Genomic DNA, 64,793 nt, shown 5'->3' with positions numbered 1-64,793 from the left:
GATTTGAAAACTGGAATTCTTCATTAAGCAAAAAAAAAAAAAAAAAAAAAAAAAACTAATCATTTTTATCCATTAGTATGTTATCACATTGGACAGAAAGTACATGGAATTTTAATTCCCTTTTCATACGGTTTGTTTGTCTCACAGATGAATGGGGCATTACTGTCATCATTACTTTTTTCTTTTGAAGGAAATCACATTGTGTTTTCTTAGTCTTCATTCCTTGTGGCTTATTTCACTCTTCCCTAGGCTCTATCCAATTAGATCACCACCTTGACTGGTGCTGCATAGAATAAAGGAGAAATAAATCTTACTGAGCTATTATATAGCCACGATGTGGACTGCTGGTGCTAGGTTTCTAATCTTTCAAACTTTTGTTCACATCATTAGCCTCATCAGGTTTATTCAGGTGAAGATTTGCAGGATCTGCTACCTAGATCATAGGCTATTTTACTACCTACTAAATCTCAAAAGTTCATGATTTGGAGTTTTGAATATTTATTGTACTACGACTAGCTGCACATGGCATAATGAAGTATCCTGTAGTCTTGATTATCTAAATGGTTCTCCTAGCACTCTCATAATTTCACTGAGAGATGGGAGGATTTCTAGTTTGCCTAATGCCTTAATCTGTATTAGAGCTTTTCTAATTAAAGCAGACCTGTTACTATTTTAAAATGGAAAAAAAAAAAAAAAAGCAAACAAAAAAAATACCAGGACTTTCTGTAATCCTGGATTATTACTGATTAAACAAGAACCTTTGAATTTATTTTTGAAACAGAGTATCACTCAGCAGCAAGAACTCCAAATCACAATAAAATTTCTTTGATAGATTAACTATACCTAGGAAACAGTTGTGTTTTTTCTAAATCAAAATTGATTTTGATATTCACTGTGCATTTTCAGAGCTATGCATAAGTTGCAAGAATTTGTGGGAAGAACCACCTTTTTGCATCTGATCAACTTTGACCTTGATTTCCAAACCTTATTGTACTTGTCCAAATGCTTAACAGAACTGAGATCATGCAAGTCGGATAGCTCATCCCAGTTTAAGTAGAGAATGCTAAACCTGAGTATACCTTACTCTGAAGTTGAATGTGTAAAACTAAATACAATTTACGACCCAGCAAAATTTGAAAACTAAAAATCCAGCATTTAGTTTATACATAAGATGTCATTGCTTCTACTTCACAGAGACTTACTTCAAAATGGACCTGGCAATAGTTGGTCTGATTTTCTTTTGCACTCAAAGACTTCCCTGTTTCAGCTTGCTGCCCCTCTGAGGCATCCAAGGGCAGAGTGGCTGATGGTATCCTGCATTTCCCATCCTTCTGCATTTTAGAGAAGACTGTTCAAGTGAGCTGACAACTAGCCAGCACTGTGGGCCTACTGCAGGTTCCCTGTAGCTGTGCAGGCATGCTAGTTCCACCGGAACATGACATGTTATTGCCTCAGCATTCTGTACCTGTGCTTTTAAGTGGTGCTTTTCTACTTTTTTTCTCCACTTACTGGACTTGACGTGATACATACAAGCAGGGATGGCTCTAACCTGCAACTCTTCTGCCTTCTGCTAAAGCCAAGACCTCACTCATTTTGGCGGTACTTGGAAAGCCCAGCAAACTGGCCTAATCTAGAGTCTGCCAGGAAGAAGCCAGCCTTTGGGTGACCACTCTGACTGTGAGCAGTACAGCAACCCAATACGGAGAACAAGACCACAGGACCCCCTTTCCCTTATGCAGACAGCTTCGAGGTGAAGAAGCAACAAGAAAGGTCTATTTATAGATCATTTGACTTGAAGTTGACAACTCTAAGAGGAAGCCTCTGAAAAGAAAAAATATTTATAATTTTTTCCTGAAGTGAAACCTGATTCACAAAGGTGTCTTGCCCCACTTTCCTCAGAACACAGTGAGAGCAGAAGGTGCTTCATCAATTCAGGTATCTCTAGCAATAGAGGTGGCTAGAGAAAGAGGACATCACAACTCTGGATAAAAGTTTTTGTCCTGCTGACCTTCACACACACTGCTTGAGCAAAGCTAACAGAAATGTGAACATCAGAAGCTGGAGGATCGTCTTCTTGATCCGCTTCATCTCCAAGCTATATCTCACCCAAGGTCACAGGACAGAAGGGTACCATACAAATCATGTACATATCACAAAGAGGCTTTTAGTGGCTTGCAGAAGCGTTTGAATGGGCAGCCTAAAGTCATACGTAGGCAGTGTTTATGCACAGATCCTAAAATGCACGTAAGTTCAGTAACAGTATGGTAGGCATCACAGACAATCATGCTACAAGAGAAATTTAAGATCAGATAAAAGTACCTTTTGATTGTTAGCATGTTCTCTGAGCTTTGACAGCCATTTAAGTGTTAGAATGCTGGCCCACAACATCACAACTTAGTGCCAACTGCTTCTCAAGTCCTCTTGCAGTGTTTGGCTCATCTTTATCAAAAACTCCAACAGGAGCAGTGCGTTTGCACAGTGCGCTCACAAATATGACATGCAGCACTGATTTCAATTATCAGGTTTCAAAGACTTCTGTAGGTGTGTCTGTTATTCTTTGAGCTACTGGTCTTTACTGATGAGAACTTTCCCTGACTTCGATCACTACAGAAATATTGCTGGCACCCCTTTCTGCCTAAAAGAGAAAGGAGAGGAAGGCTGCATAAGATGCATTCGCATAATGAGAAACTGAGAAGGCAAGAAAGCTGAAAACCGTCTTGGGAAGCGGTTGCTGTGAACCTGAGATCTTGCCCTCCAGGTCTTGAGATAGGTCTCATGAACCTAAGAGCAAAAGGGTTTCTAATGTCTGATTTGAAATGGAAGACAACAGAAAGTGCTTTAAAAGTTATTGACCTTACCAGCACTGGAAACCACTAAGAAACACAGACTAGTTGTGAAACTTTGTAAGACTAAATAAAACTAGCTAGTGAACTGCTGACTTCATTATGGATTCAGCAAATAATAAACAGTCCGATAAGGAACAAATTGCTCACAGTGCTACCTAGTTACCTACCCTGGGTGTCAAGGACTGACATCTCCAGGGTAATTCCTGCTCTTGAGAGGTACTGTAACCACTGCCTATACTGGTTACAAGCCACTTACTGCTTTTTGTTGATTACAGGAATCACAGACTTAATGAAAACATACAGTCAGCTGCTTATTAAGTGCTGGTGTTGCTACTTCCTCGGCTTTAAATCAATGACCTTTCCCTATAACTTAAATGAAAACATAATTAAAGGCTCATTTCCTGTGTTGGATAAACTGGACAACATGAAAAGAAAAAAGTATCTAAAGAATCTGTATCTAAAGAATCTGTATCTAAAGAACAGAGGCATCTGCAACCTCAGAATAGAATTTGGAGTCCTGAAACAGGCAATCCACAAAGGGCAAAGTCCAAAAGAAGAAGACAGCACAAAAATGCTATTGACAGGCAAGCATCCAGACCTGAGAATGTGTTCCCAAAACAGGGTCACAGCAGACAACACCAACCACATAATTCACAAGTAGCTAAGCATTCTTTGAAAGGGCCCAGACTCTCCACCTCTTCATCCCTCTAGAACAGGATGATGCTTTTATATAAGTCTGAACTTTAGACCATTTGTAGAGAAAGACAGAAATAGGTATTTTAGGTCTTTCTCAGCTTGAATAGGTTCAAGTCAAGACCCACCCACCTATCAGGCAATTTGTTCCTGGTTGGGGAAAAATCATAGTCAATGAAGGGATGCTTAATCTTCCTGTGAGAGATTACCACAGATGACTCAGTTTACTGGACAGAACAGTATAAATTAAAAAAAAAAAACGCACACAAAACCCATTGAGACTATCTTGTTTTTGGTAGACATGTTGCTTTTTAATAAACCAGGGCAGAGCACCCAGATGAGGGCAGTTTGGGGAACTTTGAGAATGAACTACAGACATACCAGCAATCTTCACCTCAAAAAAATTAGGTACTTTGTATGATCAAAGCAGCCAGCAAACAACTTGATTTACTGTTAAGAGACTTTGAAATTGACACAGTACTTTTCATCTGACCCTACATATCTGATACTCTTCACACGAACTTTTGAGCGAATCCGGTTCTGATTAGAGTTATGTGTGAGTTGTGGTTTTTTGTTCTGAAGAACAGCGTCAAGAATGCTTCCAATACACTTACTTTGACTTCAGTAACACATACCAGATTAAAAGGAAGAAGTTTACTAAAAATATGCATCTTTATTCAAATACGGTTATCTCCGACCTCCAACCACCAGTTTACATTATTCAGAAACAAACATATGGAAATGTCAGCTGTTCGTTTTTTTTTTCGTTTTTTTTTTTTTTTTTTTAAAAACAGTAGACAGTCTTCGGTGTTACAGTAATTGATGCAATCAATGATAAATGTCAGATTTTCTTCAAACAGGGAGTTAGGTAATTTAGAACTACTGAATTTTGCTTGAAAGATTTAGGTATGACCATTTATTTAGTATACTCTAATACAATGAGATTCCCTTGTGACAGCAAAGTATTTGCCTCTTATCATTTACACTTCAAATACTGTTACTAGATTCACTCTCCCTTCATATTGTCAAATCGGATTGCAAGTTGTCTTCTTCTCTTAGTCCTGAAATCTTACTTGGCAAAATGAAACACGTTATCGGTGTTGAGAGAAACTTCTCGTAGGCAGCCATATCAAAAGGCTACATTGACTGACAAAAATTCTTAAAATCCAGATTTGTTGCTAGCACTTCAAGAGCAGCCAGGACAAAATTTGGTCTGGGTAACTGGGAGTTTTCCTTTGATCCAGTGAGTTGTGAAGCAATTACTGATGTTCCAGGGAGCAATGACTGTGAAATGAAGCATGAAGCAAAGTTACCACTTGTAGGATGTTACACATCAGACCTTCTGCTCCCTAATGCAAATGGTTCCCACATGGGAGACACAGAAGCTGAACCCCATATGGGATACGGCTGTAGATTCAAGTTTATCCCTAACCCCCAGCCCCATCCTTCCCTTTTTCCCAAGAAACCACACAACAGTATGGGGCGTCCAGTTTTGAAAGAGTTATAATTGGAGAAATTCACAGTAACAAGAAATACAGGCTTCCTCCAATGCATACACTGGAGCTATTCCTCATTACGCCAGACCTATGCACCTAATTCATTAGAATACAGTCATTAGCCTTTCTGTACAAAGGGTCTTGCAAAGCCTGCTTTGAGGGAGGGAGTTCATTTAGGTGTTGCACTGATGCAAGAAAGCTAGCAATTGACAAGAACAACAATGTGTATCTTCAGAACAATTTAAGAAAATATATTAAGCTTAGTGAAAAAAGTCAGGGTTGTAATAGCTTGGAGTCAAGGCACCTGTAAATATTTGCTGGTGTTAGAATTGAATAGATAAATTCCTGTGTGTTACTCTGCATTCTCTGAAAAGGTTTTCATTGACTTATCCTATTTATCCAGCAAGATGAGCTTGAGACAGTAGTTTCTCCAATTAGTACACCAAAATCTCAACCTCAGAAATGAATCTATAAAGCTATACCAGTATACTACATAGTGTAGCTATGTAAATAGGTGTGTAGGTAGTATAATTTTATTGGTATAGCACAGACACCCACTTTTTGGGCACTGCCTTTTCAGTAACAAAATGTATTGCATAGATTTATCATTTCTCCAAATTGTCAGGCACAATGCTAAAAGTGTTCTTCGTAACAGTGAATTTGGCAGCATGCATTGCACTCCTAAAGGAACAGACTGGAGAACTGCAGGAGTAGTATACTAGATTCCAGACAAATTTTGCAGGTTTTCAGACAAATTTGGGATTAAAAGTGAAACATCCAGAGACATCTGTGTATTTTATAGAACTAGAAGAAAAACAAAACTATTCTAACTCTACACGTAAACAACTTAAAGACAAAGTTACCACAGATATGTAAACAAGTCAAAACAAATTAATTTCACATTTCTAATTTGGGCTTTCTGCTTTGTTTCATTTCTGAAACAAATGTTCATCTAATTAGCAACATCAAAAAAAAACAAAACACGCGTTCAATCTTACACTTTTGGTATTAAACCAGGAATTGATACACAATACTGGTTCTACAATAGCTGCTGGACTAACAAACATGTCTGAGGCAACAGCTTGCACGGAAAGTTCTTAACATTCAATAGTTGTAGTTTAGAATACTTGCCATGTCAATATTTAAATCAAAGCATCTGTATTTGATGCATGATAGACACAAGACAGCTTTATAACAGTAAAGGCATATTTCCAAATTCAACATATCTTAAAATCAGATAGGAAATGGTATAAAGCAATGGCGTCTCTGTTGAAAAAGTTCAAAAAAAATCTCCAAACAAAATTACAGACTTGAAACTACAAAAAAGAAATCTGAAGAAACTACTTGATCATGTGTTTTTGCTCGCTGTCTAAAAACAGAACCCAAAATAAGGAGATAAGCCTTTGTTTGCTTATCTTGTATAGTTTGTTCTATACCAGATATCAACAGGCTAACTTAACAGTTAGCAGACCTGTCTTTGTGTCCATGTACTAAAGAAAAGTTAAAATCCGTATATCACACAGAGTTAGAATTTCCAAAATCATTCTTAAGCCATTAGATCCAAATAGTAAAGAAATGAGATGTTTATAACAAGTTTTCCTCCCCTCACAATAGAGAGGTGTAGTTTTGTTTTGCTTTAAATTTTTGGTTTTAGAGAGTTTTGGAGAGCTGTGTGTGTTTTGTTGTTGTTTTCTAAATCTGATATGGATACTTAGTGGCAAGTTTTCTGCACAAATCATCAATTCACAAGTTCCTATTATCAACAGCCACCAAACACGCTTATTTTAAATCCCTCCTCTGAAATTCTAACGAAAGAAGAGGAATACAGTAAACACTGTACAGTAAACACCTTCCAGTATTTATCAGAAACCTCATTGAGAACAGAGCCCTAGACAGGGTCCGCAGCCTTCCCCTACCTAGCATTTGCTCTGCTGCTCCCCAGTCCATTTTTAACTTTAATATTAACTGTTGAAATGAGAAGGTGGTTTAACAAAATTAAATAATTTACAATATTGAAGTATATCAAACACTAAGTTTTCCCTCATTTACAGAACTGTATGATTTTCTGTGCGTACATACTGCTGTTATGTAAACACAAAAGGAAGAGGTCATCAAAAGAACTTTTTGGCTGCTGCTTCTTGTTGACTCCTGAAAGAAAAACCAGAAGAGAATTCATTAAGTATGTACAGTAGAAGATTACCTAACTGGTTTAGATAGATAGTTCTTTTATTTTGGGATTAAAAGACTCCATTCCCCTTCAACAGAAGCTTAAAGAAATCAAACATACGTTGTATCACAAAAACAGTATATAATCTACTCTATTCACGAATATAAAGGAAGCATGACTGCAGTTCCAATTTTGCATTAGATGGAAACATTCTGGGTAGAAAAACTGTGGAAGAGCTTATTAATTTATTAAAATTCTCTAATTGATTTTCTCTAAAGCTTCTCAATATCTGATTTTCCTAAAGATCATGACAGAAGAGGAAACGTACAATTAAGCAGCATAAGAACTTGCTTGAAATAGGACTTTTTCACGCTGGCACAGAAAATAATTATTTTCCTTAGTGGATACAGATACCGTAGTAGATACAGACACACACACAAAAAAATAGAAGTACAATGGCATCTGAAAGAATTGAAGGTGACCAGCTCCTCATTCATCTTGGAAGTCATTTCCCAGTTGATGACATAACATGACAAATTTAAAAAACACAAAACAAACAAACAAAAAACCCACTCTCTCCACTTTGTGGAGCAGAAAACATACAATAAAAGTTGATGCTATCACAGCAGCATTTATATTATATTAATACTAGTTATCCTTCCACAGAGGTAGCAAACTGCATTTTCTCTTTGAAAAGCACTGCAGCTATTTTGGTCCTTTTATTCCAAAACGAGTCCATGTATGAGAGAAACAGGGGACAGGACCACCAAACAAGTCCATACTCTCAATAGGTTTTCCTTTCCACTGACATTTAATTTGAACATTATGACGTTACAAAGAAGAAGAGAATAGAGCAAACATCCCAATGTAAAAACAGAACAACACCAACCAAAAAAAATCCACACCCCTCCAATGCTAAGAACTCCATAAAATATCAGTATCTCCTCATCTCTCTCTTACATAGGATATGTATCACAAAAAAAGTTCACTGACAAATCTGTCAAATCGGACAATAGCTGTTAGGCACATGTAGCAAAAACTCAGATCATGTCAGATTTTGTTAAGATATTAATAAGTGTCAGTAAGTCCAGTAGGGGACCACAATGATGGTCAGGGGCTGAAGTGCATGCCTCAGGAGGAGAGGCATGGGGAACTAGGCTTGTTCATCCTAGACAAAAGAAGGTTTCAAGAGGTCTCATGGCAATTTCCAATACCCAGAAGATGTCATTGAAGAGACAGGAGCATTTAGAGATGCATGTTATGACAATGATAGATAACAATCAAGTAGAAACAGAGCAGGTTCCCACTAGATACATAGGGGAAGGGGGAGGGAAATAAACTTCATTACAGTAATTAAATATTGGAAAATGGGTCCAGAAGACTGGTGAATTTTCCATCCTTCAAGGTTTTAAAGACCTGACCAGTCTGACTAAATGACCTGCTCTGAATTCAGTGTTAACTCTGCTTCGAGCACAAGGCTGAACTGAAGACCTCAAAAGGTCTCTTCCAATCTGAACGATTGCTTGTTTTAAAGAAGATTAATATAATCATATCATCGCATTTGCATTTCTACTCAGAAGTTCTAAAATCACTTGCCCTGTTGTCGTTAAAGAAAGATATACTTACCTATACATGATATAAGCAATGAATAACACTGTTTGCACCGCTACGAATATGAGGAAGTGCACTGTAGATAAGCATGATGGAAATGGTGGCAAGTCTGGACACTTTGATTTCTCACTGGATGGCTAAGAAATAAGAAAAGTGTTATCTGAGAAGAGAAACAACATGACATCAAAAGATTGCTACGCAAGAAACAAAACAAGGTCTTTGCACCATGATCTAAAAATTGAAACATAATCAGAAAATATAGACAAAAACGACAACTACTTTGAGAAAGTTAATTTAACTCCCTGTTTTTCACTTCCCCCTTTGTTTCTCAGGTAAGCTGACTAACGATAACCTACGGACCACAGGGGAAAGAGAATAACAACCTTGTATGGGTTCATAAGCTAATTCAGCTTAATTGCTATCTAGGTAAGACTAAGGTGTTCCTGAATGTTAACACAGTCATCTTTAACATTTACGTATCTTAGGCAGAGCTTTCCTAAGTCTCCCGTTTAAACCTCTCCCTTCTATGCAGTAGCTTAAAAAGTCTCCTATGTATAGAGCTGTTAAGCAGCGGTACAAACACAAAAGCACCTACAAAACTTAATTGCTTGACCTTGTTTCCACAGGAAGCTAGACTAAAAATCATGCTCTTTGTGCAAAACTTCTCATCAAGACACAGATCATGCAGTTGGGTCAGGGCAGTGCAGTTTCAGCAAAGCAGCTTAATGAAGGATTAATTGCTCTGTAAATTGCATGCTGGCTCATCCCAGCTTTTTACCAACAGCCAAATAAAAAAGCATTACAGTCATGCTTTACACTAACAGCACATAAATTACCATATTTCGTTGTACTAAATGCTCAATGTCCCTTTTTACTACATGAAGGTGTTCTTTGATGTCATTAAAGTGCTGACTTGCTTCATAGACTCCTGCAGCAGAACCAGGATGTTGAGCTCCACTGATCAACCTCAGAGTATCAGCCATGGAATTCCTGAAGCAAGACAGACAACAAAACATCATTCAATACAAAACACTATTTATATAAACAGCATTTATGTTGCACACATTTCAGTCCATTAAAATTAGTCTGAAATACAAAGGTGCCCAAAAAGGCAGAAAATATTTTTCTGGCTTCCAAGAATACTTCTCAAGAGGTAATTCCTTAACCAAACTATTGTCTTTAATATTTGATTCTATCGACAGTTTCAATTTGTACAGTGCGCTACCTCCCAAAGTCACACAGAAAACAAGATCTGGCAAATATTCTGTTGCTAGACATCTGCTTTGCTTGACTGATCAAGTCTGAAACAAGTCTATCTAAGGCTCTTGCCAAAGCTTTAGGATAAACAGAGTATAATACAATCTTTGAAGAAAGCCAAAGCTGTTTTATAAAAATAAATAAATAAAAGCAGTCATGTAAGAAATAAAAATAAAGAAGAGGCTTTAGGGATAAGAAAAGATTTAGATACATCCTTGTTTCATGATTATCATTTATATGAGAAACTCATTTCCCATATGCATTGTCATAATACTTAATACTGTCTTCATGTGAATTCATTTTGCTGCTCTAACAAACCACATTAAATCCCTGAAAAGTTGAGGTTCCATACCCAGTTTTGTTTGAGGCGAACTAATCAGTGAGAGAAAAACACTTAGTCTCTAGTCAATATGTTTATATAGTTTTCCCTTACTGTGATGTCTCTTTTCAGTTGCAAAGAGGATTATTTTCAGCTAAAATAGTTATCATGTGAATGTTAATCTCTTCGTTATTAACAGAATAAGCAATCAAAATGTATGTCTTTGGATTCCTGTTTAATTTACTTAAAACTTTACATTTTCCTTCAGATTAGAGCTTACTTTGATGCCTTCAAGGTAAAGTCCTAACTCTTTGTACAGTGGTCAGCAATTTAACCTGCACCTTAAGAAAAAAACACTAGAATATCATTCATTAGGAAAACCGGTAAAAACAATACATAAGCGCTACACAAAATTTTATTATTGATTTTAAATTGTTTATATTCATTATGAAAACTGCTAGTTAAGCATCAAAACTTAAGTGTTTACAAAGAATCTTCATAAAGATGGTGCTCATCTTTTAGCTTTGCATCAGTTGCTCTTCATGCCATTAAAGTCCAAAACACAGAATTAAAAAAAAAAGTACCATACAAATTCAAAGGCACTACCACAAATCTAAGTAAAAACTGCAAACACAGATAAGTTATTATATTAGTTTCACAGCTGCTGTCTCATCATGGCAAAAATTATGCAGCATGTTCAACTACTTAAAGTAGCTACATGCTAAGTCAGAGCTACACACTGAATTAATCTACTCAATTATATCAAGCTGCAGATACACCACTTTAGAGGGAAAAAAAAGAGGCACTTAGTAATTGTAGCCCCCATTAAATGTTGGATTAATGACATACTCTTCTCCAAACGGAAGACTACTAGTTTTTCCTTTTAAGTATCACGCAGATAATCAACTTCACGAGACAATCGATATCCTGCATACTTCCATTAAAAAAAGATTTCTCCTCACTTCCAATAATGATCCAAGGATTCCCCTTTTCCTTCCATGTTTGTGAAAAGTCAATCCCACTTCAGCACACTGGAAGACGACCCACCTTCCAGTTTTATTTCTGTTAAATACAGATAATGTGCTGCACTCTAGGCATGCATGGATTTCTGCAAAACTCTCAGTATTTGCAATATTAAAAACAAAGCTACTGAAGTAAAGTTATCAAAAGGGTTTAACAAAAGACAGCTGCTTGCTTCTACAAGCCGCTGCAAACAAAGATAGGTGAGACATCTCTCACTCATTCTACATTTTTGTCTTTGAACCAATAGTATTTATACAGGCAACATTAATGCAAAAAAAAAACAAAAAAACAAAAAAACAAAACACAACAACTCCATCTGTCATGAATTAAATTAACATATCCTAAATAGCATTAGCATATAATCCAGAAGCTTTATATTTTTATGTTATTATTGTATAAAGTCAATTGGTTAATATTTACCTGTTCTTTGAATTAGTGTTGTAATAACTTATTTTAGAAGAAAGTTTTTCCACTGGAAATTTTTCCTAACTAACCCATGGAAACCCATGCAGTGAACAGCATGACCACTGCCTAATAAATACTGATTGTTATTCTGTTCTTCCACATCTGTCACATTGTTTATCTTGGCCCACTATTTTCAGTGCTAGAATGCAAGTGAGACTCATTTGGTACATCTCTCTCCTTGTACCAGCATCCCTACGTAACGAACAGAAATCGGCATACCCGCCTTCCCCCAGATTAATCCACTTTGTTAAAAGCAAAATAACTTCCCTAAATAGACATGGTCTGTATTAAATTTAATTTACTTTACTTTTGCATAAACAATATCATGCTGTTCGTTTCTACCGTACGAACATGCAAGATTCTTCTGTAATCAGATGATTAAGAAATCCCCAAATCTTGACAAGAAAATTACTTAAGACAGTAAGTCCTTTTCCTCTGGGATGACCAGCAATACCAACAGCGGGCTGTTCATTTCTATCTATAAATAAATCATTTCTTTAATCTAAGAAAAATATTAAGACGACGTTACACAAGCTCATACCTAGTAAGTAGTCACTGAAAGGGCAGACTGCCAATGTTAACAAGAAAATCTAATTTGCTTGTAAGGTATAAAGATTTGTCAAGAATATTAATGCTAAAGCTTTTCTGGAAGAACAAGTGCAAAAAAAAAAACCAGAAGCACTCTAATCTTCATTGTACAAAAACCTGACCTACTTAGATGAATGACAAGATCTGCCCCTGAACTAATACCAGAAGGGAAAAACACCCCCCCCCCCCCAAAAAAAACACACACAAAAAAAATTGCTTATACTCTACAATATCAAGTTGTAGAATTGATTTTTTTTAAGCCAAAAAATAGTAAAGTGTTTTAACTACTGAAAATGAAGTGGTAAACCAACTTAAAGACATTCCAGCTAACAACAGCTATTGTTAAACATCTTGGAAGCAGTATACAAACACCCCCTTGAAAGACAGGCATTTTCTCAAACCCACTTTAGCAGTATAGAACCTTAAAGATGAAGATCTTTGCTTCATTTGGTAACTTAATTAGAAAAGTACAGCATACCTCTCAATCAATGTAAAAAAAAAAAACAGAACATATTAAAAGCTAAACTATTAATCATTTGGGAACTTGCAAGGGTCCCTGCAGATACAGAAGCTTCCTGAGAAAGTTAAAAGTCCTGGCAAAAGTCCTCTGACAAAAGACAAAACAAGACAAAAATAAAATCAGGAGCCTTAACGTTTGATTCCGACAAGTCCCAAAAGATTGACACACAACTGAACTCAATCAGGCAAGCTCTGTGTCTGTCAGTCTCCTTTACTATGATTATCTTTTGCTACAAAAAGATGCATCAGTATCAGCTGATAGGCAGTTTTCACACAGCAAATAAACGTTAGACCATTAAATATTTGCAAATTAGAAAAACATTTTTTTTTGACAACTTCCCTTATCACTAAATAAAAAAAGGTATTTTCAGTCACAGTCAGGTTTCCAGCATCTCCAAGGATGGAGCCTGCAAAACCTCTCTGGGCAACCAACCTAGTAGTTGTCTCACTACCATCACAAGCAAAATTTTGTTTTCTATGTCTGAAGAGCAAACAGAACTTCCTGTATTTCAGTTTGTGCCCACTGCCTCCCGTTCTGTCACTGGCTACCCAGTGAGAAGAGTCTGGCTCTGTCTTCCTTCCCCTACCACCCACACCCCAAATCTTCCCCAGCCCCCATCACCTCCAAAATCACGTTTACACACATTGTTAAGACCTTGCTGAGCCTTTTCTCCAGTCTGTACAGTCCCAGCTCCCTCATCTTTCATTGTGTGCCCTTAATCATTTTCACGGTTGTTTACTGGACTCCCTCTAGTACATCCATGCCTCTGTCATACTGGGGGACCCAGGACTCCACGTGGTGCCACCAGTGCTGAGTAAAAGGTGAGTCATCACCTTTGACCCACTGGCAACACTGCCTAATGCAGCCCAGGATGCTGTTTGTGGTCTTTGACATAAGGGCGCATTGCTGTCCCACATTCAACCTCTTGCCTACCAGGAGCCAGGTTCTTTTCTACAAAACTGCCTTCCAGATGATCAGTCCCCTGCCTCTACTGACGGATGGAGTTACACAGCTGCAGGACTTTGCACTTGCCTTTAACTTCATGAGATTCTTGTTGGAACACTTCTCCAGCCTGTCCAGGTCTCACTGAATGCTTGCACAACCATGTGAGTATCAAACATTACTCCCAGATTTGCATCACCTGTAAAACTGCTGAAGATGCACCCAGTCTTACTGTCCGCATCATTAATAAAGACGCTTGAAGAATAATGGCCCCACTACCAATCCGAGGTGTGCACCATTAGTGACTGCCTTCCAGCTGAAGTTTGCATCACTGATGACAACCCTTTGAACCCTGGTAGTTCAGAGAGACTTTAAATTTTTAATTTATTTATTTATTTTAAGTGGTATCTGTGGATTTTTTTTTGTTGTTTGTTCTTGAGCTCTTAGAAACAGAACCACCTTTTCATATACTCCATGAATAAGAATTCGCAGTGGAAATGGAATCTGCACATTTTCTTTGCACAAAACTTCCCTTCAGAAGACTTACATGCCTTAACAGGTTTTGCTTACGCTAAAAAAAACTATTATATCTTATATATTATGTAACTCCTATTGTCCACATACTCCTGATAAAATGACAAGATACTCCAGTACATCATTATTATTATTTTTTTTAAAAGATTCACCAGCTATAATGCGAATGCATTCATGCTCATGTTGTTATCAATGCTCTAAAAATCAGAGCAAGAAATTTTCATGAGGTAGCACGTTACCAAACTAGCCATTCTACAGAAACCAACTGTTTCCAAAGGCGCTCTACTTACCTTGCTTTTGCAGCAGAACCTCATGATAAAGTGCTGCACATGAGGGGGCTTAACCACTGTATGGACACAAACTTATGTTTATTACAGAAATTGAACAATCATCACTAAGGAACACATACGGACACTTCAAGTTTACCCATATTCTCCTACTGAAATAATAAATTTGGCTTAAAAGGTGGAAACTAATAAAATTCAAAACACAGCCTTAATATTTAGAAAAGAAAGCATTTACCTCATTTCATTCACTTGTCGAATGACCTCTTCTTGAGTTTTCACAACGGTATCAATCTCTTGCTGGGAAACCTGGTGTCAGGGGCAGGAAAGGATGAGAAAAACAAATCAACATATCTTGGAAAAAGTAATTGATTGCCCTTTCGAAATTAGGCTGAGATATCAATTGCAGTTTACTTTTTGAGTTACCTGTACTTGTTGACCTGGAACACCAGCTCCTCTTTTAGTAATCTCATCTGTGACTGCAGAGACGTATCTTCTCTGCTCATCCAGAATCATGTCCAATTGTCTATTTAGCTGCTTGATTTCAAGATGAATTCTATTCTGCCCTTCAAAGATTTGCCTCAGTTCACGGTCATTTACAGTTTCAAAAGGATCATCCGCTGGTTAAAAAAAAAGCACAGGTAATTGTTAACACATATGCATTCATCATAAGTTGCACTGCATCATTTTTCTTGCACCCTTAAAGTTTCCACACTAACATACTTTTCCAGTAATTTAATATATTTCTTCCAGTAATTGGATATATTTCTAAATTCTATATATGTTTCTGTTCATTTGTTTTGTTCTCGATACAGGCATGAATCAGAATAGTTCAGTTGGAAGGGACCTTCAAAGATCACAAAGAACAACTGCCTGACCACTTCAGGGCTAACCAAAAGTTAAAGTATATTAGTGAGGACTCTTGAACACTGACAGGCTTGGGGCATCAGCCACCTCACTGGGAAGCCTGTTCCAATGTTTGACAACCCTTACAGTGAAGAAATTTTTCTGAATATCCAATCTGAACAGCTTTCTGCCATTCCCATGCATCCCGCCCTCAGCTCCCAGGCAACACAGTCCAGCACATCCCTCTCCATTTCCTCTCCTCAGGAAGTCACAGAGAGGAGTAAAGAGATCTCGTATTACAGAAACCAATTCACAAACACAAGACCAAAGATTCTTAAATATGGTACAGGGATACAAAAATCAGTAGGAGCTTTGTAAGATCGGCATGCCACAGTATCAGGCCCTAGTTTTGAACATCCTGGAAAGCAAGTATTTTCCTTGAAAACTCAAAAACTGCTCAAATAACTTGCCTGGCTGTCCTTGAACATCAGGATGCTCCTTTTGAAATTCTTCTTTCTTTTTATCCAATTCTTGTTGAAAGTGTTCAAACTCTTCTTGATACTTTTCTTTATCTTTTTGAGGAATTTCTGCATCTGGTGTGGGCTTTAAAACATTATCAAAGGTAAGGGGGAGAGAAAAGATTTTCTATCACTCCTGTAATCACACACTGTCCAGCAAATGCTGTCTAGACTTCAGATTTGATGGCATGACAACTTGTGAAGCACATTAATATATTAACATAGAAGCAAGAAACCAGACATTCACATGGAAACTCATGGCTTTTTCCCGAAAAAGCGTACTTTCTGTAATTATAAAGAAGTCAAGTTTTACAAGAATAGATGAGGATTAACAGTATAGAAGTGTTCTACAGGAATGGAAAGTTGAAAGCGAAAGCAAATTTGTCCACTTTCCAAACAAAGTGTACTTTTGTTTGTTTTCTTTGCATGTTTTGTTTTAATATCAGGATTATCGTTGATTCAGTGTTACTTCAAGAGTTTTGGTCTTAAATGTAACTAAAAAACTACTGAAACATTATAGTATTAATCTTATTTTTCCAAAACAGATGACAGCACAGCTCCATGCCAAAATTCAGAAACAGGGATGCTAATTATGACTGCAGAAAAAAATGCCAAGATCTGGTGCTATACATAAAACATAAATTAGCATATTTTACTAGTTATGCATAAAGACGCTTACTACTTCCTTCCCAGGCTCAGTCAACTGGAAAGTCAGAAAAGACAGGACATCGTGGTCATCTGGATTAAACAAACAAAAAAACAACAATATTAAAGAGTACTGTTACATATTATAAAATATCCTGCAACTTTTCAGGTCAACCTTCCAACTTGTAAAGGATCTCCAGCTAAGAGTATCCTCCCAAAGCCCTCCCACCAAGTTTATGCAGTAGCAAATGAGACTGATCAACATCTTTGTCAGGACAAACTAAAGGTATTTCTGTTCTAGGCGTGAAAAAGATCTACGCATTTCAGTGATTTGGGAACAGGAGAAGATTAGTTCAAACAGGAAGAGATTAGATCAAAAATTAATATAATGGATCAACACCAGCCGTAAAAGAAAAAAAGTCTCTTGCAAGCCTCCACACTGTCTGCTACAATTTAACATTTTCTACCTGCAAGTCCCCCTGTTGCTGCAGATATTCCAAAATATCCTTGTGATGGCAACACCATATCTTCCACTTTAGCACAAAATTCAAAGTCTTCTTTATCCGGAGTAAATCCATTGTTAATTAATACCTAGAAAAACAAACACCTATAGTTTTAACCACAAAAATCTATTTGAGAAATTACTCAGCACGATCCAGTTAATTGCTTTGTTAATTCATACTAATGGACACAAATACAACTTATCAGGCAACTTCATAGTTTTTTGGCTTCTGAAAGCAGCTATTTCATTTCTGAAGAAGGTTCTACTAGGGAAATGCATAAGCTTACTTTTATTTTTTTAAAGAAGAAAGGCCTGATTCAAAGTTCAACATGAGCAGAATTCCATATTTTCTATTCATCGCTTAAGAGGACATACTATACAGACGTAAGAGATATAAAAACTTATTTATCTGTTATAAGAAACAGCAAAACAAATTAACACATGGAAAAATTCATCAAGATCTAATAATACTAACTCCTGTTGAAGAAATCCCTGACTCAGTGATCCTTAAAGGCCAATCTATCAAGTATACATCCCAATAAGATTCTGGGCAACGCATATTTTTGGTAAAGTCTAGTACAGTCATCCTTACTGCTCTTCAATTGATCCTAAGCTTAGAGATTCTCTCTTCCTCCACCAAAGCATTCCGAGAACTGCTAAGGTTAGCCACACCACTTGGGTGAGGAGCTTCTAGATAAGGCATTAGGGACTGGGCACATTCAAAAAGAGAGCATCCTCAGAGTCTGCAATTTAATTTTCATTAAAGACTAACACATAGCTTTTAGCATTACAACAGAGTACAAAGTCCACTCTTTCAGGTGCCCTCATGTTTACTTTTAGAGAAACTTTTACTAAAAAACGATAGCTGCATGTTGTAACTGGCTAATGCCTATGAACAGTATCTTTTCAGTAGAAATCAGAAGCCAAGAAAGAAATACTTCATAGCTGTCCCAACCCAGCACCACATTAGCATTTTTCTCCCCGTATCTAGGAGGCATTCACAATCATCCAAATAGTATTTAAGAAGTCTTTAACACCCCCTTACACCAGTGTGTTTCTATCTTCTTTAACATTCAAAGCCCTACTGCTTCTTGGAGGTGGGAATTCTCAAGCAACAAATTTAAGTGTGCTGTCAAAGAGCTGTCTTTTCTTAATCATATTTTAAGAATCCCCTACAATCAACTGGAAGCTCTCTGATCAGCTTGAGAAATATGTTCAAGTTCAGGGACTGCTCAACTGCGTGAAAGCTGAAGAACATATGCTGGCTTTGGGACACATTTACAGGCCGGTCATCAGCAACACAGCGGGGTCGGAGCACATATGAATACAGCAGCATGACTGAACCCCATGTAACGTGAGAAAAATCAGCAATACCTGCTAAGTCAGCTCAGAAAGCTACAGATGTGCTGAAAGAACTTGTCTAGTATTTGCATGTACTGCACCTCATTCCAGCTTCCAAGCTACTGAGCTCAACATTTTCAATAATATTGAAATTAGCATAAGAGGCCTTTGTAGCAACTATTTCAAACCCCCCAATCTCACACTTGAAAAGCTGAGAAACATGAGTTAATTAGATCATTTCAGAGTACTTACAGTCAGTGTTTTTTGGTAGTATGTAATTTTTGCTCGAACAGGATAGGGTTTATTACGGAAATCCCTCTGACATGAGGCCAATGCTTGAGTGGAACCATCACTATGCAAGAAGACAACTTGCATAAAACTATATCTTATGATTTATCAGCTAAGACAAAAAAGCATCATTGTATCACTAAGAAGCATCACGCTATTTTTTCAAAATGTAAAAGCCGTTGCAAAAGATGTCTCTCAGTTGTATTGAGTATTGAGCTTTTCTGAAGCCTGGGCTCAACAGTACTAGCTGCTTTACACGGGACACTATAGATAGAAACAGCAATGGGGAAGTCTGCTTTTAAGACATATTCCCACACCCGTAAACTAACTATAGGCTGGACCACACCAGGTAAACTAAATGCCTCTCTTCCCAGAACTACCTCCCCCCTTCCCCCTCCGCCCCCCAAAAAAGTAACTGTGCTGTTGACAATAGACCATCAGAAATCAAAATTAAACCAATTAATTTACTAAGAGGCAATTAGTTTTCAGCTAATCACTCTTGCCATCTATAAGCTGTGTACGGAACACACCCATAAGCAATGACAAGGTAAAAAGTCTGTACTTCCACTTGTCTGAGTTCACCCACACCTAAGGCCACATAACACTTAAATATCCATCAGTTGCCCATTTCTGTGCTGTTAAAACAGTGTTTTAACAAATAGAAAAACGTAGATGTAAAGGAATACATAAAAAGAAGAGTTCCATATAAAATAAGCCTTTAAAAGTTTCTCAGAGAGTTTCATGCATCATTCAAAACCAAACATTTGTCATTAAGTCAACATTGAAAATAAACTTACTTCTGATGGTCATACAGAAGTTTTCCATTGTTGCCTACAACAATCACTCCAGGATTGTTTTTCTAGAAAAACAAATAGCAAACAAATGGGATAGTTTAATTCAAAGAGAACTATGTGACATCACTGATGGCCTTCCTGTGATAAAGCACATAGGCTACAAAAACACTACAAGTGTCGTTATTCTTATGTCATCTTGAAGTACAGAAAGCAAGATGACTGAAGTAGCGTGTCATACTGCATACTTTGCAAGAGACAGATATGTTCTTTGTATAGCTAGGGGTGGGGAAAAAAATAAGTTCTTGGCTATGCTACTGATTAGCATAATTTGATAAATGCAGTAATATAAATTTATCTATGGATTTTATATGTAGCAGATATACAGATCTTAGAACTCCTAGATGACTTACTACATCTGACTTTGTCTACGTAGCTCAGAAAAACATTCAAACAGGCTGTATGTTGACATCTTGCTGACTTTATCAGTCACTAAAAAAAACAACTCAGGAGCTATCTGTCACTGGCTAAACATAGTCTGTCAAACATATCCCCAGTTATTTAAACTGCTAGAAAATGAGAACAAGCTGAAATAGTAAGAGCAGAACAAATTTACAGTGCTCTTCTAGATGCCTACAGGAGTTTAGAAAGTTAACTCTAGTTTTTATAGGAGCACAAATTTTCAGAGATAATCTCTACTTTCCCTTCAACATTACCATTCATCATTTCCCACAGGAATTTACTGTCCAATTGGACAGATTCCCAGCTCTTAAGAGAACAAAATGTGGATTTCAAGAATCCAAGAAATGACATCGTTCTCTATTCACAGTGACAGGGAGCAAGTGGTCCTTTTTCTTTAATACTTTAAGAGACCACTACAACTAAAGTATGTGATTGCTTTCCCCCATTACTTATATTGGGACAACAGAACTATGCATGGTGTAGAGAAATACACCATAGGTTCTACTTCTCAGCAATGGATTTTGATTAGACGAATTGCTTCAGTATCAGCATTACACCTGCTCAGTACCACTGAAATACTTAAACAGCATCTTCTTAACAGTCTTTTTTAGCGTAACAACAGTATTACTGTAATATTTCAAACATATTTGCATATATTCTGCAGAAAGCGTGTAAAACCAGTTCTATTTCATAGCATTAATGAATGCAACCCAAGCCTAGTATCCTTTAGAGCATAGCAGACAGATACTAACATAGTATCTTTTCCAACCTAAATGATTCTATGATTCTATTTAGTGTGGTTCTTACTATTTCAGCTGTTCAGAGCTATGAAACTGCTTTTTGCCTTTTTGAAAAGCTCTTTTCACCATGTCTACAGAGAAATAAAAATTCAACTCTAGGATAGCCTACAGCCTTAGAAAGAAGTGAAAAAAAAGGCTTTGCAATTTTAAAAATCAACATCATAACTAGGGCACTTTGAGTCTGAAGTACTAGGTGAAGTCTACTTCTGGATGCTAACATATTAGGCTGATGCTCAGCTACACCCCAGGCACGTTCCAGCAAACATACTAAAAACAGTACCAGGAAGATTTTCTCCATACTGGGACTGAAGAAAGTAACAGGCTATCATTGAAAAAGTCTTACAGACTCTAGTATTTAAGACACGTCAGACCAGCGCAGGCATGACACAGACTTTCGTTTTGACTATAAGTGACACATCATCACTTTCTAAAAAAAGATTTCACATCACAGTGATTAAACTTGTCACGATTTTAATCCCAATACTATCAAAGTCCTGGCAAACAGAACCGTCCACGTGCAAATTTTGACAGGTGGTCTCTTCAGCCAGCTAAACTATGCAAAAGTCCATAACCCGGCCAGGAGTCAGAAGAGGAAGAAAAAAGATTTAAAAATTCTTAGCAAGTTGAACAACACTCCAATTCTTCTCTTTCAAGATCCCAATTATAAACATCACCTTCAGCCTATCAGCTTTTAAGTTTGCTGTATATTGAAATCCATCTGCAGGGAAAAAAAAAAACAAACACTAAACCTTTACACCTACAAATAAGTAGCTAGAACAGTAGAAAAAAGCCAAAGCAGTACCAGAAAAGCAAAGCAGACCAACTGCATATTGTTAGAGTTTCCGAGGACCTTCAAGGCATTCTGGACTGGAAAACTGAAAACTCAAAAAACTCAAAAGCAGGTACCTATAGCAAAGTGACTGAATTTTAGATGAAAGTAGGAAAAAAAAAAAAACAGCAGCTATCATCGTTGCCACAGACGCTACCAAGCTGCTCAAGGCAGATTTGTTCCACAAAAAAGAGCATCTCTGAGAAGAGACACACAAATCTGCTTCCACAGTAGCATATTCTGCACAACATGGCTCTTCCAAAGCATAACTCTTCAGCTTTACCAACACTGCGAACTGTGCATGGACATTCCAAATTTCAGCTTATACATATGTGCAATGTATTTTCCCTCCAAACCTAACAGATGAGCTAATATTCAGTAGATTCATTATGTGTTACACTCCAACTTTAAAGCTTGGACTCCCTAACCACCCCCCCCCCCCCAAAAAAAAAAAAAACACTTGAAAAAGTGTGTGGAAAAGGTCAAGCTGAAATTATATTAAGGAAAACGTGACTATATTAAATCAGCCCTTTAAGTGAAAGGGGGGGGGGAAATAGGAAAATGGCATTCTATTTTTTCCCCACAAAGCTATATGTACCAAACAGGCAGGAAATTAATTTTATCTCTCTGCTAGAAGAGTTTACTTCCAACTAACCTTTCCGTCATTGTCAAAGGAATCAAAGAAAATTCCAACACCGTTCCACTTATCAGCTGCCCCAAAAACAGGACCTTCCATGCCTTGCTCTTCCGTAAACCAGATTGCCTATTGCAGAAGGAAATTAAGAGCTGTAAGCCAAGAGCCACTTTCTAAAGTATATCTATTTTTTAAACTTAGATCAAATTTTTAATACCAGTCCATCAGCTCCAATGCGGCCTCTTCCTGTTACTCGAAAGGTCACTTCGACTTCCCAATATTCGAATATTGACTTGTTTTTTGTCCATACTGATCCTCGTTGGCTTTTCAAAGACGTTGTTATTCGAATCTGATCTGCACTTGGTATCGCATCTAGAAAAGAAAGGAACCAACATTAAATGTAAATGAAAGTACTGTGAATGTGTAACCAGCCATTTAACAAGTCCTCTAAATTCACAAAATTGTCCAGTCACTTTAGCGTTAGTTTTCAAAACAGTTTTTTAATGGAGTACTCAATCACTTGAGAGTTAAAACAAAACAAACAAAAAAAAACCACCATCCTTACTGCTAAGAAGTTAATTACTGCTCTTTTACAGAGTACTTGTTCACCTTCCATTTGGTAGTGCGATGTACAGCTTGAATAGAACGTGGGTCTGGTCGTTAAAGTACTAATTAAATTAAAAAAAAAAAAGTCAGGTTTTGTTTCCTGCCTTAAGCACTGTAGGATTTCTTCCAAAAAACACTGTTTTCCCTCCTGCTTTTTACAAACAGATATTCTAGTCTTCCACTTAGCGGTTTAAAAGAAAAAGAGGCACAAGTTGAGGGAGAAAGAAGGGAGGAGTGAGGAGTCATTCACACTTATGAAATAACATCTAATTGGCTTTAAAAAGCAAGCAAGAACGTAACGTGTAGACAGGTCCCTTCCTGTCACTTGTAACTTAACATTAACATCAAATAGCCTTCAGAGCTAAAACGTAACACCCTCGAGCTAACCAAAACGAGCTAAATTAAAATCTGGCAGAAAGCAAACAGCAGAAGTTACCGCTACGGCCGAACCTACCGGCCAGGAAGGCACAAAGCACCCGTGCGTTTCACAGCGGGAGGGGGGCGTTGGGAGGGAGAAGAACTCGCCGGCGACCAGGGGCCGCTGCCCTCCGGAGCCTCGCCTCCCGCCGCTCCGGAGCCCGGCGGAGCCGAGCCGCGCGGCCCTCGCACCGCGGCCGGCCGGGGGCTGGCGGCTGGCTGCCCGCAGGGACACGTCGGCACCTCCGGACCGGTCTCAGGCAGCTCCGGAGCGGCCGCCGGCGCTTCCCCGCTACCGTCGAGGCTCCTCGGCGCCTTGGCCAGGGCCGCGCGAGCCGGGCTCCTGCCCCCGGACCGGCCGCCGCGGGACCCGCCAACACCGGTTACGAGCCCGCAACCTGCCCGGCCGCGGCCGGCCGGCTCCGGCCACCTGCGCCGGGGCTCCCGGCTCCCGGCCCCAGCCCGCGGCGGCTCCCTCCCTCCCGCCCGCCCGCTCCGCTCCGCTCCCCGGGCACCGTCGCCGGCCGGCCGCAGCCCCCTGCGCGGCTTCCCCCCGCCCGGCACTTACTGCCCGTATGCGCCCAGAACGGCACCGTGCCGTCCGCCTGCACCAGGTGCGGCCCCTTGAAGCTGTACTTGTACTCGAACCGCCGGTGCGGAGGCGCCGCCGCCGCCGGGCCCCCCTCCGCCGCCGCCCGCCCGAGGGCGAGCAGGGCACCGGCCACGAGAGCCGCCGCCAGGCCGCCCCTCCGCGCGCGCGCCGCCATCTTGGGCCGTGCTGCGGACCGCCGGGCACAGCCAACAGGGCGCCGCCCGATTGGCCGAGCGCAGGGCCGGGCCCGGCGGGGCGGGGCGGGGCGGGGCCTCGCCCTACAGCCATCGGGGCCGCCGCCGCTGCCTAGTCCGGCGGGTGCGCGACCCTCCCGTAGGAGCGGGACCGGGCTGTAGGCGGTTCCAGCGCTGCCAGGGCCTTTGCCGTCCCCTCAGGGCGCCTGTGGGTCCGGGCCGCGGGGGGCCCCGCCGGGTTCCCGCCGGCCGGCGGCGTGCTCCTGGCCGCGGGCGGGGCCGAGCGGGGCCGAGCCGTTCTCGCGGTTGCGGCGCGGCCGCCTGCCCGGCGTCCCGCTAAGCGGCTGAGGGGAGAAAGGCGCTCTGTCCCTCGCCGACGCCGCCTCAGCAGGGGCCCCGCTTACGCAGGCTCCGTCTCCGCGTTTTAGGCCGGTCGCGAACCCCGCGGAAAACAAACAAACACAACGCTGACAGGGTTTCTCTCACGGCAGGAGCCCCCCGCCGCGCCGGGCCGCGAGGGAGCCGCAGGCCGCCCGGCCGGGCGGAGCCGCCGAGGTGAGGACGCGGCGACTGCTGGGCACCGGGCGGCCCCGCGCCCCCGCCTCAGGCGGCCGGCCGGGCCCGGCTGCGCGCGGAAGCCGCCTTCGGTACCGTCGCTCGCACGCCTCGTTCCCGGAGACAGTAAGCAGCGGGGGGAGGGCTTTCATGTGCTCGTTCGGTTGTGTAGGGCCTTTCCGCCCGCGTGTTCCGTTCTGGCTTTTTCGTATCCACTCGTTTCCGAGCTCCTTTCTAGTCCACTAGTCCACACCTGGGAGTACGAGCAACTTAACAGTAAGTGGGTTCAGAGCCTCGTAAAGGAGATGATCTTGGAGTCATCCGGGAGAGATTAAGTTCGGATTTTGTTGTTGTTTTCTGTTTGTTTGTTGTTTTTGGTTTTTGATAGCATATGTACTTCAGCATAGATAAAGTAAAACCTGACACGTTAACTGGGAAAGGTATGTGAGCTTCCTCAGTTACACAAAGCAAATACACTGATCAGGTTGTATGCCAGCAAAATATCTCTGAGATGAATTTTAGAAGAACTTAAAGAAGCATATTTTGTGTTCTTGATAAGTTAATTGTCAATACAGAGGAAGAAGCACTCGATTTTTGTTTTTGTGTAGTATCCAACTATATTCTAAAATATCTCTAAATAAGAATATATTTTGGTGGGGGGTTTTGAAGTACAGCTGTGGGGGATATTCAGGGAATCGGGAGTTTCTTCCTGGCAGCTAACTAGACTGGAAACTTATCTGTTTCTCTCTTCTGTAAAGATCTAGAAAGTGACTTTCCTAATAGAAATGTAGAACACACTGGCAATACGATATGCTGCAATTACTTTGGGAGGATAAAATGGCATATGCGTCAGAGACCTGAATAGAACAGCATGAAGCCCTGTCCTGTCTACATCATACATTTGGCAGTAATCTTGGAATTTATCATGCCAAAAAATAATTGAACCATGCTGAAAGAATAAAAACCAAAAGCACTAGCCTTGAAACAAATTTCTTACCTACCCACGTACATAAGCATGTCTGAAATTCTACCACTTAGAGGCACAAGCACAGAACAATACGTGATTTGCAGAACAGACACTGTACTGCAAAACTTCATGACATTATATAAAATTGTTTCAGCGTATTAGTAGGTAAAATGGAATGTTATGCAGTTACTCTTGCATACATCATTCTTGCTGTCAATTCATCTGTCATTTGACCGATTGTGTCCCTTTGTTTTATACAATAATTCAGAGTTGTTTCATAATTGTCACACAGCATGTGAAACTCCAGACTATTTCACAGCAGTCCGTAGTCAGGGAACAGGATTTCCCAGGTCACCATATGTTTAATTCTTGATTGCCATACTGTCAAAACTCCACTTAGCTTGTACAGTCGCTCTGTACTGAAAACTCCTCTACATTGCAATAACTCTCACTTCAGCCACTCATTTCCCTCGGTTGAAGAAGAAAATGAAGTAATCAAACTGTATGAACATGTGTAGACACAAATGAGCTTAGAGATTACATATATAAATACTTATTTTACATATTCATTGGCTAAGTGACAAACTCTAGGGATATCAAACTTCAAAATATTTTATTTAAAGGAGTAGTGAATAACCATTTATCATCATACCTTCCCTTTGTGTACTTTGCATTTATACTGTGAAACTCTCAGCCCTGCCATGCCAGAAAGATTTGATTAATGCCATGGAAGTTTGACCGTTTCATCTGAACATGTGGGTAGCAACATTGCTATTCTGGGAAGGCCCCAGCAGAGCAAACTGCAAGAAAAATCTTCCTTCAAGTCCACTTTAGTTGTGATGACTACTGTCAAGATTACTGCAGCCTCACTCATAACTTCTATCTCAGAAAATCTCTGTTAAAGATATCTAGTTCTGCAAGCATACGTTGCACTTTGTATAATGTTCTGTTTACATGAACGTATTTATCATTGTACCAAGTCTGCAAAGGTGTTGCCCTCCAAGTTTTTCCATAGAATGCACAGTACTGTGCACAATTTACACCAGCACAAAGGACTCCCTCATTATTGCATGTAAGTCGTCTTCTTCAGCAGCATAAATTATCAGTAAATGTTGCATGAGGGGTTTTTTTGCACATTAAAATTGCACACACACATGGGAAGGTTGGCCAGTGTAGCTTAGTTGAGGATGTGATGCCATCATATTTATCAGACTCACAGACTGGTCAGGGAGGGCAGGGAGTCCCAGGTGCCCCTGGGCCCCCCCCCAGCCCAGCAGGGCCCCCCGAGCAGGGTGCCCAGTCCCACGTGCAGGCGGCTGCTGGAGACCTCCCCGAGCAGCCCCCAGCCCCTCTCTGGGCAGCCTGGGCCAGGGCTGCGGCACCCGCCCAGCACAGGAGTACGGCCTGTCATTAAAGTAGGAAAAATTTTGGAATGTGGTCATAAGGTAGCCTAAAGTAGCTAGTTATTGGCTTGTCTGTGGTTACATAGCAGATTAACCTCACTTTTTAGACATCTGCATCTACAGGATAGGCATTTACATCTGTTATGGCCGTTCTGGGCTCCTTGTATAACCAGCATAGAGAAGCGAGCACTTCGGAGCAAGGGTAATCTCATTTTAAGTGGATGCCTAAAAGACATCAACGTGTACCTTAGGAGTCCTGTTTTCTTCCTATCAGTAATAGCGCAAGCTAGGTCTGCAGTAGACATCTCTATCGCATGCCTTCATTTAAATGTCGAATCTCACATCGAATGGCTTGATAGCTGATCCCCCTCTTTGTCTCGCCATCCTTCAGCAGCATCACCTATTTCTTCCTCCGCAGAGTTTCCTGCTTGTTTCAGTCTCAAGCTGTGGTCAGGAGTATACTTCTCAACATCATCTGCATTTGTTGAAGCAGAAAAAGAATTTGTTTTACCCATTAGATGAGCACTCAGCTCACTTCAGAGCAGCCAAGGACACTCCAACAGCAATGTTTTAGTCACATACCACCTTTCCAAAAGGGAATTTTAATTTGGAGGTGAACATATTTGAAGACTTTGTAAAGAAAGCATGCACATTTCACTTATTCTCTGTCAGTGCCTACGGTAATGACTGGAAATGATAGACCAGGGATCTCAACAAGCTTTTTATGCGTGGCTGTGCAAAGGCAGAACATGATTCCTCCAAAGATTTGCAGTTTTGTGGAAAAGGAAGATCACAGACTGCATTTTTCTATAAACATTATTCTCGTGGCCTTTTCAGGCTTTTCTCCTGATTTGAAGTTTTCGTCTATCCAGTCCAAGAACAGAAACAAACCCCTAGGCATTACACAGTCAAAGAGGCAACACAGCTTTGCACAGCTAAGGCTGTGTTCAGAATATGGAGTATCGTGAACAACCACCGTTTCACTACTTACCCCCCCCACGCACTTGCTTTAACATTCTTAGTGCTATTCCACCTAGAAGAAGGAAGAAACCAAGCCTATCTCTTTCCTAGGCCTGAGTTGTGACAGTGGGTCTGTTTCCCACGGGACCTGAGCAGGCTGCTGAAATGGGCCTGCTGGTATCTCATAAAGTTCAACAAATTGAAATGCAAAGTCCTTCACCTGGGGTGGAACAGCCCCATGTACCAGGAGAGGCTGTGGAGCGACCTGGTGGAAAGCAGCCCTGCAGAGGAGGACTTTGGGGTCCTGGTGGACAAGTTTGACATAGAACAGCAATAGCACCCTCACAGCAAAAAAGTCCAACAGCAGCGTGGGCTGCATTAGGAAGAGTGTCACTAGCAGCTCAGGGGAGATGATTTTTCCTCTCTACCATGTAAATAATAACAATTTACATTCTATTCCTAGATAAACCAGGATAGTGCTCTTGCAGTTTGTGGCTTGCACATCCTTCCTTATGCATGTTAGATCGCTAGCTGATTCCTTAAAGATCAGAGGAAAAGAGTTCTGACTAAAAGCTGGCAAAATGTAGTTCTTAAAATTAATTGCAGGATTAACCTACTTGCTTTTGGATGGAAAGCTCCCAGAATCTTTCCAACACCAATACTCAGCAGCAACATAACAAATTACCATGGATCAGATGATGCTTCCACTAAAATCAGTGGAATTTTTGCTGTTGACTTGAACTGAAAACAACAGTGAATCCTAGCTGCGTGTTTCAGAAAACAGAAATATTCCATCATCACCCTTGAAACAAAGTAAATGCCCCAGCCTGCTGAGCAAGATCGCTCTGGTGAAGATGTTAAAAGGGTGCTAGAGGAGGTGACCAGAAGCAGGGTGTACTCAAGCCTCAGATAAATTTCTTTGTGGAAACTGCTGATAAAGCCACATTTGAAATTATATGCTGGGCTAAGAACAGGAACAGCTGATGTGCCAGCACACAGCCCTTGCCATTCCCCGCTGAGGCAGTGGTGATCCCGGAAGAGCTGGAGAAACGCTGTGACAAGCCTGTGGGTTGAAGCACCACAGCCAAATTCCCCAGAGCTTACCTGCCATACCCTGCACTCCAGGAGACCACACTGCTACAGTCTGTTGGTCACCATGAAACCCGTAAAACTGTTTGTACGTGAGTTAATTGCCAGACTGGGGTAAGTAAAGGATCTTGCTGCCTCCCTCGTTAGATCCCTCAAGCACTCTGTTTGCTTTGTTATTCTTCTTTTCTGAACTATTTTGCTGTTTTGTCACGGGGAATTGAAAAGCTTTTCCAGGCTGAACTGAACCCAGGCTGAACTGTACTTACGTATCTTTTACCTGAAATGGAATATGCCACAGACTATAAGGCATTATTGTACAACTGTTTTCTTTTCAAGTTTCAAGACAGAGGTCAAAAGGATATAAACCAATGGAATAAACCAGGGGTGGAGATGAAATAGCTCAAGAGCAGCTGGACACAATCTCAAGTGTTTAGGATGTCTGTTTTTTTTGTTGTTGTTTTGTTTTTTTTCATATTGATTATCTTCATTCATAGTAGAGATGTCAATCTAATGGTACAACAGAATCAGCATTTTTAGAAGTGATCTCTTATTCAGATACCTTCATTCCCCTGTTGGTTTTGCTCTGAGAGGAACCAATCACAGCTTGTCGCAGCCTAGTAGCCTCGCACTTAAAAAGATTATTTTAGATGACAGCATATTTGCCCTTTCTATTCTTCCACTCCTTTAACCTACACAAAGGGATAGTAGAGGACACGACATTTTGCAGGTCCCTCTGTGTGTTTCCACTAGACTGACAGAGAAAGGTAATTCCTTTGTCCCCAGGGGAATCTGTGTCAGACCTATCTCTGGGCACCACACCCACCTCTGGCCACCAGACCCTGTGGTCTCCGTTTCTCTCTGTCTCTTCAACCCTTCTAATTTGCTGGTTTGTGTGTGTGTCTGTTTTCTTATGGTAGCCATGAGATTCCTGTAATGAATGTGAAGATCTGGCCCATGTTTCTGAACAAATCCTTCTCCAAAGCGGGCAGTAGAACCAGGAAGTTCCCTTCCTTATTCCTGGTGTTTTAAGGGGGACAGGAGAGGAGGGGCAGGTTACTGAATATCAGTAATCCTTTTTTCCATCCTGGTAACTCCCTATACTTTGAATGCAGAAACTAAAAGAAGGGTGGATTTCTTAAGAAATCATCTTAAAATGCTTTCTTTTTTAAAGTGTGTATGTAAAAAATATATATCCAATTCCAAATTCCATATATCCATATATATATATCCATATTCCAAGTGCTTAAGAAAGCATCTTAAAATGCTTTCTAATTCTGTGAAAATCGAAACTTTTGGAAGAAGTGCTTGGAAAGCTTCCTTCCACCCTCAAATGTCGTAGGGCTCACCAGATCCTGTTATTAAGGAGTCTTTCAGTGCAGATGTAATGTGTGAAGTCTAATACTCTACTGGAGGTGGAAAGGGTGCGTGCATATTTGTGTGTGCGCTCACATAAATAACTAGGTGGCTTTCAGTAATTTGGATGGCATTCAAAGATTTTATCGTGGGTACTAGGCTGTCTTAATAATTGTGCATGGAGGACTCCTCATCACACCTCATCTGAAAATGGAAACCCACTCCTTTAAAGGTCATCTTTCCAGGCACAGAAAGCTTCCCTGCAGTCCACCCTGACACACAGGAAAACACCCAGAGACTTCCAAATTACACAAATTAGCAGTTGAGAAAGAGAACTATCCCTTCGAGCTGTTTTAACTACATGAGCTCACTATTGAGCTCACTGTTTTTTGTTTTTTTCCTATTAAGGAAACAGAAAATGTTTCTTAATTGTAAGAAATTTCTTCATTTCTGTCCTGAAAATGACATTTTAATTCAAATACAGTAACAGGGAAGTGATGGTTCAGCAAAGAGAGAGCAGAAAATGGTTCATTGGACTGAAACCTTCTTGAATTAGCAGGGACTGACAGCCTTTTCATTTGAGAAAATACTTGCCATCATCAGTCCAGTTACCAGTGGGTTGATGCTCACTCAGAAAAACATGATCATATTGCTGGAAGTATGAGCAGAGATGCCAAAGAAAGTGTGAATATATAGTGCTCAGTAATCTCTCACACATCTAGAAATGCATCTTCGTAAGACACTTCTTTGTACAAAGATCCATCGACAGGATCATAAATTCCTTATATACGTAATGAACCAAAAAACTGTCTTGGATCCTGCCAAGCAATAGATGGCATAGGTTTCTCTGTCATTATTCTCAGAAAAATGCCATCACATTTTTCAGAGGTCTCAGCAGGGAAGTCTAAGACCCTGTGACTATACAGCGCCCATGAACTTGTCCTTCAGCCTGCAATGCTGTGAGCCCTTGGATATGCCAAAGAGACCACATTCCTAGGAGACAGGGGAAAGAAAATGGAAAAAAAATTAGGCCACAGTGAAGCCTTTCTAAAAAGTGCTGGGGGAACCATTGCTTATCATGATAGTGACAAACTTCTGAGGTATGTTGTCTTGTACTTAGGAATTCTGAGCAGGAATGGAAGTGATCGTATCCGTAACTGAAGTGTAAGATACAAGTACGTCTTAAACAAAGAGAAGTCTGCAATACTGCAGACTATAGGCAGCACTTACCTGCCTAGGCTCTTCCCATCTTAATGATTAGTCACTGATTTTTATGTGTATCCTTGCGAGCAAGCATATGTACACAGACCCGAACTACCGTACCTTTCACAATAGACAGGCATATGCTGATACAGACTGTGCTTTTTTTTGAAACCATGCCACAGCATTTTTAGCACAGCTTTATAAAGCTTCTCATGCAAGTGAAAGGCTCACTCCTTGTTAAGTAGCATGTCACAGGAAACCAAGGAAAGGAAAACCACTGTGCACCTCTTCTTATAATTTCCATTTATCAAATCTTTAGCAATATTTTTACTGATAACTCTGTTTTGTCTCTACTAGGACATCTAGAAGTAGTAAAATCATTTTTCTTTTTGCATGAAGAGTATCTTAAAGTGTACCGTAGCTTTGAAGAGACAATTAGTATTTTGACCCCCTGTTATTAATTCCTTAATTTCCCTGTTGCAGCCTTGAGGATTCTCCCTTGTTCCTCCTCCAAGTCCAGGAATCCATGTATGAAGCGTATTACTTAATTTCAATTACAATGTTAATTATAGAAGACAAGCGGTTACTGAATCTTGCACCATAATTAATCAACCTGATATTTACTTACTACATTGTTCCTACCGGATTAAGCTGTAGCTAGACAAGCAGGGCAAGGAAAGTGAGCGACAGAAGCATTATCATGGCACACTGCCTCCCATTGGGAAAGTTCATCGTCCTTCTCAAAGAGACGCCTTCAGGGATCATGTAATTTGAATTCCCTGTGAATTTGGTGTCATCTTAGCTTGACCAGCTCTGGAAGAACATATTAACCTCCCCTTGTGATTTTCAGAAAACCATTCTAATTTAGCAAGTAATTAAGGGTCACATGTAGGATAAGGAGCTGGATAAGCTTGGATTACGCACAGGAAGCTTTGTCTCCACGGCAACCCCGGCGGAGAGCTGCTGGCACCGGGGTCAGGCCGTCACTGAAGCCCGCGCTGCGTTTCCACCTGGTGAGCCAGTGCTGGAAACAAACGCCCACAAAGCTGGTCATCGCCAAAAACTCCAGGACAAAGGCTGCAGCCAGTGGGAGTGTTCTGCCGAGCGAGGTAGAGAGAAGTCCACAACAGTGACGCTTGACAGACCCCGTGTCTTTGTAAGCTAAAATTTCTTCGGTCATCATCCATGGCTTTCGCTCTGCGTGAAGCAGCCGGTGTCTGCGCAAGCTGCTGCCGCTAACGCTTGGCCTCCGAGCCCGACGTCAGCCTCTGGCTGGCTGCGGGCCGTGCCCACGGGCGGCAGGGCACGGGGCACCCCAGCTCAGGGCATGACGCCCCGTCCCAGGGCTGCAGGCTCTCGGAGACAATCTCCTAGATCTGTCGGGGCAGGCACGGTGGGTTAACTCCACAGGCATGGCTAAAATATCCAAGCAGCTCGTTCGGACACGTACCTTTTATTTTTAGCTTTGAAACCAGGAAAACAACGTTTTTCTTTCTCGCTCTGGAGGAACTTTCAGATTTCTATCAAATTTAAAATCAACTCCCCTGACTTCAGAAATTCCTTGTTCTCACCAGCTTTTATTTCTATGAAAATATACAGGCTTTCCAGTGGAAGAGGCTTTTTAACAAGCAAATAAGTTAACATTTTCTGTTAACGTTGCTTAATGTAAGAAACATTAGGGAATCCAATTATTGTGCTATAAAGCAGCATTACTGAAATATTATAGGGTACAAAGAGTACCTATTTGATGACCTATTGGATATGAAATGCTTTCTGAATTCGTTTGTACCTTAGCTATCTCCTGTGATCTGTGAGGGAAAGAACCACGCAGGTTTTTTTCAAAGCTCTCTTCAAAACAAATAAGCATTCTCTACTTTTTGCTAAAATCAGATGACATTGTCATACTATCCATTTTAACAGTTGGGCCCATTCTTGGATCTGGAATGCAGGTACATCTAACTTTATACCATAATTTTTGTAAATGCGTCTCCGTTGTGGATATATAAATGAGGACAATTTTTATTTCACCTTCTCTCTGCTATTTTCATGTGCAGCCTTTGTTTTGCAGTAGACCACTGCTGGCACTGCGGGAATTGAGACACTCCACTCTCTCGAACATGTACATTAGAACTTGCCATAAAAAGAAGACTGTGATGAAGGTGAGCTGAGAACCTGTCATGTTTGTGGCGGCCACTGGCCCCAGCGAGTCTCCAGTGAGCGTTACATATACTGCTGCTCACAGAAAACTGACCAAAGGAGAGCACTGCAAGGAGGAGAGATCTGGAAAACACAGCTGTCAGTAAAGGCACACTTCTTACATCAGTAAAGATTAGATGAAGGGGAGCACACCACAGCCCATCAAACATAAAAATGGTTCTTTTTTTAAAAAAAAAAAACACAAAACAGAAACAAATTTACCTTCTGTGTCGACAAGTAACTGTTAAAAAGAATAGTGGCTTTAAATGAGTATTGGTTTTAAACAGGAAATTTTGTATTTGTTACAACTGCAGAGTACCTGGAGAGAGTGCTGACAAGGCATAGCATCTCTGCACAGGCTTTATTGGGAAAAGTGTCTGTGCTGCAGTGTCTGCTTGGCACTATGCAGGACAGATCATCTCTGAGAATTCCTTCCTTTCTATCTGCTTCCTGTGATAATCCTTGCTCTGCTTTATTCTTCGTATTTCACAGTTCCAGGCTAAAAAAAGTCACAATAGTATCTAATTCCTCAAGTGGTATTACCAAGACAGTTAAAGGACTTCAGAAGTGTTGTTAGTAATAATTTGTTTGCACGTAAAAATGCTGTACAGACTGAGATAGGGACAGAGAACATTCTCTGGTTATTTTATTATTTTATTTATCGTGCTACATCTTTGGTTCCCCTGGCCTGGACTAACATTAGAGTTTCTAAAATAAAGTATCCTTGTTCAAACATTATTATGATGCCATTTTGTTGCAGAAAATGTTCTGTGGCTCTTCTCTTGGCTGCAAGTTGTCTTCCACACCTTGTGGTGCATGGTATGCTGTTGCAGGTGACTTCTGAGTGAGCTTAGGCAAAGCTTCAGCTGTGCTAAAAATTGCTTGGAAGTTCACTGGCATGAATTTATCTTGATATGGAACAAATAAAAATATCCTGCCTGACTTAAAGTTCAGGCTGCAAAGTAATTTTTGTACCTATCTTCGTATTAGTCATATTTAGTATTTAGGCAGGATCAGAATCCCAACACCACTGAGATACAAGGAAAGCTTTTAGCTTAACCTGATTCCTGGCAGGTCTCAATTCAGCATCTGATCTAGCAGATGTACCAGCCAAAATTTTACCAAGGGTAACAAGTGAGCCCTAGGATCAAGTCGGACATTCCACAGCTTAAGTAGTGAGAAATGCGCAAACAAGGTTATGGTGAGGCTTTGTAGCTCCCACATGGCCCTCAGATACTCTTCAGCAAGCTGTCGACTTCCACAATGGTTCCATTCCAGCCCTTTTCTTTTTAGCACTTTAGTTAAGGAAATACTGTTAATGCTGGTATTCCATAGTAAAGGAAGCAAATGATTTTCACTGTGCAGAAGGCTTTGTGTTCATATTTGCTCCAGTTCCCACAACAAATAGCAGGCTAGTGAGCAAAATCATGAGTATGAGGTAAAGGCAAGGCACATCCCCCTCAGCCACCAGTTTAGGGATGCCATCACAGATTTAAAAAATGGCAGGAGACACCATTTGCTAATTATTATTCCCAGATCAAAACTAAACCTTAGAAATAATGCTTAGTCATAAATTAACAAACATTAGCCTAAGAGCGTTTGTGCTGAACTGACATTTCCAAAGCGACCAATATTCAGGAAGAGACATTTTCAGACTTTATTGTACAGAGCAGCGGAAAGAAGGATGAGGAAAGGCAGGGAAGTTTCACTCACCTGCCTCTCCTGTGCTACTTGCTTTCCCTGGGGACATTACCAACGGCAGCAGTGACAGGCAAGTGGCTTTTCCACATGAGATGCTGTGCCACCGTACCGGGGATACAGAGGGACAGCTGACAAACCCCCTCTCAGGTCAGAGATGACAGATTTGTTGTCCACTGGTGGTAGGAGCCACTGGCTCAGGTTCACCTGTGAGCTGGCCTGAAGGTACACCAAGGAACCAGTCCCAGCAGAAACAAAAGGTGCGACGCTAATTACTGGTGTGATACTGTCTTTGCTGTGTGACATCTGCTCCATGCACTTTGCAACCATTAAACTGTTTACCACTTCTGCAGGAAAAGATAAGGCTTCCAGACCCAAACCTACCAACAAGGGGAGGTGGTTTAAGACACCTTCATCTCCCTCATTAGGTGTAGTAGTGCTGTATGTGCCCCCAAGCTGCAGCTGGTGAGGCAACAGCCAGAGCAATAACGCCACCATCCAGCAGGACTGGGAACACTAGGAGCTGCGTAGAGACCTCGGCTCTCTTGCCTCTTTGTTCCTTAGGACCAGGATCATCTTCACCTTCAGAGAATTAAGGTCATTCCTATTTAAATGGGTGCACATGCTCATTAGGAAGGGAGGGGGCCTGGGAAGCACCTTGCAGCCAGGCAAAAAGTAAACTGGAGGAGGAAATGGAAAGAGGGTAAGGTATGTTTAAGGATTACATCTTGGCATGCACAGCATGTGATTTTACAACCCATGTCATACTGGTTTGGGGTAAACCAGAAACTATTAATCCCATGGGAAACACAGGAAACCCAAGGGACTACCTCCTGCAAGCATTCTGTGAGAACACAGCAGGTAGCAGTGGTGAGAGTGTAGATCTCTGCAGGCACAATCATACCTGCTGTGGAAAACACATGAAGATTTTTAAGTGCATAAATTAGGGGCATGGGGAAGAAAATATATTTGCTCAATTAGCCTTAAAGGGAACCAAGGTGGTTTTTTTTTAGTTCTGCATCTTTTGGGGCTTTTGAGAGCAAAGAACTCCGCTGAGCTTTAATAGGTGGATGGCTCTAGGAACACGTTTAGAGGAATTAATTGTAACTTTGTCCACTAGAAAGTTTCTTTCTACCAGCCAGCAAGAAATCCTTCGTTTTCATGACAACCAAAAGAAAAGCAAGTGCCCATGCATAAGATTGAACAGAATCCTATTTAGAATGTGAATAGGGGGACAAATTACCAGACATAAACACCTCCCCATGTAACTGGCTGTTTGCAAACTAATTGGTTTTTCCAACTGCTGAGGGAAGAAAAAAAAAAGGATAAAAGTGATGAAAGAGGGAGCCTTGACTGTTAATTTCTCCTCAGTATGAATAGACCATCTGAGTTGTCTTAACAAAAGATGCATCACCTTCTTGTATGTTTTATAGTTTTATCTGTTTCGTCCTCTTTTTTTTTTTTTTTTTTCCAATATGAAACTGTTCAGCCAAGAAGTTTTGAATGATTTGGAGAACTGGCTGGTGGTACTGAGCCTGTGACAGAGGGGACAAACTTGTCATCATCGGCCAACTTCTCTCCGGAGCCCATACATATGACGTACATGTGAAAAATGCAACCTTGCACCTACTGAAAGATCATACCACATGTCTGTGTAGACTATATGTAAACAGATTCAGAAATGGCAGATTGTTTTCAGCAGTGATGTTTGCAGCATCCCGTTCAGATAACTTGCAGGATTATTTTTGCCTGTTGCCAGGCAACATCAGCAATAGACCAGCTGCTTTTTGTACATTCTCGCTAGGACTCGGAATACTTTCAGTAGCAGGAAATTCCAGAATTGGTGTAGAAATGCCGGAGGCAATATCAGCCCACCTACAAAATAGGTGTAAGATGCAGACTACTCAGCATCACTCAAAGCCTTTTTTAGGAAATGTGTATGGATATGGCAAAACTGGGATCTAGGAGCTCCAGATGCAGTTGTAGTTAACCATGCAGCCACTTGCAAGAGGTTTAATACTATGTACTCTAATCAAAATACTTTGCATAAAACCGGCCAAAAAAAAAGTAAAAAAAATAAAAACATGCAAAGCATTTTGAAAAAAGGGTATTTATCTTTTTCTTTTCTTCACGGGGTTCAAAATATTTAGGGTATTTCCATGTATGAGTTGTTACTGAAAATGACGTCCGAGTTGTTAATTGCATACCCTATTTTAAATAGCAAAAGACCAAAGTTTAAGTTTGCAAAACGCCGAAAGCCGAAGCCAGGAGAACGGCAGCACGCTCGCCACCAAGCAAGGGCCCCTGTCCTTCTAAAGGGGCGCTTGCAGGTGGGCGTGACACAGCTGCTCGCGCCTCGCTTTACGAGGACAGCGAGTTACTTCGAACCAGCAACCTGCCGTGGTTTCGGGGCCCAGCCCACCGCGGCAGCGCCGGCACGCGGTGCTGCCGCCTCGGCCTCGCCTGTGCCGCGCCCGCCCCGCCGCCGTGCCCAGGCGATGCCGGCCTCTCCCGCGGCCGGCAAAGCGGCGGGGGACGAACGCACCCGCCTCGCCTGCGTTTTTCTGCTTGAGGTGTAAGCCGCCCCTCCGCAGCCTCTGTCGGCGGGTAAGAACCACCTCTGCGCGGTCCCCGCAGAACGGGCCTCTGCGGCCCCGCGGCTCGGCCCGGCCCCGCTGGGCACCCGGCACCCGCCGCAGCCCGGCCGCGCCCCGTGGCAGCGGGTGGCAGCGGTGCGGTGCGCGGCGAGGGGGTGAGCCCGCAGCCAGCCGCCGGCGTGCCCGGGCAGGGCGCTGCAGGGCCGGGGCGAGCGGTGCGCGGCTGCGTGCCTGGCACTGCCCCTTCCTGCCGAGGCTCAGGCCGCGCGGAGCTGTACCCAAACTCAGTCACGTCCCCTCAGGTTTTGGCCGCGGCAGCGGGAAGGCATGCCTGCGTATGCGCTCGTGTGCTCATACGAGGCGGAGGGGTTGCTTGGGTTTTGGGTGGGGGGTGCTAAGCCCTCATTAACTCCACTCACGCTGTCTTACTCTGTTTGCCAGTGCTTAAGCACTGCTTTTTAGAAAAGCAACCAATTAGCACCTCATCAGCTCCAATTAGAGGAGACAAAAGCAGTGTAAAGATAACTCAATGAGAGGGGGTGGCACAACATCATGTAATCTCTTAAGACAGCAGTGAGCATTCACTGGGCGAGCTGTGCCGGGCCTATTCACCTTTTTTTCTCTCTCCTCTGTATGCATTTAAGACTTTTTTTTTCTTTTTTTTTCTTTTTTTTTTTTTTTCTGGGAAGCCGGGCCTCCCAGGAGTCCCAGAGTCTCTCATTCAGGGCTACCTGTTTACAGCTCACCGAACAGAAGGACCTAAACAATCCTATATTGTACGCCTGGTGCTTCCTTAAACTTAGGCCTCCACAATGGCATGTTTTCAGAAGCTGGGCAGAATAAGTTAAAGGCTGGCTTTATACTCATTAAGTGTTCTACTTGTACTGTCTTCTAATTACATGGCAGGGCAACAATGTATTTTTTTTTCAATGGAGTTCTTTGGAGCAGTTAATTTGGTGCCTGTACTAAATGCCCCAAAACATTAATTAGTGTGGAAGGAACCCTAATTTCCTCCGTGGCTTTCCTCTCCATTTACTTCCCTTGTTTTCACATAGGCTTGGATGAGCCTCTATAATGAAATTACCTCATTAATGCCTTTATTCTTGCAGAGTAACTCATTCAAGATCTACCATTTAGTTTTAATTTAATGCTGTCAAAAGCAAAAGGTGCATTCATGTCTTTGATTAGTGCTTTTTTTTTTCCTCTCTAAAGAGTGGACAGATTTAAATTATTAAGATGGCAAGTAGTGAGTTATAATTGGATACAAGCAGCACTTCAGTGAATATTAAATGCTTTCAAAGCCTGGCCTATGTGGTCTGCTGACTATTAACTGTGTCCAATGAGTTATTCTGTGGGTTTTGAATTAACGGCACCTTAGCTACTGTGAAGCAAATTAAGTTTAATTTTGTTTATAAAAAACAGCGAAGTTGCATTTATCAACGTGACATTTAGTTGTAGCAGAGTTCGGTTTTTCCCATTATCCTGTACCGACCTCATCACTTGGTTCCTCCTGCTAACACAGGGTCTCATCCCATACGTCACGGTCACGCAAAGCCTAGCTGGAGACCTGTTCACGTATGGGCAGCAGGATAGAACCTTTCGTTTGCAAGAGCTCCTCAGTTCTTAATATTGTCAAGAAGAAATCACCCCAGCCACACATGACCACACTTTTTCTTTCCTCCACACTTGTGTAATACTTTCCAGGCACCAGTCTCATAGAATTTTTCAGAGGTGGGTACAATTTCACCTAAAACAGAACTGAATTAAAAAAAAAAAAAAAAAAAAGAGGGATGTTGAACACTTCTCTTCTGTGGTGTGTGGAAAAAAAATGAATGTATTTTCACAGCAATGATTTTCTATACTGACATTTGAGGCTGTGGGTTTGTACGGAAACTCTCCGTGAAGGTGGTGGCCGGGCAGGGGCTGTCCTGGATCTGCATGGGCATCTGTACCCCACGTTGTTGCAAAGAAGCTTGCCTTCCCCATGCCTTTCCACCTTGTGCCGAAGGGGTCATTTCTACAGGCAGAAGTGTGATAACGGTAATAGAAAACTCTGCTGCTCAGGGTTACGAGAAGCTGGATCCCAGGGTACTGAGGACTACCAGTAACTTCAGTACGTTTCAAATTAAGCGTTTTGGCGTTAATTTTTTATTAATCGTTTAATGTTTATATACAGATAAACAGATGCGAAGTGCAATGTTTCTGTAACAATGAGGATTACTGGTTTGTTTTGCCTCAGGGAGGAATGTAGCGGAATCCTTAAGCAAACAGAAGTCTTCCGGTTTTTGGTCTTCAGGAATACTGATGTTTCCACAATACTGGGCTTGCCCTTTGAAGCCATACCAGGAAGCATGCAAGAGAAGCATCTTTAGGGTGAGATATTTTAGAGTTATGATTTGGTATAAAATTTCAGTCTGGTTTTAACTGCTGCTCGGCTTTAAGGCCTAAATTATGACAGTAATTTCATTCATATTTTTATAGATATGAGTAATTCCCACTGCAGTTTTTTGATTCACTTACAGGCACGATCAGAATCTGTTAAAAGACTGCATGCAGAGTACAGTGATACAAAGTATGTCTGCTGTTAATCGTGAATGCACACTTACAAACTGTTTTCATACCAGCAAGGGAACGAGCAGGATTTAACATCTGATACTTGATCTTTAGTTCTCTCTCTTCTTTCTCCTTTCATTTTTACAACTCATGTCACAAAATAACAGAGATGCACTCAAAAAAATGGGCATGTCAGAAGACTTGAGCAACCTCTAGTCTGCTTGGCATGTGTGTGTTGTAATTTATTGTGTGGCTGCAGTGCTCCCAGAGGTCAAAAATCAGAGTCACATCCATGGGGACAGAGCTTCTGGAGGGCTCAGAGCAGGTGCAGGTGCATCAGCTTGCTCACAGCCTTGTCTACTTGTCCAAGGCCTTCAAGTTTTGAATACTGCGAAATGTAGGGGAGCTCTCCCTTGGCCCCTGTTCCACCTGCACCCACCTGCATAGTGAAAAGTTTTCCATATGAAATAATTTCCTTAACAAGGAAAATTACTGTATTTTCAATTCGAGCATTAAATATTATATGGTGATTTGTTATGATAAGGTTTTATAGTGCCATCAGTTATAAACCTATCATAGTTTGTGTTCTACATATTATAAATATTTGATATATTTATTCCATAGTATACATTATATTTGTACAAAATACTGTACAATTATTATATTGTTGGTTTTGTATTATTTAAATAATTCAATATAATTCCATAAAATTATTGTAGGAGTAATCAGGTTACCTTTCCCCACAGAGTGCGTATGTTCAGTTACCACCTTGTGTGAAGATGTGGCCGAGAAGGCTGTTGAGGTGGCTGAGGAAAGAGAAGGGGACTGACAGGTGTGACCCTTGCAGTGCCATGCAAAAGATCCCTTCTGCTGTCTCCCACCCTTTGCAGCACTTTGGGACCAGCTTGTTTGGCCTTCTGGTTCAGAAGTTGTGTCGGCTACATCTGTGCTCCAGACGAAACAGCACCAGGAGCTGCTTTCTGCCACAAGGCCATTTAGCACAGGTTGGATAATAAGTATTTCTCTAAGCCATGTGAAGGCTTCAGTCCAGGGATTTTTCTCAGTGTAACGTACACTGCCAAATTTAGGCTTCTCCTACCGTCCAACAGCTTTCTCCCCCAGGTCCATGTTAGTCTACTGACTGAAGTACGTGCTCAAGAAGCAAGATAACCAGTCCAATTATCTCCTCATCTACAGGAAGTACACACATTTCAAATTATCACACCATGTCTTTTTAGGAGAAAGGGTAAGGAATGGTTCTTGCCATCCACTTCTTTCCTTTTGAAGCAGGGCATTATGCAGAAAAAGAGCCAGAGAAGGCAGACAGGACCCTTGTGCTGGGAGCTGGAGGTGCATTTGGTCTCTGCTGTCTTTGTATTTCATGCTTGTATGAAAAAAAAAAAATGTACTAGGAACAGAGACCAGGAGCCAGGAGTCTTCTCTCCAGGGCAGGTGTCCTTGCTGCAGGATACCGCGATTGTAGGAGTCACCTAAAGAGCTCAGCCTCTGCTCCATCTGGTCCAGGGACTATCAGACATGGAGAGCGGCTAAGGAGCCCTTGCAACGAATGAGCAAGTCATATGTGGTGAATCCAGTAAATCTGCATGGCTGCATAGTGGCTCAGTGAAAAACTGGGCTCAGTCTGAGTGCTGATCCCAAGCCACAGCCTGAAGACACTGTAGGACACACAGATGGAATCTGACACATGCCTGTGCTCAGGCAGAAGGCTTAAGTGGATGTATGAGCAGCAAGAATCACAACCAAAACACACTATGAGGATCGACTGAAGTGGCAGTTGACATACATTTTCATGCCTCAGCAAGTATGGAACAAAAAGCAACGACAGAATCTGGGTATACAGGGCAGGCACAAGGAGATTGGCGAGGGGAAGGTGTACATAGAGTAAAAGGCCAGCAGAGCTCTGAGGCAATGGGCCAGGCACGGAGGTCTCCAGGGAAGCTTGTGCTGCACAAAGAGCTGGGATGGCCTGGCTCTGATCTTGCTGGTCCACAGCAGGCACCTTGAGGCTGTGCTTCATGGCACAGACATGCTGTGTTAGGCAGCAGCCATGTACTCCCTGACAGCTGCTGCGTGCTGTTAAAGACCTTAACACCTTTGTGCTGGTAAACTGCTTGTGAGGCCACGTAATGAGTTAGGTGAAGGAACTGAGGTTAAAAATAGCTGTTTCCCCCTTCTTTGACAGGTTAATTTCAAGTTCCCTGATGCAATTCATTGCACTGTGCCACCTGTCCATGTACTAGCACTGTTGGGCAGGAGGAAGCAGAGAAGGATGCGATGAGATCGCATGACCACTGAATCATACAATGGTTTGGGTTGGAAGAGACTTTAAAGATCTAATTCCAACCCCTCTGCCATGGGCAGGGACACCTCACACTAAATCAGGTTGCTCAAAGCTCCATCCAGCCTGGCCTTGAACACTTCCAGGGATGGGGCATCCACAGCTTCTCTGGGCAACCTGTCCCAGTGCCTCAATTTCCTCCTTATATCTAATCTAAGCCTACCCTCTTTTAGTTTAAAGCCATTGAGTGGCTAAGATGAAAGGATCTTTGCCACTGATGGAAATGCTGGCCTCTCCTTGAGTAGGAGACAGTGCAGAGCAACTTTAAGTAAGCACATGCACCTGAAGAGCATGTCTTTACCATCCATTTATGAAGAAGGATTCTCAACAGAGGCAGTCAGTTTCAAACTGGAGAATTAACTACACAGTGACGAATGATTGCTGGTCAGAGCTCTTACACTCCAGGCAGCGAGAGTGTTAAACCAACATGGCCCATGCAGACGAGACTGCAGTGTGTGAGTGCCCCCTTTTGTTCTAATGAGACTTTGAGAGCTGTAAGGGAATCACAAGAAAGGTGTCACAGCGCTGAAAGGTGACTTTTACAGCTAGCTGGAAAAGTGGCCTGTAACAGGGGAGGCTGACAAAACCAGGAAGGTGGCTGACAAAGCCCTGGTACTGGAAGAACAGTACAAGGAAAATCAAGAGACATCTGCAACCACAGGGCAGAAACGTGAGCAAGCAGAACCTCTTTCTGCATTATACTGGAAAAAAAAAAAAAGTGTAATATCAGCAGGCTCTAGGATCATGCATTGCTCAGGCATAGCAAAGAGTCTGAGGTGGAAGATCTCTGTCACATAGCATAAGAGCACAGAAAACGCCACCGGGTCTGACAAAGCCAGGCGTTCTGAGGGGACAACAGGCAGTTCTGCCTGCGGGCGCACACAGGCCCAGCTGCTCTCTACAGCTCTGTTCCCTGTGTTCCCTGTCCTCCCCAGCCTCTGGATAGAGGTGGCAGGGAGTGGAGGGGGCTGGCTGCACCCTGTGGGGAGGGAGCAAGGAGCTGCAGGGACAGCAAAGCTGTCAGGGTACTGGGGCTCCTATCACTGAGATATCCCATCACTGAGATATCCCATCACCGAGGTGGGTAATGGGAGCTAAATGCACTGCCAAACGTCCTTCTTAGGAAAGAGAACAAACTCAGATGTTCAGAATGAGTGAGTAACGTGTCAGTGCACAGCCTGCACTTTGCTCTCTGGATCACAAGAATCGTCTTAGGTACACGTAGCTACCTCTGTCTGCCTTCCACCTAGCAGGATGCCCTTGGAAGGTTTCTAAAGGCAGATAAAGTCCTGCCCTGGCAAAAACTTTCCTTTTGTCTGCTGGAACGCCAGACATCACCTATGCTGCGTAATTCAGAGAGATTTTATTACTGCACGGCGTCCCTGCGCTGGTGAATTCTTTCATGTGACCTGGGGCTATGCAGAACACCTGGTCAGGTCTTTTATTCAGTTTGATCAAAAGAGCCCTGACACAGACAAGCATTTAGCTGAATGAGCGTTTCACTATGAATAGCACAAACGTTTGGATTCAAGCGTACGTTAGCAGCAATCAATTGAAATCTTCATAATGAAGGCCTGTGGGAACTAAAGGTAGATGAAAGAACCGGAAAAAATTCTTTGTGGCGCTAGGCTAGGGTATAAAGACCTGCTTCTTGTAGGCAGGTCAGCTGCGCTCTGCACGGAGCCAGCGACGCGCAGACGCGGGTATTCTGCCTGGCCCCTGCGTCGCTAACGTCAAGGTGGTCGTGGCAAAAGCAGGTTGAAAATTCCCGTCACCTACTGGTGAACATGGCGCAACGGCCCAGAACCGGTAGGCTGAGCGACCGCAGGAGAAGACTGATGCAGTACTTCGCCGGGGAGCGCTTGCCTTCCCTCGGGCCTCGTTTACGTGTCCGCGTGTGAAATAGCGAGGGCTACCAGAGGCAGCGAGCGGAAGCGATCCCTGTCCTGACAGCACCAGCGGGCACGGCACAGAAAGCTAGCGAGCCACGGCGTGACGGCTCCCGCTGGGCAGCCGCTCGATGCACATCGGTTTCGAAGACCCGCATCGGGGAACCGCAGCAACGCCGACACAGGGAACGAGCAGCAAAAGGCTGCGCGCGGAAGCCGTCGCCCGGGCTCACCGCTCGGGGACACGGCGGTGCCGCCGCCTCCCGCAGCGCCTGGGCGGCGGCGGGACCCGGGCCGGGCCGGGCCGGGCCGGGCGGGGCGGGGCGGGGCGGGGCCGCGCGGTGACGTCACGCCGCCGGCGACGCGGGGGGTTCCGCCCGCCCGCCCCGCCGACGCATGCGCGGTGCCGTCGGGTGGGCCCCGGGGCCGGGCGGGGGCAGCGAGGAGCCGCCCCTGCCGCCCCCCCGCCCGGCCCGGGGCAGCGGCCGCGCCGCGATCCGCCCGCTGCGGGCGGGGCCGGGCCGGGGCCGTGGCGGGAGCGGGCGCTCTGCCGGCCCGGGGACGCCGAGAGGTCGCCGCGGCCGGCGGCTGACCTGCGGCGGCAGGCCGAGGGCGCCGGGTCCGCTCCGCCCGGGGCAGGGAGCGCCGCGGGGAGGCCTCGTCGCGGCCCTCGGTGCCCGAGGGAGCCGCGGGGCGGGCTGTGCGCTCTGCGCCCTGAGCGCGGCCAGGCCCCGGCGCGGCCCGGTGTGGAGGAGGGGCCCCGGGCAGCGCTCGGCGCTGCGGGGCCCGAGGGCACCGCCGGAGGTGCCGCCGGGAGCGCTGGAGCCGCCGGGCGTCGGCGGAGCCTCGCGCGGTGAGACCGGGTGCGCGAGGCGCCGGGCTCCGCCCGCAGGCGGGTGGCAGCCGAGCGGCTGGATGCAGAGGAGGGAGGCGGGCGGGGGAGACCGAGCGAGAAGCTCCCGACCCGCGGCACCCTCCCGGCGGGAGGGCGGGAGCGGCGGTGAGCGCCGGGCCCCCGGTGCTGTGCTCCGCGGCCCCCGGTGCTGTGCTCCGCGGCCCCCGGTGCTGTGCTCCGCGGCCCCCAGGGCTCCCCGCGCCCTGCCTCCGCCTGCTGCTCGTGCTTCTCTTCAGCCCCCGCCCGGCCGCCGTCGCTGTTTTTTTCTCCTTCTCGCTCCTGTGAGGTGGTGCCAGGACTTGTGAAAGTCATTCAAAGATACCCACCGCATCCTTGTTTCGTGTGGTGCTTTCTTTAAAAATAACCTTTGTAACAGCCCGTTTCTTATCTACCGTGTAATTTATTTTACAGATATTGTCCACGTGTGTAAACTTACACAGTCCATTCTCCCAAAAACTAGTCAGTCTTTAGGAGGTGGCCACAGGAAAAATATGTAAATGACGAGAAGGCAGGGTGGAGCGAAGAGGTGCCCCCGTCTGCTGTTCTCAGGCACTCTCCACAGGTTGCCCAGCATTTACATGCAGGGCTCTGTTATGGAACAGGAGGGAAACTCTGGGAATTCCCCTGGTGCCGTGGGGAGAAACACTTTTCCAAAACACCCTCAACATGCAAAGAAAAGCAGAGGGAACTGTGTTGTGAAGGGAAATTCTTTCCTGAAAATCTTTCCCTGCATGTACTGGGTCTGGCTGGGATGGAGGTAACTTTCCCTGCAGCAGCCCATACAGTGCTGTGCTCTGCACTTGTAGCTAGAACAGCAATGTTACCTCACCAGTGTTTTGTCGATTGATGTAGCTGGCATAGCACCAAGACTCTCTCCAAACCCCCCAAATCCAGCAGGCTTGCGGTGGGTAAGAAGTGGGGAGGGGACAACACCAGGGCAGCAGACCTAAACCAACCAAAGGGATATTCCATACCATATGGTGTCACACTCAGCAATAAAAGGTGGGAAAGGGGAAGGAGGGTGGTGGCTCTCGTTTTGAAGATAGCTGTCGTCCCAAACAACTGCTGTGTGTAGAGGCCCTGCTTCCCGGGATTTGGCCGAACACCACTTGCTGATGGGAAGTAGAGAGTAATTTCTTTCTTCCCTCTGTCCTTCTGTGCAGCCTTTGCTTTTTGTTTGTTTGTTTTGGTTTTGGTTTTTGTTGGTTTTGTTTGTTTTTTAATATTTCCCCCCCTTTAATTAAATTATCCTTAACCCATGAGCTTTTCTTTTTATTTTTTTTTCTTTTCAGCATACTTTGTTCTCCCTCCCCTTTCTCTTTTGAAGAGGAGGAGTGAGAAGGAGGTTGTAGTGGAGTTTAGCTGCCCAGTACTGTAAAGCCACCACAATGCAATAACTGTTGGTGTGGCTCTGTCGCTCTCGGTGGTGCTGCTCTTTGACTTTAGGCAGTGAAAGGCCAGGCTGAAATCTGAGGTGAGTTGTGCCTTCTGTAACTGAATGACAGGGCTGGTGCGAATGCCCCCCCCCATACTGCCAGCGAGCATGCATAGTAACCATCATCTCACCAGAGATGAACCAGAATCCGAAACCCGGGATTCAGGCTGCTCGCCAGTCCGCTGCCACACAAAGCCGGGCATTTCCAAAGGATCTGCTGAGCCCCAGGAGTGGTTCTGGTTGCAGCAACAGCTTGAAAAAACAGCGTTCAGAAGGAGGGCAGGGAAGGCGCTTTTCGTTGTCTGGTGGAAAGGGAGATGGAAGTCGGTGTGTAAGGGGCCAGCAGGCAGGCTTCTTGCATGTTACGTGTGGGTGCTTCCACGTGCTGGCTTGTGTCAGCTGATGTGGCAGTCAGTCAGATTTTCCCATGACTAAATTAACCGATTGTACTGGAGATACTAGTGATTATCAGTTATTTGACGTTTGCAAGAAGCCCAATGGCACATGGTTTGCTTAGAAAATGAATACTTTATAGTACACTAGCCAAACAAGAAGGCAATATATTTAACTAGCTATAGCAAAGTCCAGAAAACGAAAGAGAGTTTGATTTCCAAACATATGTAGCTGAATTTTTGTGCAAGAGCTCTAGTCAGGCACACAGCCAAACTTGCTTTTGACAGGCATAGGTGAAATCTGGTGTGGTTGGAGAATTCCACCCATCCAAACAAACAAAAAAGAAACCTAAGCTGAGTGCGAGGTACCAGGGTACTTATATAGGGAAGCCTGAGAGGGCGGGGAGTTTCAGGGTTTCCTAGTTCCTCTCATTACAGAGCGTCATCTTCAGTTGCAAAACTTGAATCGGTTGGTTGAAGTGTTTTCACAGTCCATTTCTGCTTCAAGCCTACCACTACCTTTCCCCGGCGGAAAACGTCATCCCAAACAGCTTAGCTATTTCTAAGCTAGAATGAGCAAAAGTTCCCTAGAGTACAGCGTTTCTAGAGTCTCAGGTTCCTTCTCTGCCTGCCCCCCAGGGCCTTAGGCATGAGAAATCTTAGGCTTAATGTTTTTCCCTATGAAATACTGTCGCGTTAGGGGGCGTAGCTGACTAACTGTTACGGTTCTGGTCGGATTCAGGGTACTGAACTATCACGGTCACGGATTCACCTAAATAACTTAGCACGCCCTCGCTCTAGTCACGTTCAATGAGAACTGTCACGGCTAGGAACAATGCAATGAAGGGCAGTGTTCAAATGTTACCCCACGGCGTCCCAGTGCGGAGGGTGGCGGGGGAAAGAGAGGCTCAGCCCATCAACTGATCCCAGAAGTCAGAAAGGTATCCTTCGTGATGGTATGTTCCCTAACATCCCTTTTCACTTCAGACAGTTTACATTATTTTCTCTCTTTTAGGTGGAGCTTGAGTTACTCTAGTCAGGCATACCTTGGTTATGATTTGGTGAAAAGTTTTCTCGCTTTCGTTTAAAGGTAAGGGGTCTGAGAAATTCAGAGCGCACCCTCAGTGAGGGGTGGTCGCACCTTGGAGGCACGGAGCTTTTGGGATGGAGGTGTGTTTTGGTATTATAGTGATGATATAACGAGCAAAAGTTCACTAGAGTGCAACGTTTTGTCAAAAAAAAGACAGGTCGTTGGCGCAGGGTAGCAAACGTGCAGCTTATCGGTCTCAGTGTGCACACAAGAGCATCGGGTCCCCGTCTCGTTGCAGAGCCTATCCGTGGTGTCTCCACTCCGCCTTACGCTCCGTCCCGTTCCTTAGAGTCAGCACACCGAGTTCCCCTAGTGCGATAGCATGTGAAGTTGGAGGCCTTGGAAGTCCTGATCCATCCATTCCGAGCAGGAGATTGTGTTTTGGTGCGAACATGGAGAGAATCGAAGCTGCAACCTGAGTGGGAAGGACTGTTCCAAGTGCTCCTGCCTACTGAGATGGCAGGAAGAATGGCTGAGAAAGGGTGGACTCATACCTGGGTAAAAGCATCAGTTAACCTGATACCTGAGAGACTGCATTAACAAAGACTTCTAAGGTTAAAACTGTTAAAACTATCCATTGTAAACGTTTAACTTCTCCTTAGAAGAATTCTTACGGAATTAATGAGTAAAAGGGATTGAATTACACAGAATTGGAGTGTTTACAGGGAACACCCCCTGAAAGTGGGAGAAGGGTGGCGGGGGTATTTAATCCCCACCAGAAGAATCCTTATTAGTTTGTGATTTTTATTGTTTTGCTTAATTATTATTTCTTAATTATTATAGGGGTGTGTATATATATAGAGAGAAATGATGTATTTTAAGTTTATCTTAGTAATACCTATTCTCAATGGATTAGTGGTAGGATAGAGGGAAAAATCAGCATTTCCAATGAATCCAGAACATCTCTCGAGTTCTATCTTGAAATAATTGTTGGATTTGCACCCAGATGCCTAGAAAGACTGAAAAGGCCTTGTCCCTGATTGCTATTTCCAGCAGCAACTGTGTCTGGATACTCTAGATTTCTAAAAATGACAGATCATACTCAGTCCTGGGAAAGAATAGATTTTGAAGTTGAGCTCCCTGCACGTAATCCTGGCTACAATATACCGTGTTATCGAAGGTGCCTTTTAAACGACATTGATAGAAACTCAGGGGGCGACAGAACTGACCCTGGGTGTGGAACTATCCATACAGGGAATAATCCATACTGTACCAAATATGGTAGCCACAGGAATGCCAATATACGTAGCGCCCACCAGATGCAACATGAGAATCCTGTAACTGGATGGCCTGAGATGGTGGTAACTGGATGGCGAGAGGTGGTACCGGCTACGTGGCAATAAAGCCAGGAAGGTGTTGCCCCTGGGATGGAAGGGAGCTCGCACCCTGGAGGCAGTAATTCCAAATGTAACTATTCTTGAAGACCCACAAAGCCAAAGCCCCCTTGAGACCACACGCAGGATTAAGCGGACTCCAGATAGTTCTCTAGTAAACTTCTCTAGTATTTCACAGCCTTGCAAGGTGGTTTTTACCTTGGTTAGGGGCGGGTGAATTAGAAAAAGCTATTGTAAATATCTCTGCTATGACTGAAGAATTAGAAAATAAGTTTGATAAGTTTGCAAAAATAGTACTGCAGAATCGAATAGTATTAGATTCATTAATAACCTCATAAGGAGGAGCGTGCACTGTAATTAATGCTTGTTGCTGTATGTACGTAGATCAAATGGGACAAATTTGGCTGATATTTGGGGGGGGGGGGGAGAAAGTATATTGAGGGGGGTGGGGGGGAAAGATCCTACATAGAGTAGCTCAAGGTGATAGTTCCTGGGCATTTAGAAACATTTGGGAGAAAGTAACTTCGTGGTTACCTGAACAGAATTGGCTCAAACAACTGTTTGTTGGCATTGTAAAAATAATGGCATTGTACACCTACCGTCCCCCGTGACATCTGAAGAAGACTATTGCGCCTTAATGTTGGAAAAACTCAAGAGTGCGGTATGTGAAGAGGTGCGAAAACAACAGTAGGAGTAAGGAAAGAAGAGGGGGGAATTGCGAGAAACGAAGTTGTGTTTTTGCAGCAGAGAACTAATTTTCTGTATTCCGAGGTAGTTGTGTAGCCATAATAAGGAGAAATGCTACGTGGGTAAGTGGACAGTGGAAGGCCTCACTGTTCCAAAATAAGGCAGAAGCTTGAGGAAAAACAGGTCGAGCAGTGTGGGAACAGCAAAACAAAGATCACAGGTTCTTGAAACATAAGAAAGGCGGAAAAAAAGAAAATAAGAAGGGAGAAATTAAGGGGTTGAAAAAGAAGTAAAATTGTACATATATGGTGTAGAGGAGCGTCGAGTAGCTTGTGAACCTGTAGTGCTCGGCCAAGGAGGAAACAGGGGAGGTGACCAGGTGTCGGGGAATAGGGAATAAACGTTGATGCTTTGCTTACTGTAACGCGCTCCTAATTGGCAGGACGCCCGCCACTGCAACCGCGAATAAAACAGCCTCACAGAAGATCGTGTGTGAAGCAAATGATTTGAGATGTTTCTCGCAGATACACCTGGTGAGAGAGGACCGAGCACACCCGGGCCTTCTTTTAAAAAAAAAAAAAAAAAGGCACCAAAGGGGCAATCTCTGCCCTAAGTTGTGTAAACGCATAAAGCTGTGGGTGGCGATTTTTTGTTGTTCTTGTTGGGTTTTTTTAGCTCGCACATCAGCGCCGCTCCGGGAAGCCGTGCCCGCCGCTCTACTTCCGCGCATGCGCGGAGCCGGCCGGCTAGCTTAAGGAGGGGGAGCCGGGCAGCGCCGCAGGAGCCCCGCCCGCGGCAAAATGGCGGCGCCCTTCTCCGGAGCAGGACTCGCGCCGGGCTGGCGGCTGGCTCTGTACCCGGCTGGGAACCGAGCGCGGAAGTGGCCTGCAGGGCGTGCCGGCACCGAGGGGGAAACACTCTGTGATTGGCTGGCAGCAGTACGGGCAGAAGTGGCGTCAGCGCGTGCCTTCAATCAGGGCGAAAACACTCCATGATTGGCTGGCAACCCTGAGGGCGGAAGTGGCGACAGAGCGTGCCTGAACTAAAGGCAGAAACACTCCGTTATTGGCTGGGAACCCAGGGCGGAAATGGCGTCAACTCGTGCCTTCTCTGAGGGCAGAAACGCTCAGTCATTGCCTGGGAACCCAGGGCGGAAGTGACGGAAAGGACGTGCCTTCCCTGAGGGCGGAAACGCTCCGTGATTGGCTCGGAGGAACCCAGGGCGGAAGTGCCGTGCAGGGCTTGCCGGCACTATGGGCGGAGGCTGCGGGGCCGGACCGGGCTCGGGCCGGCGAGGCGCGGTGCAGCAACGAGGTTGGTGGTCGGGGCCGCCCCGGGCCGGGCCGGGAGGGGAGGGGGCGAGGCGGCGGGCGGTCGGGGCGCCACGCGGTCGGCGGCTTCTGCGGAAACGGCCCTTGTGCGGGGCGGGGGCGGCGCCGCGCCGGACCGGACCGGACCGGGCCGGGCGTGCGGCGGGGTCTGCACCGCGCGGGGCTTCGGGGGGCTGGGGGAGAGGGGGGGCGGAGCGGCGGGAGGCGGTGCGGGGGGGGCGGTTGTGTGCGCTTGGCCGACTCCCCTCTGGGTTGGATGGACTGCGCCGTCCCGAGGCATGCTGGGAGCTGTAGTTCTGTGGTGCGCGGCCGGTCTTTCCCCGAGCCGGGCCGGGGCCGGGCCGTGCGCGCCGGGAGGCGCAGGTCGCCGCTGGCTGCGAGCGCGGTCGCCGGCGGTGAGGCGAGCGAGAGCCTTCGGGGGTGCTTCCCCGGAGCGTCGGGCCGGGAGGGGTGGGGGCTGCGGCGGCCGGGCGCGGGTCCTCGCTGCGCTTGATCGCCGGGCCGCGCCTCGGAGGTTTTCCTCTCCCCGCGTGCTGACAGCCGGCTCTCTCCTTTTTCTGCGGCTCACCAGGGCAGAAGCAGCTCCGCGCCGCTAGGACCCCTGCGGGGTTTGTTGCCGAGCGAAGGTGGCGCACCGGCTACACCGAGGAAAGCTGCAGCTGGCGTGCTGCAGCCGCGGGTTTCCCAGGAGAAAGAGCAGCCCGACTGTCCCAGCTGTCCGGGTAAGTCGCAGCAACCTTTGGGTGAAACCGAGGCGTGCTCGTAAACTTCCTGCAGCCCAGGCTCAAAGGCGTAATCGAATGCGCTGAAGCGCGAACTGCTCGGTGCGGGGAAGCGCAAAGGAAAGCCGCGTAGCGCCTGCCAAGTTGTAGGAGCTTCTTAGACCTGGAATGAATTGGCCTGTCGAGCTCTGTCTCTTTGTTGCTCAGTCTGTGGTACGAGAGGCTAAGCTTTGTCCCGCCTCAGCTTTCAGAGTTGTCCTAGAAATAAACCGGGGCTTGCGGGGCTTTCCAGAACGCTGGTTGTGGTCGGTCAAGACAGACGTGAGAGGCAATTTCTGTCTGTCCATTGGTTACGTCCCGAGAGTTTTGCTTGAACTGTGTGCGATAAAAGAGGCCTCGGGCCCGTACTGAGCAGCGAGAGAAAGCAAAACTCCAGGTAAGCGCTGGCCGTGGCAAAGTTGCTTGGGAATTGAGCGGCTGGGGGTCTTTCCAGCAGAACTCGGTGCGCAGACAGAAACGTGACCTTCGAGGTCCCTGTCTGCCTTGCGTTGAAGCTGTGGTATTTGACCCCTAACTCCATGGAGTTGCTAAATCCTAGAGGGGATGATAGAGACGTCCCTGGTTCAGCCTTTTTTGCCACAGTCGTTGCGGAAATTTTGGAAAAGTGAGTCTTATCCCTCTCTTTAAATTCACCTTTTAAAGTATTCTTTCTGCAGACTCCTGTCTGTGGTTTAGGTACTTGATTTGCGTGAAACAGAGCCAGACTTTCCTATTAACTAGCGCCCCGATTGAAATTCCCTGTCGTCGGAGAACAAGAACTATAAATGGTGCTTGGCAGTTTAAAGTCTCTTGGCTTCTACGGAGGCTAACTTGCCAAAGCGAATAGGAAGTAGCGTAAAGTTCAGTAAAGACGCTGAATAGAAAAGGTCCTCTTCTGGACGGGAAAAGAGCTTCGCAGAACACGAGCTCTGTTTCCCGTAGGGCTCCCTGCTTACCCACCCGTTCAGCGATTATTGCAGGCTTTGACTGGTCCCCTCAGGTCCAATATCGCACAAGCGTTGTGCCGCAGATGGTACCTTAGCTTACTTTCCATCTCGTGCCGCGTTACTTATACCCGCAGAAGACTTACTTCAGCGTCGAATAAACCCCGTGCGAAGCGTCCCCGACTCGTGCCGGTGGGACCATCGCGTTGTGGCTGGTAAAATCCAGGAACAGGACGATGCTTGGAAGAACGTAGCCTGTGGAGGAGCAGGCAACAGTCTCCTGTTAGGCAACAGGTTTTCGAGACTGGTTTTCCCACCCCCCTGTGCATTTTGAAGGAGGCGGTCCCTAAGCTGATGCAATCCAACTGCATCTAAGCTGTAGGTTGTTACTTCCATACGCTGTAAAGGAACTTAACGTGTTGTTTTTTGTTTTTGTTTTTAAATCGAGGCTCGTGTGCGTCCGTTTGGCTTGTCCCGATGGCTGGTGTAGACGATCGCTCACGTGCCCCAAAGCTCCTTGTGCTGATGTTGGATGTGCCCCTCGGCAAAGGACCGCATCCCGTGTGTTCAGCTTTTCTTCCTTACCGTGTCGTACGTATGTATGTATTTATTTACTTTTCTCAAAGAAAGGGTGGATTTTTCATGGGTCTCTCTGCGAGCGTACCGAACAAGGCCGCAGTAAATACGCGTAAGCGAGCAGGCTGCAGCGCGTACTGGACGGTATCAGAGCGCTACCCTGCTAGCAGTGGAGAGCCAGGTGAAGGTGTCCAGGGTAAGGGCTTGTTCTGCCTCAAGTGGAACGGAAAGTTTCTGAAGTTGAGCATCCCGGGGGATGTTTGTAGGACTGTTGTTAGACGATAAAAGTCCAGATGGCTGTCGATGAAGGGGATTGTCCTGGTTTCAGTCAGGACAGAGTTAATTAACTCTGTCCTGACTGAAACCAGGACAGGATTTTGTTGGCTCTTTTAGATAGCTGTTCCTACCGAAGACCGCATCGGTTACAAAAGGTAGTAGTAACCTCGCAGTCTCTACGTTCTGTAGCGTCTGTAGCGAAATAAACTGGCGGATGAATAAATGAGCAGGTACAAATACACGTGACTCTACAGCTGAGATTAAATAACGTGCAGTTTCTTCTGTGTTTTGTCTTTCAAAGCACGTCGATGCTGAGCGCCTGAGCTTTTTGCTCGCGTTACCGAGGAAAGGAATGGCCGCGCTTCTTCCCCCCTCATCCCTCTCTTTTTTTTCTCTCTTCTCTTCTCCCTTGATGACAGGGACTCAAAATGTTTTCCTCGGATGTCCACGTGAAAGTTTAAAAAAAAAAAAAAAAAAGGCGACGGTGAACACTGACAGAATTGGGTGACTTTTTCAAGGTAGAGGGTAAAGAACGCGGAAATTTCTAGTACGTTAGCGTTACTCTGTTAACAGAACCAACGTACAGGCCGCTTGCTGTTCCTAGTTTTTTGGTTTGGTTTTCCTTTCAGCAGTCTCCCCAAAGGCTTTTCTGGACACGTTTTGTATCTTTTTTTGTTCTTCCAGGATTCATTCGTCAGCAAAGACGACCATGAAATCCGAGGGCTGTGGACAACCATCTACCAGATGGTTGCTGCAGTTGCCTTTGGTCACGTCATTCGTGCTTTTAGCTCGCCCTTTCCTTTATCTGGAGTTGAATTTTTCTTGCAGCGCTATGTTTGCAGTGGTAACATTGCTGCCGAGGTGTTTTTTGACTAAAAATGATCTTAACTGTAGTAGTGAATTCACAGAGTGTGGCTTTGTGTAATGATCACAACTTTTTTTTTTTCTTTGTCACAGATAGGAGAAAAGCTCTTTCCAGAGAGATGGAGAAGGAATTAATTATACCTCTGCCTCATTCTGTGAGACCAGAAGACAATGACTGACTAACTGTAAGCTGCGATTCTCAGGAGTCGCATGGCTGAGAGTCTCGGGTTCCTTCTCTGCCTGCCCCCCAGGGCCTTAGGCATGAGAAATCTTAGGCTTAATGTTTTTCCCTATGAAATACTGTCGCGTTAAGGGGCATAGCTGACTAACTGTTACGGTTCTGGTCGGATTCAGGGTACTGAACTGTCACGGTCACGGGTTCACCTAAATAACTTAGCACACCCTCGCTCTAGTCGCGTTCAATGAGAACTGTCACGGCTAGGAACAATGCACTGAACAGCAATTTATTACAGCAACAAGGACACAGGTTCTTTGGATCACCGGCGGTAAATTCACTGTCCGCGAAAGCAAGCGAGCACACGTGCTCAGCGCTCAGTGGTCGCACCTTGGAGGCACGGAGCTTTTTGGATGGAGGTGTGTTTTGATCTTATGATGATACTAGAATGAGCAAAAGTTCCCTAGAGTACAGTGTTTTGTTAAAAACATGACAGGTCGTTGGCTCAGGGTAGCAAACGTGCAGCTTATCGGTCTCAGTGTGCACAAGAGCATCGGGTCCCCATCTGGTCGCAGAGCCTATCCGTGGTGTTTCCACTCCGCCTTACGCTCCGTCCTGTTCCTTAGAGTCAGCACACCACGTTCCCCTGGTGCGATAGCATGTGAAGTTGGAGGCCTAGGGAACGCTTAGGTAGCGCAGCTGCCCTCCACCCTGAAAGCTTCTTCAGTGCTGTACGCTTTCTTTAAAAGGTGAATATGAGTTTAATTGGCCTAGTTACTTCAGGCAATTACTCCGCAACTACCCAAAGCAGCGATAGTGAGAAGCCCACTTCCAGCATCCGCTCCCCACGCAGGGACGGACGGGTGGACAGACGGACGCCGCTCTTTGCCTTGCCCGCCAGGGGAAGGGGAGAACGACCGGGCAGGGAGCCCCACCGCAGCCCCCCTCCCGGGAGTCCTGCACAGCAGTTTAATAAAGTTTGCTTTCCGGCCCGTGCCCCCTTTGGTGGTTGCCGCCCCGGTAAGTGGCTGTCGCCGTCTGCGTGTGGGTGCAGGTTCCGTAGCGGGGTGGGTGTGGAGGGGGCAGGGGCCCGGAGGGGGGGTGGCCCCGTGTCCGTCGTCCGGGGTGCGGGGCCAGTCCTGCCGGGTGGGGGGGCAGCTGCCTATTGCGGGACCGGGAGGGCAGCTCGGTGCTGTCTTTGCTCCCCGGGCTGGGGGGGACTGCTCTGTGTGGTGGGGGCTGCTTGCAGAAGCGCAGGTGGGGGGGGGCTGGGGGTTCCCGGCAGGACCCCCAGGGCAGGGGATGGCGTTGCGGAGGCCGGGTCCCGCGGGATTGGCGGCTGGGGCAGGGAAAGGCCAGGCAGCGATGGCACGGGGTGGCAGGCACGGGTCTGCGGGTGCTGGGCTGCGGGTCGGGAAGCCCGGGGCTGGCTCCGCGGCGTCCGCAGGGTCAAGCCGCCAGGAGCACCTTCTCCCCCAGCAAGCCGGGAGTTGCGGTCCTTGGGCTCAGAGCTTCCCGTTGCCCACATTGGGTTCGTTATTATCATCTCCCTGCCTTTTTTATCCTGGTAAAAAATGTACTGTTTCAGCTTGCCGTCGCTCAGCTTCCCAGCCGTGAGCGGCACGTTGCCCAAGGCAGATCCTGAGGCCTCCCTGAGGCGGCGTGGGGTGCAAAATTTCTGCTGTTTTCGTTTGTGCTTCTTCTGGGAAAATGGTCTGGGAAGCTGTGCCTGCTCACCTCGGGACGCCCCCTGCCGGCGAGAAGGGGGTACTGCAGGCGGCGCTGGTCCGCGCATGCGCGGTGGCGCCCCCGGGCGCCCTCTGCCGCCCCCTGCCGGGGCGAATCGGGTACTGCAGGCGGCGCTGGTCCGCGCATGCGCGGTGGCGCCCCCGGGCGCCCTCTGCCGCCCCCTGCCGGCGAAGAGCGGGTACTGCAGGCGGCACGGGGCGGCGCCTGCGCGGTGGAGCCCCCGGGCGCCCTCTGCCGCCCCCTGCCGGCGAGAAGTGGGTACTGCGGACGGCTCTGCTCCGGGCATGCGCGGTGGAGCCCCCGGGCGCTCCCTGCCGCCCCCTGCCGGCGAAAATCGGGTACTGCAGGCGGCGCGGGACGGCGCATGCGCATTGGCGCCCGCGGGCGCCCTCTGCCGCCCCCTGCCGGCTAAAGTCGGGTACTGCAGGCGGCGCTGGTCCGCGCATGCGCAGTTTTTTTTCCTGCGAGTGATGTTACTAAATTGATTTTTTTTTTGGGGGTGTCATCTGTTATGCTGCTAGATTTTTCTTCCTGTGTAGAAGAGGGGTTGAGCTCATTCCAGTTAGCTTCAGTAACTTGCTTTCTCATATTGTCATTTCAATATCCAAAGGTGAAGTAAAAGCATTGGTATTGTTGCTGCTAGACAGACACCAGTTCTCCTGTCTGCGCTCTGCATGCTGTTCAGATAAGCTAGAAAAAAATAAAGGCAAAGAAAAACAGCTGCTGTGCCTCCTGCTCTCTTTCTCCTTTCTCGTGCTTTGCCCCTCCCCTTTCCCAGGTGATTGGGTTTGGGTTCCAGGCAGAGCTTAATGGTAATTGAGTCACAGGCATGCCATCAGAGAGCTCATTCTGCCTGGACTGCGCTTTGGGGTAAGTGCTTTGGTTTTCCTTCAGTCAGTTGCAGGGGTCTTTAGGTGGTTAAGAGTCTACGGACTGATGCGTTTCCAAGTAGAGATCGGTACGTCCTTCTTTTTGAGGTAACAACTAGTAGGATCTGTTAGAGGCAGCTCTGGGGAGGGCTGACAGAGGGCCTGAGACTGATTAAAGAGGCAGGATCCATGAAGTAGTGGGGAAGGGAAGAAGGTAGGCACTCCGGGTTTAGGAATTGATCCGGTAACTCTGTGCAGAGACCAAGGTAAGAAATATTAAGTATTGCCTTGGGGGTCGGGTGAGACTCCGTGTGATGTGTGACTGAGACATACTTTTGTACGAAGCGAGTGTGGAGAGTCCTGATCCGCGGTTCCGTAGCTCCGTGAGGGGCGTGGCCGGAGACAGCCGAAGCGTGAGATAAGAGAGAGAAAGGAAGCGTCTCGGGAAATTTGGTGTACGGTAGCCCTTGCACGGGGAAGTGCTTGGCAGTACACCAGGGAAATTTGGTGTACGGTAGCCCTTGCACGGTAAAGTGCTTGGCAGTACGCCCCCATTTTCCAGAATCGGAACGTTAGTGTGTGGTACCCTGCAGGAGGGAAATTTCTGTAGCAGCACACTGACAAGGGCTAGGAAAAATGGGAAATATGAGTTCCAGGGGACAGGGAGATATCCCTGGGGGAGTGCCTGCCGACAGGTCTTCCTGAAGAATGATAAGAAACTGGAAAAATAATATCAAAATCAGAGGAGATGATAAAAGAAAGAGGAAAAAAAAAAGGTTAAATATTGTGTATCAGTCAGGACAAAAGAACCAATTAAGGAAACAGCAGTATTTTGGCCAAAATACGGGTCTGATGAAAATTCAGGCTTTAAATTTATACATAAACAATAAGATTCCTTTTTCGGAGAAGGAGCCAAGTTACGCTCCCTATAATCCTAATATTGCACCGGTGGCAGCAGCAGTCGCTCCAGGAAGGGAGACAGGGACTGTAATTAACACTGTCCCTAGAGAAGGAGCGTACTCTAGGCTCTGGCAAGAATTAGAACAAGGTAGAAGAGATGCTGAGAATTTTGCCTTCCCTGATACTAACAGTACTAACGCTAACTGTCTATCCTCTTAGGTGAACTCCCCCCTCTCCTTACCGGCAGAGAGGTTAGGAGTTTTAAGGAGGAGACGAAGTCCTTAGTTGAGGACCCCAACAGGCTAGCTGAACTCTTAGACCAGTTCCTAGGACCTAACCTACGCTCTTGAGGGGGAATTATGTCTATAAGTATGTTGTTTACAGGGAAAGAAATGCGAATGATCGGGAGGAGAGCTGCTATACAAAAATGGGAGAGAGCTCATCCTCCAGGACCAGGGGTAATACCGGCAGGGTAGAAATACCCACTTGCTGATCCTGGCTGGAATAATAATAATGCACAACACAGAAATCATATGAGAGATTTGGGGTCAGAATGAGAAAGTACTCGTGGATGAATCCCAAGGACCTGGTATCCCAAGGTCTCTTGAAAGTTCATTTTGTGATTAAAGCCTGGCAAGATACACAGAAAAAGCTCCAGAAGGTGGGGGGATGTAGTGAACAGTCACTGGGGGGGGGCCCTCCTGCGGGAGGCCCTGGAGGTGTATATCGGGTGGGGAGATGAGAAGGAAAAGCAGAGAGCGAAACTAATGGTATTGACGGTGTAGCAGGCAGTGAGGTGGAGGGTTGGAGAAAGAGAAAGAAAATCTTCAGGGGGAGTCAGGGCCAGGATGGAAAGGAGAAGAAGAGAGATGAAGGAATGGCAGGCAAGGAAAGCTCAGGGACAGGCTTTGAAGCGTGGCCAGGCTGGCCACTTCAAATAGCAATATCCGGAGTGGAAGAAGGAGGAGAGAAGGAAAATGGGAAAGTACAGGCTGGAGAAAGATAGAAGTGTTAAAAAGGGTTAGTGAAGGTGTTAAAGGTGTGGTATGTAGTGTTTGACAGAGCTGTTTGAAGTTGAACGAGTAGGGAAAGAGGATGAAGGCATTATCTAAGTAACAGTCTAGAAGTTTTGGTATATTTGCTGTGGTGTTTGGTCAGTTTCCCAAGTACTGGGGGGGGGGGGGGGGGGGCAGCCTGCTCCGCCCCCCGCCCCCCCCCCCCCCCCCCGAACCTTGCTATGTGAACCCAATACACTGGGGCAGCTAGATCATTACTGGCTTGTAAAGTATCAGGGGTAAAATTAACTAATGAAACCCTAAAAGTGATGGGGGTAGAAGGGGCTGGGATAACAGTGCCACTTTTGGGGGATACCAGGCTGATCGCTGGGCAATTACTGTATGTACCAAAGGCAGGGACTAACTTGTTGGGAAGGGATTTGATGATGACATTGTTAGGCTGGAATAACAGTGTTATTAATGGAGTGCTCTCAGGCCCTGAGAGCAAAGATCTATTCACCTCTGACTGGAAAGACCCGGAAATGGGGGCGGAAGCAACAATACAGGCGGACAGTTTTACCTCAGGGGTTTACAGGGCCACCAATTTATTTGGGCAAGTTCTAGAACAGATTTTGGAGCGATTACAACCTCCCGAGGAGGTATTACTGTTACAAATACGCAGATGATCTTTTATTGTCAGGACAGGAGAAAACAGTTGTGAAGGAAGCTACTGACAAGCTATTCGACTTTCTGGGAAAGCAGGGCTTGGGAGTATTGCAAAATAAATGACAATATGTAGAAGGAGAAGTCAGGTATTTAAGGCATCTAATGTCTGAGGGAAAACGAAGAATAAATCCAGAGAGGATTCAGGGAATTGTTGAAAACTAAGACAGAATTAAAAAGTTTTAAGAGAGATTTATTTTTTTCTTAAGGAATCAGGAGCCACGAAGTCTGAGGGAAAATGGATACTCCCTGCTGGGAGAGAAATGCTGAATAAAGCACCAATGAGGCAAATATTAACTGTCTTACATCAAGAGAGTCATTGGCAGGTGCAAGCAATGTGTGAGGTTGTGCTAAGAAAGTATGTCTGCGTAGGAATATACACTTTAGCGAAGCAAACATGCAGAGGATGTACCATATGTCAAAAGGTAAATAAAAAGGTCATCCGTAACCCACCTAGAGGGGGACGGGAGCCAGGAATTCGACCTTTCCAAAGCATACAGGTAGACTTTACCGAATTACCTGAAGCAGGGAGACTTAAGTACTTGTTTGTCCTAGTTGACCACGTGACTGGATGGGTGTAAGCTTTCCCCTCGGTATCTGCCACTGCGAACACGGTGGCTAAGGTATCACCGGAGCAAATAGTCCCTAGATGTGGGATAGTTGAAAACATTGATTCAGATCAAGGAAGTCACTTCACTTCACAAGTACTGCAAGGGTTAATGCAGGCCTTAGAGATTGAACGGAATTTTCACACCCCCTGGCACCCCTCCTCTTCTGGGAAGGTAGAGCGAATGAACCAGACATTAAAGAAGCAATTAACTAAATTAGTGTTAGAAACCCAACTTCCTTGGGTAGAATGATTACCTTCAGCACTCCTCCAGGTTCAAACAGCACCGAGAAAGGATCTAGGAATTTCACTGCATGAGATGCTGTTCGGATTCCCCTATCTGGGCAGAAGGGATGAGATACCGCAATTCGAAACAAGAGAGAGTTTTCTTAAGAACTGTGTTCTGGGGTTGTCCTCTTCTTTGTCATCTCTCAGAACCCGTGGGTTGTTGGCTCAAACCCCACCTTTGGAATTCCCCATTCTCCACCATCAACCAGGAAATTGGGTCCTGATTCGGACCTGGAAAGAATCAAAACTCCGGCCTGAATGGGAAGGACTATTCCAAGTACTACTAACCACTGAAACAGCCGTAAGAACTGCAGAAAAAGGCTGGACTCACCATACTCGAGTGAAGGTGTCCGTCGACCCTAGTACCTGGGAAGCTGTTCCTACAGAAGAGTTGTTGGAAGTTGAAATCGAAGAGAAAAATCTCGTAGCGGACTCTGAGCAGGATAAAAGCTTACAATTGCAAACTAACCTTTTATTTTCACAGGTAACTAATGAGCGTGACTCGTGATTGAGAGAAAGGACTGGCCTATGGCGAATCGAAGTGCTCCCAAGGGGTTTTTGTTCTAGTAGTAGTGTACATATATCTTACTGTTTGTATTGGTAATTATTTGGAAACCTAAGGGTTAAAAATAATGACAGGGAAAAATCAACTATTAATTTTGTTTCCAGTGATTGTGGGCCTCAGAGAAGGCCTTGGTCAATTGGCAACTTGGAAAAGGCATGACCAGATAATAGTAAGACGGGATACCCCGTCAGAATAGGGGGTGAATGTGACAGAGGGTTATGTACCACAGTCTGTCATGTTTGATGCTTGTGAGGTGTTAGCTTGTGGAGATTTAAATGCCCAATGACAATTGAGCAGAGAGAACAAATAACTGGGAGAGACCCAACAGCCAGATTGAGAACAGCTGTATGGAAACGATCCTCTATTGCCATCAGAGAAAGGGAGAAACTCAAGGAGAAAACAGGAGAGAAAACAGGAGTCCCTCTTTGAAATGTGGCAGTTCAAACATCTGACATTGAAACAGGGTATGGGGATGTGAACGCCCGGATAGAATGGGTCAAATATACTGTCCAGAGTCTCAACCATAGCAATTGCTATGCTTGTGCCTCGGGACGACCGACTGCCCAGACAGTGCCCTTCCCATTGGGGTGGACCAGGGATTCCCAGGGGATGCGATGTATGATTGCATTGTACCAAGAAAAGGCTGCCTGGGGAAATGAGGCCTGTAAGTCTCTCGCTTTGCTGTTCCCTTCCTTGCGTGATAGCAGTATCAGGGTTCCCCCTGCATTCTCTACAGCTATAGGTAACCATACAGCTTGCCTATCACGGCAAGCCGGGAATCAAATTGCTTCAGGGTTTGAGTCGCTGTTCTGGTGGGTAACAATCAATAAGAGTATTTATTATAATCAGCAGATATTCATAAATTATACAAGGGATGCGATAAGAGAAATCGCTGAACAACTAGATGCCACCAGCAGAATGGCTTGGGAAAACAGAATAGCATTAGATACGATGATCGTGGAGAAAGGAGGGGGGTGTGTGTGTGTGTGTGTGTGTTGTTTTTGCAGTTACATCGTTTAGAGGGAAGGAATGTGGCGTTGAGATAGGCTTGCAGTGATAAGAAAGCTTAACAGACAACCTTGTAAAATGCAGACAACCGGACTCCTTAGAGCAATTAGGTGAAAATCACGGTGTCAAGTCAGATAAGTGGAGAACCATTACCACTTCAAACAGTGAAAAAGTCAAAAGAAATTTGAAATTTAACAGGCCGTCAACTGAAGGCCACGTATTGTCTGTGAAGCGTGTCAGATAGGTTGTGAACCTGGAATACCCAGTCAATGGGGAAACAGGGGAGGGTCCCGGTCGTCGAGAAAGAAAGTATATAAACCGTACTATGTGACTAGCAGGTGCGCTCCTGCTTGTGGGACGCGTGCCATTGCGATCGCGAATAAATTACTGCTTCACTGAGCTCCTCGCCTGAGCCTAAGTTACTGGCTACGGAGTGTTTCTCACACTCCCCGCACATAATCCTGGCTACAATATACCGTGTTATCGAAGGTGCCTTTTAAACGACATTGATAGAAACTCAGGGGGCGACAGAACTGACCCTGGGTGTGGAACTATCCATACAGGGAATAATCCATACTGTACCAAATATGGTAGCCACAGGAATGCTAATATACGTAGCGCACACCAGATGCAACATGAGAATCCTGTAACTGGATGGCCTGAGATGGTGGTAACTGGATGGCGAGAGGTGGTACCGGCTACGTGGCAATAAAGCCAGGAAGGTGTTGCCCCTGGGATGGAAGGGAGCTCGCACCCTGGAGGCAGTAATTCCAAATGTAACTATTCTTGAAGACCCACAAAGCCAAAGCGCCCTTGAGACCACACGCAGGATTAAGCGGACTCCAGATAGTTCTCTAGTAAACTTCTCTAGTATTTCACAGCTTTGCAAGGTGGTTTTTACCTTGGTTAGGGATGGGTGAATTAGAAAAAGCTATTGTAAATATCTCTGCTATGACTGAAGAACTAGAAAATAAGTTCGGTAAGTTTGCAAAAATAGTGCTGTAGAATCGAATAGTATTAGATTCATTAATAACCTCATAAGGAGGAGCGTGCACTGTAATTAATGCTTGTTGCTGTATATACGTAGATCAAATGGGACGAATTTGACTGATATTTGGGGGGAAAAAAAAAGTATATTGAGGGGGGTGGGGGGGAAAGATCCTACATAGAGTAGCTCAAGGTGACAGTTCCTGGGCATTTAGAAACATTTGGGAGAAACTAACTTCGTGGTTACCTGAACAGAATTGGCTCAAACAACTGTTTGTTGGCATTGTAAAAATAATGGCATTGTACACCT

General features: G+C 44.8%; 2 protein-coding genes and 3 long non-coding RNA genes across 6 annotated transcripts in view; 3 read left to right on the top strand and 2 right to left on the bottom strand.

Annotated features, from left to right (window-relative positions):
- Positions 1–4,197: 4,197 nt before the first annotated feature.
- On the bottom strand, positions 4,198–24,206 carry LMAN1 (lectin, mannose binding 1). 2 transcript variants are annotated; one of them, XM_040539985.1, is made up of 14 exons: positions 23,993–24,206; positions 22,619–22,773; positions 22,423–22,530; positions 19,683–19,744; positions 18,850–18,949; positions 17,222–17,345; positions 16,789–16,847; positions 16,062–16,194; positions 15,172–15,365; positions 14,984–15,054; positions 9,650–9,803; positions 8,829–8,950; positions 7,111–7,183; positions 4,198–4,823 (listed from the first exon to the last, which is right to left on the bottom strand). In XM_040539985.1, exons 1-13 carry the CDS (start codon positions 24,189–24,191, stop codon positions 7,147–7,149), a joined length of 1,518 nt encoding a protein of 505 aa, XP_040395919.1. In that variant the 5' UTR covers positions 24,192–24,206; the 3' UTR covers positions 4,198–4,823; positions 7,111–7,146. The 2 variants fall into 2 exon arrangements, with proteins under 2 accessions (XP_040395919.1, XP_040395917.1); XM_040539983.1 differs by having other exon boundaries at positions 7,115–7,183.
- A 570-nt stretch (positions 24,207–24,776) lies between these two features.
- Positions 24,777–43,847, top strand: LOC121061320. The gene is made up of 5 exons (XR_005815044.1): positions 24,777–24,891; positions 27,554–35,894; positions 37,124–38,241; positions 40,471–40,604; positions 41,531–43,847. It is a non-coding gene; the product is annotated as an uncharacterized LOC121061320 (long non-coding RNA).
- LOC121061323 lies at positions 25,124–35,837 on the bottom strand. The gene is made up of 2 exons (XR_005815047.1): positions 35,756–35,837; positions 25,124–35,221 (listed from the first exon to the last, which is right to left on the bottom strand). It is a non-coding gene; the product is annotated as an uncharacterized LOC121061323 (long non-coding RNA).
- Positions 43,848–51,665: 7,818 nt separating the features above from the next.
- Positions 51,666–56,788, top strand: LOC121062384. The gene is made up of 6 exons (XM_040542338.1): positions 51,666–51,718; positions 51,981–52,179; positions 52,768–52,918; positions 54,039–54,195; positions 54,350–54,492; positions 55,711–56,788. The coding sequence occupies exons 1-6, from the start codon at positions 51,666–51,668 to the stop codon at positions 55,794–55,796; spliced, it is 789 nt and encodes a 262-aa protein (XP_040398272.1). The 3' UTR covers positions 55,797–56,788.
- Positions 56,789–64,456: 7,668 nt separating this feature from the next.
- The window catches only part of LOC121061319, a 3,165-nt gene continuing 2,828 nt past the window's right edge, over positions 64,457–64,793 (top strand). The window contains exon 1 of the long non-coding RNA XR_005815043.1: positions 64,457–64,793. This exon is cut by the window's right edge and continues 623 nt beyond it. This is a non-coding gene — a long non-coding RNA (uncharacterized LOC121061319).

This window comes from Cygnus olor, chromosome Z, assembly GCF_009769625.2.
Source record: "Cygnus olor isolate bCygOlo1 chromosome Z, bCygOlo1.pri.v2, whole genome shotgun sequence".
In the NCBI taxonomy this organism is placed as follows: Eukaryota; Metazoa; Chordata; class Aves; order Anseriformes; family Anatidae; genus Cygnus; species Cygnus olor.
The sequence above is the reverse complement of the archived record's forward strand: the minus strand, read 5'-3'. Positions and strand labels throughout refer to the sequence as shown.

What these genes read in the sequence shown, in the direction of transcription:
- LMAN1 (XM_040539985.1), bottom strand. Translation starts at nt 24,191, where the DNA reads ATGGCGGCGCGCGCGCGGAGGGGCGGCCTGGCGGCGGCTCTCGTGGCC. An exon ending in CTTCTGTATGACCATCAGAA is followed by an intron (nt 18,950 to 19,682) that starts GTAAGTTTATTT and finishes CTTCTTGCATAG; the next exon opens with TGATGGTTCCACTCAAGCAT. An exon ending in ACTACCAAAAAACACTGACT is followed by an intron (nt 17,346 to 18,849) that starts GTAAGTACTCTG and finishes TTGTTTTTCTAG; the next exon opens with GTATTAATTAACAATGGATT.
- LOC121062384 (XM_040542338.1), top strand. Translation starts at nt 51,666, where the DNA reads ATGGCGGCGCCCTTCTCCGGAGCAGGACTCGCGCCGGGCTGGCGGCTG. An exon ending in CCGGGCTGGCGGCTGGCTCT is followed by an intron (nt 51,719 to 51,980) that starts GTACCCGGCTGG and finishes GCCTTCTCTGAG; the next exon opens with GGCAGAAACGCTCAGTCATT. An exon ending in AGGCGCGGTGCAGCAACGAG is followed by an intron (nt 52,180 to 52,767) that starts GTTGGTGGTCGG and finishes GCGGCTCACCAG; the next exon opens with GGCAGAAGCAGCTCCGCGCC.